The sequence below is a fragment of the Dermacentor albipictus genome, chromosome 1 (assembly GCF_038994185.2).
Source record: "Dermacentor albipictus isolate Rhodes 1998 colony chromosome 1, USDA_Dalb.pri_finalv2, whole genome shotgun sequence".
Taxonomy (NCBI): Eukaryota; Metazoa; Arthropoda; class Arachnida; order Ixodida; family Ixodidae; genus Dermacentor; species Dermacentor albipictus.
This window is the reverse complement of record NC_091821.1, coordinates 488,538,671-488,610,759: the sequence shown is the minus strand read 5'-3', so window position 1 is coordinate 488,610,759 and position 72,089 is coordinate 488,538,671. Positions and strand designations below refer to the sequence as shown.

The window sequence follows — 72,089 nt, the reverse complement described above, 5'->3', positions numbered from 1 at the left end:
AGAGAAAAGGTTTTCCAGGCAATCTTGCAGTATTCTGCCAGTTAGAAAGAAAGTGTAACCTTCAGAGCTCAAAAGAATGTCCTGGAGTTGAAGTACAGCAGTAGTGGTGATTAGAAGGCCTGCCTGTGATGGCTTCCACTGCGAGGTGCTGCCCATATTCATGCCTTGAAAAGTATTGATGGCCAGCTTGAGAGTACAGACAGCTTCATAATGCTTCTCCATGTCTTGAAGACTAAGAGAAGCGGAGGGGTGGCGCGATGACATCAGAGTATACCACCTTGATACAAGTTCTAAAAACCATGCTGTGGTTTCGGCTTCTTGCTCCAGTATTTTTTCTTTCACCAAGTACCGGATTGCAGCGGGGGTCTCTTTGAAAAATTGCACTGCAAGTTCCACATTCATCTTGGTGAAATGTCCCGAGGAAACATGTGCTTCAGAAAGCTTCGGCGCGAGCTTCAGCTCCCTTTCTTTGTCGAACTCTAGGACAGCACGTACGTGCTCTAGATTCACATCCTTTGAAGGTAGGTTGTGCTCACTGACGGTTGCATCACTTAATGTGAACATGATAGAGTTTAGAAGCTGACCCTTGATATTCTTGAGCACATGGGCAGCATCTACATTGAAAACTAACTCCATTTCACTGAATGACGGATGTGTTATAGAGCACGTAGTCTTGGAGTTCCGATGGCTGGAAAACCCGAGATCGCGCCACATCGCTCGGTTTGATGCGCCCTTATCTGACGTTACTGCTCGGACTCTGAGCGAAATATCTGCACACAGGCGGACAATTTCGAGAACGCAGTCCTTGAGAGTACTGCCGTCGACGTGGCTCCCAGTAAAATGGTATGCGATCACCTGTTTCCATCGGTTGTTGAGGCCTCCTACCATGAACACCAGTGCATGACTAGCGGGATTATCTGGCTTAGGTGGAAGCGTCACACCTCCGAACACGGTGTCTTCAGCACGGTCAAGCTGAAACCCTTGCGCTATCTCCATTTCGTCAAGGAACAAAACCCAGTCTCTTTCAATGTCTTCCATGCCTTGCGCTTTGATCCTGAGGAGTTCAACAACATCATTCAAGATTCCCGGCGAGAATTTCAACCCCTGGAGGCGACGATTCAATGTTCTATCTGTCGGCAGTGGGTACCCAAGCTGTATCAGTGCTCTGTAGCCAGACTTACCGCAAGCGAAGTTCAGTTGCAGCCCCTGTTTAATTGTCTGCGGCGACCACGTAGAACCTTGATTGCTGCTTCTCGAAAGCGCCTGCACTTGGTCTTCATTAAGAAATTTTATTCGCCTTTCGAATGTTTCTATTTTACTTTCTAGTTTTCGCACCTTCTTTTTTAGGGACTGAATAGTCACGTTAGCCTTCTTGTGAACTTCTTGAAGCTGCATGTAGCTTTGTCTTGCATCGTCTAGTTGCTTTTTTAGCTCGGCACAAGAGCTGGAGGAAGCATGTACATTGCATACTTGTTCTTGTTGTGTTTGCGACTCATTGCAGACTGCCTCCTGATTGCAGTTCGTGCTGTCTTGTGCACTGCAAGAGTGGACTGGCAGAGAATCTAGATGACATCCTGAAGACAATTCAAATGCTGCAGAAACTTCTGGTTTTCCTTGTGGCACCACTGTGATGGCTGCAGATGCTAGAACAGGTGTGCTTCTTTCCTTCGGCTCCTTTCGGTGGGGAACCAAAGCTGCACAATAAACAGGAAATTTTAGAGCTTATGGACTCAGTCAAAAGCATCGAAAGGTGACACTATAATTTCCCAGTTGCGTGAATGACAAGGCAGTTTCAAGTAAAGAAATGTAAGGTAGAGAAGTATGCGCGCTTACAGTCCTCAATTGCGCCAGTATACTAACATATCAGCAACAGTGATATGCATTGCAAAAGTAATCACTACTGAAACATATGGTACAACTTACGTAGGAACGAAAAGATGGTTGGCACAGCGTTTCCTTTCAGCAGCTTTCGTCCGTCCGCGCGGTTGTTTTCGAAGCAGCTGTCCACAAAATGGGCCTGAGCACCAAAGAAATAGTAATATTAACAGTCGAGTAATCACTGCACAAGGAACTAAATCCGCCCCCATGACATTACATTTAATATACACAAGGCCACGTGATGATACTCGAGGGATTTTCAAGCGTTTCACTTTTCTGCTGTTCCATTTTTGTCGGCTTTTAGGGGCAAAATTTTTTGGAAATTGGTATATGAAAGTAAGTCACTAAGGCAAACGAACATAGTAGGCGGACGGCATATCGAAAAAAAGAACACACTAAGAGCAAAATAAGTCCTTAGGGACGATTGATTCGAAGTGCGAAAGCATACGCCTTTCGCTTTTTAAGAATCAACGATTACCAAATTAAACTCCTTAACAGCTGCAATTTTTGATCGTTTGTTCTGCTCAGTCCTTTTAAGTAATACTTATGTTGCTGAGTAGCCGTAAGTAATCTGTATTTTGATTATTTATTTTCGGTGGTCGTTAATTTTGCTGCATTATTTTAAGCCAGTCTAATTTTTCTGCGTCATTCTAAGTCAATATTTATTTTGTTCAATAAATTTAAGCCATATTAATTTGTATTGAGTAATTCTTAAGCAATAGTAATTGTCATAGTCATTAATCCCAGCCTTATACCTTCTTACTTTTAATTATAGTCATCTCTATTCATTGTAACACTAGCTACAAAGTAATTACGCACGATCGTTAGGGTAATTAGTCAATGACATCTTAATACACTCAAGTCAGTGACACTAATGATGTGTTTATTATAATTCTATCACATATGACGAAATAATCACGCATAGACTACTGCGCTGAGGCTGCAGACAGACGACGAAGGTCGATCTTCGCCGACAAGGCACTCTAATATGACCCTTTGCAAAAACCTTTCACCACGGCCACTAAACTGGTTTTGGGGTTAGAAATAAGGTGCAGCAAAGGAGACATGTATGCCCTGAACAATGCCAGGTTCCCTGCCTTCACGCTGCCGCGATAAACGAATTAGGCGCAGTTCTGCCAAGCCACTGCTTTTGTTGGAGAAGGGTGAAACGAGCCCTGTCAAATTGTTCGCCATGTGCGAGCAAAATGGTATGAGGCGTAAAATATTAGAATGCAGAGCTGCACCCAACTTCTAGGCCGGTCCGCCATGGTGAAGGGGCATTTGCTGTGCAGGAAAGTTGGTTTTCGGAATTTTCCAAACGGTGTACGAAACAATCACTGGGCTAGTATTAGAAGTGCTAATCACCACAAAGGAAGTAAAAATCAACAGCTCAAAATATTTCGATGTCATTATATTGGTACTCAACAAATGAAATCTTAAACTTCATTAATTTGTCGTGCGGCCTTCGCGCCTTTACTTATTTTCTTCAGAACCTCGGATGAAAGCTACGGTGTAACGATCTCTGACGCGTTCACTTTCATCAGTAATCAGTAATACAGACATTTGCAGCGTTAGGCAAACAGATTACGAGCGGCAGAGGCCTAGAGCGTAAAGGTCCTGGCGCCACTGCAACACACGCATGTATTGTGTTCTGTTCAGATCAAGGTCCCTTATGCCTTGAAACTTAGTCTCTTTACACTAAAGATGCGATTCATGACCACAACTTCGCGTCCTGAAGTGTACGTTGGCTAAGCATTTTAAACACAATGCTTGGTGCCGCGGTATATGCTGGCATAATCGATCGTACCCAGTATCAAGCGCGAAATAGTAATGAATGCCTACAAAAACTGTAACGCCGTTTTTAGCGCGCACGTTGGGTATTATTTTAAAGCAGTACACTTATCTATGGAGCAAGCAGCACGGAAACGAAACAAGGAATATAGTACTTACACTGCATAGGCGTGAAGTGTTGGCCGGCTGCCACTTGTCCCGTTTCACTTTTACAGTCCACAGGAGCCTTCTTTTCGGATCTCTCGGAAATGAAAACATTCTCCAGCCATTTCGGGAGTGATTTGTGCACGCAGGCACGCAACACCCCGGCATGTGTTCCTCGTCTTGCGGCCAAGAAAAATTGCAACCGACGGGAAACAGGCCGCCGCACGTGCAACTGACGCAGGCGGGACGGGGAGGGGGCACAAATATGGCGCGCGTCCTCGCCGAGGCGGCACTGACCCTTTCAAAGGATGTCCCCACCCTCCACGGAGCGGCGGAGGGGGGCGCGCGCATCGAGGCACCCTAGTGATGCGTGGAGGCGAGCGCCACCTGGTGGGGCTGCAAGGAACCTAGCGGCGCACGCGGCGTGCGCCTCCCGCTGTGATTGCGAGTTTTTGACCTTGGGCACGATAAATGCACTGAGGCCGGGGGGGGGGGGGGGGGGGTTAGTGGTATACAGCTTCACTGTAAGAAATACTCACTATTTATGGGCGCCTCTTCAGTGCTCTTACTAGCTCCCTTTTCCCCAGAACCTGTTAATGGTGCAGTATGCTACTGGCTTTCGTTCCACGGAAACTACATCATCGCCCGACGCGACGGTACCAAGCCTGACCGCTTCAGGCCAGACAGACATTTCTGGCCCACTAACCCTACTCCCGGAAAGGGGTTGGTGGTCCAGGCAATGGCTATCCTTAATGTCATCTCGGCAACAAATTTTTGGGCATTTGCCCAACGGTCTTCTGGACACTAGTTCTCGATATCGGGCATAAAGTCCTAGCTCTCGCAACGTAAACGGTGGCAGCCATTGGCTTCGATTGGCGCGACTTCCACGAATAGAGGGAGAGAGTTGTGGGTAATGTTTCGCTTTCAAACAATCCCAGCGCAGAACCCTAGTGAACGCCAAGTGTTGTTGGAAATCACAGTGCGGCGAATGAAGGCCGAGGAAGACGAAGGTGGCGGCACCCCCGTTCGGCTTGCGAGGATGAGACCGTCACGTCAGCCATGTTTGTGCGCTGTCACGCTAATCACCCATGAAGCCTGCAGAAGGCTTTTTGCCACATCGTACTTTGGTGCTGAAACCCGAGAACAAACCATGGCATCAAGCGAACGTGACTTCCAACAGTCATTATTGGAGAGCAATTGTAATTATGTCCACTTGTGACTCCGTCTTCAAGAGCCCCATGAAACACAGGGACACGTGAAAAAATAGGCATGCTCTGACTACCAATTGAATTTATGACATCGAAACAGCAGGTTATATACGCCGCCACCATCCCTCCTGCTACGCTCGCGTGCGCGCACACCGCCTGTAACCAGATATCAGCTGCTAGGGCAGATGTTTACCAACTTGCCAATTTGGCAATGCTACTAACATTAGCGACACCACGTTGTGTATAATCGCACAAGAAACATTCAATACATTTAAAGAACGTGGGAATCGATATTGTGCTTCGAAGTTTAAAGAGCAGTATACTCTAGAACTATGATATATGATGTTGAAGTTGAAAGGCGAAGAACAAAAAGACAATTTGCAACGCGGGCAAGGTTTTATTTTATGAAGTATGTGCAATCCCCATGCGCATCAAATGCAAGTTACAGAACTCAGGAAGTCAGACGATGCAGAAACGTCACCGCAATGCATATAATGTAAAGTGCAGGTAATAAATAAGGAATGCGCATTTTCACTGTCTAGCACCAATGGCATGCACATTTTATTCAACCGCTAATGCTCATTCATTCTACTGCACTGCAGCCCATGTAAAAAGCATCAGATGGGTTATGCGCGAAACGCGTTTGATATAAAAGCCACAAATTTACGAAGCTGCCCAAAAACACAAAGTACTCCTCTGCTGACCAAATTCATCGTGATTCTCGGAAGAAGCGAAGCAGGTTACAAGAGAGTCCATACTGTCACCTTGCGTTACTACGCTTGCGTATACCACCTGCCATTCTTGTCCATTAACTTTCACCCGACCATGATACCATAGTTTCAGCGCTGGAGGACAGCAATTAACAAGAATCAAAATCGCATGAAGAAGGCTGCAAGTGTTGAAGGTATTGCTGCGAAGCATAGGTTTCCCTAGATCTATTGACTTCAGGCCTTATTTGAGGGACAATGAGAAATTTATGTAAGTTAGAAAACAAATTCACTAGGACGAAGAGGAAATACAAAGCTCACAGACGCGAGAAACCACGGCTGCGACATCGCGATGACCGATACATGGAACTACTGACGTGACAGCGTGTTTCGAGTACAGCCAGCGCTAATTAGCTTTGTATTAGCTTTCTAAGTATAACATATATGACAATACTGCATCGCAATCAACGCACCTTGCCACGTGAACGACAAGGTGTGGATGTGCTGGGCTCCCAAGCTCAGCACAACTACTGCGCTATTGCCGTTTGCACCTCTAGAATTGTGCTGTCGATTTAGGCGTCCTTTGAGCTGAATATTATTACGTAACCGGCAAAAACAGCCTAGGCTGCAGTACCAAACAAAGCAGCGCTGGCAAACCTCGGCATAAGCGAGCATACATCCAAGCACGGCAAGGCGGTCGTGGCACTGCGGGCAGAGCACCTATGGGCAGAGTCCCATTCTAGAAACTAAGCGGCCACGGGATTCTGTGAGTTTTCGCAATGAAGGAAAACATAAAAGTGGCCTCGTATCAGCCTGCTGCGCAACAAATGACATACAAGCGCGTATAAGCGTGGTGGTCCTACGTCAGCACGTCGCGGCATGCAATAAAACATTCATTGCACATATTTTACATTACTGTCGTGAAATGGCCCACTGTTTTGACACTGCTATATTCTATAAAGTGGCCCGCCGCCCATCTGTCTTAAGGCCAGAATACATGGAGCGAATATGCGACGAATAGTCGGCGTTCGCCGCCCGGCGGCGTACGCGCGACGCGCGGCGGCGGAGAAATCGTCGTTCGCCGCCGATCTAGCTGGCGCAGAAAAGTTCGTCGGGCGTCGACGATACCGGAAGCGGCAAACGAGCGGCGCCCCAAAGCGAGCCAATCAGGCCTCACTATCCGCCCCGACTTCCGACTAGGCTTCCCGCCCAGTGTTGCCACAACGCATAGCCTCGCCGCTTTCTTTAAACTACATCAGCACATAAATGCCTCAAACACATAAAAAATACAAGAAGTCATTTCTAAACAAAATTTCACGCGTTTTAGAGTGTTCCGCAATTCAAAAGCGATAATAGTTGTCGTTAAAGTTTTTTTAGTGTGTGTCATGTGTTTCACTACAGCGCATTTGCCTCGTCTAGCCGCACTGGTAACAACACCGCGAATCGCCGGCGGCGGCCGCCGTGTCTTCGCTCCATGTAGCGCAGCCCGACGAACATATGGCGTCGCGCCGCGGCAGCTTTTCTGCCGCCCGAACTTCGTCGTGAAAGTTCGCTCCATGTATTCTGGCCTTTACACCTCGAATGTGGGTACGGCAGCACCGCAACCGCCATGCCGTCTAATCAGCGATTTTTGTTCCTCGAGCAGGTACTCCTGCTTTGCGCATCGATTCAAGCGCAAGCCCCGGACACGTGCATCGTCGGATCGGCTGCTGACGCGGCCGGTATCAGCGTTGGAACGTTGGACAGCCTCAAACCCGGATGCCATGGAACGACGCCTACTGTCTGGGACAAGCCTATAAAGCTGGCACCTTTGGGAGTCGGCTTCAGTGGGCACGGCAGCACCGCAACCGCCATGCCATCTAATCAGCGATTTTTGTTCCTCGAGCAGGTACTCCTGCTTTGCGCATCGATTCAAGCGCAAGCCCCGGACACGTGCATCGTCGGATCGGCTGCTGACGCGGCCGGTATCAGCGTTGGAACGTTGGACAGCCTCAAACCCGGATGCCATGGAACGACGCCTACTGTCTGGGACAAGCCTATAAAGCTGGCACCTTTGGGAGTCGGCTTCAGTGGGCACGGCAGCACCGCAACCGCCATGCCGTCTAATCAGCGATTTTTGTTCCTCGAGCAGGTACTCCTGCTTTGCGCATCGATTCAAGCGCAAGCCCCGGACACGTGCATCGTCGGATCGGCTGCTGACGCGGCCGGTATCAGCGTTGGAACGTTGGACAGCCTCAAACCCGGATGCCATGGAACGACGCCTACTGTCTGGGACAAGCCTATAAAGCTGGCACCTTTGGGAGTCGGCTTCAGTGGGCACGGCAGCACCGCAACCGCCATGCCATCTAATCAGCGATTTTTGTTCCTCGAGCAGGTACTCCTGCTTTGCGCATCGATTCAAGCGCAAGCCCCGGACACGTGCATCGTCGGATCGGCTGCTGACGCGGCCGGTATCAGCGTTGGAACGTTGGACAGCCTCAAACCCGGATGCCATGGAACGACGCCTACTGTCTGGGACAAGCCTATAAAGCTGGCACCTTTGGGAGTCGGCTTCAGTGGGCACGGCAGCACCGCAACCGCCATGCCGTCTAATCAGCGATTTTTGTTCCTCGAGCAGGTACTCCTGCTTTGCGCATCGATTCAAGCGCAAGCCCCGGACACGTGCATCGTCGGATCGGCTGCTGACGCGGCCGGTATCAGCGTTGGAACGTTGGACAGCCTCAAACCCGGATGCCATGGAACGACGCCTACTGTCTGGGACAAGCCTATAAAGCTGGCACCTTTGGGAGTCGGCTTCAGTGGGCACGGCAGCACCGCAACCGCCATGCCGTCTAATCAGCGATTTTTGTTCCTCGAGCAGGTCAGTTACTATACCAAATTTGGTTACAGAAACGACAACCGTTTTGTTGTAGTGCTGCCGTGCCCGGGTGTGCTTTTTTCCGAATTTGCATCTATGTGCCTCTTGTTGTCCGGTGATGTAGAGTTAAATCCAGGGCCTGACACTAAGGTTTTGTTGAAGGAGCTTTGCGATGGGCAAAAAGCAATTCAAAAGGACCTAGATATCCTCGGAAAGCGGCTCGAGTGTGTAGAAAAGAGCATTCAAATCGTTAGGGATCAAGAAAATAGCATAGTCAAGTTAACAAAAACTGTTAAAGAACTAAACGAGACCATCGTGAAGCAACAGGAGAGGTTGATAAATTTAGAGGATAGAAGCCGGCGAAACAACCTCGTGGTCTTTGGAATCAAAGAAAGCGAAAACGAATCCGCTGATGACCTTAACACAAAAGTTCTAAGTGAAGTTTTTGAAGAAAAACTTGGTGTGACGTTGAACACGGTAGAAAGAATTCACAGAATTGGCAAGAAAAATAGTAAGCACCCTCGACAAGTGATCTTGAGACTTTATGACTGCAGAGAAAAATCAAAACTGTACCAAAACTGCAAGAAACTTAAAGGAAGCGGCATTTCGATTGGTGATGACTTTTCCAAGGAAACACTGGCAAAACGCAAGCTGCTCTGGAATTCGGCAAAACAGGAACGTGATGATGGCAAACGAGTCCGTCTTAATTATGACAAGTTAACAATAAACAGCGACGTGTTTGCCTGGGATTACTCTAAGAACCGCCGAGTACGAATACGCCAAAATAACCCTCCACCGGCCGAAGGCTCGGAATGAAGCCATGTGAGCCTAAAGTATTCTGATTTTCGATTAATTAACTTCAATGCTAGGAGCCTTACGAATAAAATTACTGACCTAGAATACTTACTGGCTAGCTGTGATCCACATATTGTCACTATTAGTGAAACGGCTTCGTCCCGAAATAAAAGATCATGAAATTATACCCCCCGGCTACAAAATATTTCGCAATGATCGAGAATCGCGAGGAGGAGGTGTAGCCATCATAGTGAAAGACAATGTTCAGTGCCTACAGATGCAAGGCATTCCGAATCACGAGAGTGTTTGGTGTCAAATAAACTTTGAAAATTCGTCATTTATTATTGGAGTGTTGTACAGGCCACCAAGTGCGCACGTATCATATTTACATTTACAACGCCACTTGGAGGGACTTCAACCCTCGAAATGTAAGCTGATTCTCGCGGGTGATTTCAACCTCGGGGCTATTGACTGGAATAATTTGACAATTGATACAAAAGAGCGGGCTTCCTGTGAAGTTCTTCTTGATATCGCCTTCAATCATGATTTGACGCAGGTTGTTCGTGAAAACACACGTATAGCAGGATCAGCACAGTCTACGCTTGACTTAGTTTTTCTTGATGCATGTTTGGATAATTACAAAGTACAAATTCAAAGTGCACTATCTGATCACAAACTTATTTCGGTAGAACTTAAAACCGATCTTACTTCTGCCCGAAATAAAGCAAAGACCACACTTGTTCGCCAGTATGACAGAGCCGATGACACGAGCATTATCGACTACTTATCATTTACGTTGGACAGTTTCAGAGCGGAAAGTGACGTCAATGACTTGTGGCTGCGGTTTAAAGATATTGTCTCGTATTGTATCTCAACGTTTGTACCGTTGCGAAAAATAAGACAAAAGAAACAAAATACATGGGTAACCAGAGAAATAATTCATTTAAAGAGGCAGATCGCCCGCCAAAGACTGAAGAGGAAAAGGAACCACGAAAAAATAGCTCTGTTATCACGGCAATTACGAACTAAGCTTTACACAGCCAAAGAAAAGTATTACACGGAAACCTTGTCCAACTTTATGGTCTCCTCCCCACACCGTTTCTGGCGTCACTTATCGCAGCCCGAAAATAACCCACATAGTATTATCATGAATGGTTCGGTTCTGCACGATCACGGAGCGATAGCGTCACATTATAACACGTTTTTTCAGTCTGTTTTTTCGCCGCGGTCTGGTGGTGATGCGTCGCAATATCAGATGCCTGGCCATCGTTCTTCGGAAATGCCGGACGTAAACGTAACGTACGAAGGCGTCGTTTCCCTCCTGCTAAACATTAACATAAAAAAATCTAATGGTCCCGACGATATACCAAATGCTTTTTTACGTAGATATGCGGAATGGATTGGACACTATCTTACGATCATTTTTAAAGCGTCACTTGAACAAAAACGCGTCCCAAATGACTGGTTAGTGGCCAAGGTTGTCCCAGTTTTCAAATCAGGAGACCGGCAAAAAATTGAAAATTACCGCCCCATTTCCTTATCTTGTGTATGCTGTAAACTTCTCGAGCATATAATATCAAAATCAATATACACCTACCTGGAAGACAAGAAACTTCTATATTCCAATCAGCATGGTTTTAGGCGAAATCTTTCGACAGTGACGCAACTGGTTGAAACAATTGATGATTTTGCGAGGGCTTTGAATAACAAGGGACAAATTGACTGTATTTGTCTTGACATGTCCAAAGCCTTCGACAGAGTCCCTCATTCAGAACTCATTGATAAGTTGGTTCATCTTGGCATAAACTACAATGTAACACAATGGATTCGTGCCTACCTAACAGTCATAACTCAGTACGTAGAAATTAATGGCTCCAAATCAGAATTATTAGACGTCACATCGGGTGTTCCACAAGAGTCTGTGTTGGGTCCAGTCTTATTTCTTGTTTATGTTAACGATATTGCGCAATCTATTAACAAAGACATAAGGGTGCGACTCTTCGCAGATGATTGCCTCCTGTATAAACAGATAAACAACCAGGACGATTCGAAAATTCTTAACGAAGCTCTGCAGGTGGTTGAACAGTGGTGTGAAATTTCAAAAATGAAAATTAACAGAAGTAAAACTTTTGTATTTCGCGTCACAAACAAGACAAAACATGTTGACTTTAACTACACCCTGGGTTCATTTACACTTGCCGCAGTTGATAGCCTTAAATATTTAGGCGTAACTATTTCCAAGAACCTGAGTTGGAAGGAGCACGTTAAAAACATTTGTTCGACAGCAGAAATGAAACTCTGGTTTTTGCGTAGGAAGCTCAAGCTTGCTTCGAAAGACTCTAAGTTAACTGCCTACCTATATCTGGCAAGACCCACACTGGAATACGCCAGTATTGTTTGGGACCCTTATGAAACAGGATTGATAACCGTGATTGAAAGAGTCCAACGAAGAGCCGCTCGATTTATTCTGTCTCGTTACTCGCAAACTGATTCTGTTACAGAAATGCTGCAATTACTTAACTTACCCTCCCTAGCAGAACGACGCCATGTAGCCAGACTTAAATTTCTTTTTTTCTTTGGAAAGGGCATTTCAACATAAATACTACTCCCTATTTAGCACCAAAACAAGGCAGAACCTCAAGAGGTACACATGAACATAATTTCCGGATATCTCAACCGCACATTAATGCATACGCCAATTCTTTCTTCCCCAGAACAATAAATGAATGGAACAGATTACCAAAAGCCATTATTCAATGTGATACCGTTACACAATTTGAAAACAATCTGAGGTAAATCATGCCCTAAACAAAATTATGTACATTATGTTACATTAACACAGATTGTGTTTATTGTCCCTGCATATTGCTTTTGTATTTGTGCTCTTACTAGTTTCCTGGTTCTTTTTATGAATGTATGCTCAAAAGCAGTGTTTTATGTATAATTTTCGTGCATTGTGTATAATGTACAGCCTCCCTGATTTTTAATAATATAGCGCGAGCGTCGACTGAACTGCTGGTGAGCGCTTTATAACGGCGATAAGCGTGCAACAAGAGCGTGCAACAAGGCGAGTGCAACAAGGCAACAAGGCTCGTGCGCGAACTCTCGCCTTGTTGCACGCTTATCGCCGTTATAAGCTGTTATAAGCAGTTCAGTCGACGCTCGCGCTATATTATTAAAAATCAGGGAGGCTGTACATTATGTTTTTCATTTTCTGTGCTGTACCCCACCCCTGTAACGGCCTCCGGGCCAACAGTATGACTAAATAAAATAAATAAATATTTCATGCTATAATGGCAGTCCTAACTTCTTTTGCATATAAAGGAAAGCATAAACATGTGATGCCTTCTGTGAATATTACTTCAAGTGACAGGCTGTGTTGCTGTCAGAACTTGCTTGCACTGCGACATCATTTAAACTTTAGTAAAGCAATTTCATTATCGAAATATTTTAAAACGCGGTTAGAAATCAATTTAAACTATAAATTTGCAGTCTATTTGCGTTAAAGAATGAAATCATCACAGGGACCAAGCGACAAACTGAAGAAGTGTATCACAGAGAAATGCACAAAAATAAAGATAATTTCTGTAACCGAGCTATGGAATAACTGACTTCGGAGGTCACCAGCACTGCTTGAAGGTGACTTCCAGGGTTGAACAACGCCTCGCCGCTTGATTTTTTTTTTTACCCGCGTACTACTAGTAGCTCAAGCAGCGGGGCAAAGTTCACCCTTGCCACCGTAGCGTGCGAGGAAACCTAGCAGTTCTTTATGAAGGTATATTCCGTTGGTGGTCGACACGACGAAGTGAACGTGCGTGTAGAAGGGGTCGTCGATGTAGTAGCTCTTCTTCACATGTCGCTGCAGCGACGCCAGCAGTTCGCGCACGTCTTCCGGGGGAACAAACTCGTCGCCGGCGCTCCAGAAGATGCCCAGGTCGGTCTGAACGTTAGACAGCTCGTACTCCGGAACGCTCCGCTGGAAGCGAACGAAAAATTATCACAAGACAGAAAAACGTTGAAAATATGTTTACGGCGAAAACCTTACACGGCTCATGGGTTGAAAATGCGATGCACGGCGTTATGGCAGCGAAATTCATGGCACCGAAATTCATTGGTACTCGAGTCCTCGCCCCTTGGTGCCACTTAAGGCAAATGTAATTAATAACAACAATCTTTGGTGGGAGTCGAACCCACGATCTTTGGTTGGAATCGAGCCCCGTCCTTTGGTGACTAATAGGGCGAATTGGGCCATCAAATTTTTTATAAGATAGCATGAAGCCGAGGCGAAGAAGCGTCCGCATGACTTGTGGTGTTAATTATGGCACAGCTAATTGAAACAGAGTTAGTTCAGGCACTCGAACGCACGAAATTTGGTGAGAGTCGAACATTCGATATTTGGTAGGAGAACCAACTCGGAGATAAGGGCGAACCGGCCTCTCAAAGTTGGATTCCGATCAAGGAGGTCAGAAAAAATCTGTAACCTCCTTGATTCCCATTAACGTCGTGAAGGTCGAGAGTCTAACCCACTACATTTGGTGTCAATTAGGGCGAAGTGAATTCAGGCACAGTTAATTAGGACAGAGGTAAATAAGGCACGCGACCCCACGACCTTTGGTGAGAGCGGAATCCACTTGTAGATGTCCGTGAACCGGCTCCAAGTTCGATTCCAATTGACACCGTGAAGGTCGAGTGTCTAACCCACGACCTTTGGTGCGAGTCGAACAGGCAATCCTTGGTGTTAATTAAGGCAATGTTAACTGAGGCGCTTGAACCCACGACACAGCAAGGAGATATGCACGAGAAGACAATATCTCCAAGTGGGATACCAATTGACGTCGTGAAGGTCCAGAGCCGAACCCACTGCATGTGGTGTTATTTAGGGCGAAGTGAAATAAGGCACTCGAACTCTCGACCTTTGGTAGGAGTCGCACCCCCTACCTTTGGTGTTAATGAGGGCGAAGTTACTTAAGGCACTCGAAGCCACGACTTTTGGTGGGAGAAAGCAATAGGAAGTATTACATTCGAATGAAAATGTCAAGTAATGTAATGAATGAATCTAATATGACCCGTCTCTTTCGACACGCCGACCAGGAAATGTCCGAGGAGAAAAAAGTCCGCTTCCTGAGGCGGGGCGTAAAGCAAAAACTTTTTGCCGGACTTCTCAACAACACCCCGAAGACCGTAGCTGAGTTTTCGACAGACGCAACGACCATTGAGAAGACGCTGAAAACGCGCACCCGCCAATACAACCGTCAGGTGCTTTCACCGAAAAGTGAAATTCAAGCACTAGGCTCCGACGTGCTTCGAGAGACCATCAGAACCGTCGTACGCAAAGGACTGCACAGGATGTTCTCTTCGACGCCGCTTCAAGTAGCATTCATAGTTGACATTGTCCGAGAGGAGGTTCAGCAGTCGCTTGGACTGCCCGAATCACCGCGGCCTCAGCCGGAAGCGCCTACCTACGCCCTCGTAGCCCACCGTCGCACTCTCTCTCCGCGCCCTCGCTAGGGACCGGTAACGCCGCAGTTGCGTTGTCCGCCTCCGCAGCCGCCAGCTCGCCCTCCCGTCGGCCAGCACAGCTACCTAAGGAAGGCAGCTGTATGGCGGGCTCCAATCTACCGCCCACTCTGCTACCACTGCGAAGAAGCGGGCCACGTCTACCGTCGCTGCCCACAACGCGACTTGGGAGTGCAAGGCTTCGCTGTCAACGCGCCGCGACCGCAGCTTGCCGAACGGGGTACGGCCAGCACAACGTCGCCCACGTCGAGTCTCGGTTTTACGGCCATCTGCATCTAAAGGGCGCTTCGTCGCAGCTGCGTCGACAACATCTGAGTGTTTAGAGCGTAGTCATAAAAGAGCCATGAGCGGTGTATCACAGCCACCACAAGGCCATCATCACTTACGTCACAAAATAAAGTTAAAATAAAGAAAAAAAAACAGACAACAAATCATAATGTATTTCTTTGTATTTCGCATGCATGACACATGCATAACTAGTGACATACTAAGTACATAACTAGTGTAGCGACATACCAACTAATCTCTATACCAACGTAATTTATGCCACCGTAGCAGCTTCGCTTGTCAACCACCTTCACAGGATCGAATGGCTCCTCAATTTTTAGAACGCAGCACTCAGGTGCCCCTTCCTGTGGCGAGCGTCGGCATCGGCGGCGGCCTAGCCAAGCGAACGATGAAAGGATGAAAGAGCAAATGCGGAGCGGGATATGAAAGACGCGAGCCGGGAAGGGCGGAGACCAGTAAGAGCTAACCCTGAACCCCTGAAACTTCGTAAAGTAGCGACACTCCCCTCGTCCGCCTGCAATCCTTCTCGTTTCTCTTCTCTTTCGCGCTACCTCCCCGACCGTGGCGCCACCTACACCGCTCGAGCGTAGCAGACGACCTTTCGCAGAGTGAATGCACGCTATTAGGAACGGCATGCACAGGTGCCGACATGCAAAGCTTTCTCAGCCAGCTGCAGCTGCGAGCGTGGCGAGCTTCCTCGAAGCGACCATGGAAGCCTTCACCACCTCCCGCGGTGACTCGTTTCATAGGGACAACGATGTGCCGCGTCAACATCCCCTCGGCGCTACTATGACAAAACGCGGTCGGCGGACCAAGCATTGTTCGTGGATTCGCCGTGTCCGCTGTTTGAAGCAGGGGAGCCCCTGGAAGATATCTTGCGCGGCCGTCTCACGGGGCTTAGAAGTCATGGACGGACGCGGTGGCCATTGTCTGCGGGGTCAACACTGGGATAAAGAGGCGCCTGCCCGGGCAAAGCCCCCGTGTCTCCAAGAACCCACTCGCCTTGGCGTGGTCAGTAAAACCTTTGTGGAAGTGTGTGTAACCGTCCCCCTAAAATGCGGGTCAAATACGATGACGTTGGACGCTACGAATTGGCGGTGAACTGCCGTTTTTCTCTCACCTAGGGATCTAGTGAGGACAGAGTGTTTATAAGCAGCCGTTGTGCGGCTTCCGAGTGTGCTTTCTCTCACAGTCGTGCTAGACTGATGAACTGCAACGTCCTTATGTAGATACTGTAAATAAACCCATATTCCTCGTTCTCGATGAGAAGCAGTCATTCCCCTCAACAACATCCTCAGCGTGGATAAGTTGTACGACGGCATGGGCCAGCTACCATCTATTTCACGCCCGACTCCAAACATTACAACGCATAGTAAGGCGGTGCGCTTAAGGCGTTCGCGTCAGCTTTCTAGCTCCGAGTAACTTCCTGTAGAACGTAGAATTTATACAGAGGGTTATGCAAATTCAGTGACGGCAGCTTTTTTTTTTGTTTTGATAATTATTCTTTAAAACTGTATTTGAACGAACGCTAACGCCGTGTCATGACGACTCCGAATGTACCACGTGCGCCAGAATTAGGTACCTAACATTTGTCAAGTGAGTGTGGCAAGATGCTGTTGCGAATGTTTGTAAATAACACATTTACGATCGGATGCCAACATCCTGACATCCAGCAAGCCCTCAGTAGCCTAAATAATCCGCGCCGTCCTTACCGTGTGAATTCGCGGCGCGTATCAGCCATGACGTACAAAGGCCGACAGAGGGCACGAAGTGTCGCTGCTCTGAAGGTTCGAAAGAGCACGTTTTCTTTGCGAGTGCTCCACCTCCGCATGTTAACCTACACATACTTTAAAGCTGACACGAATTAACACGTACGTCTCAAAGACGTGATTCTGTCGTTCGGCGACGAACGAGGTTTCGGGAGAGCACGCACACTTTTTCTTTGTATCGCTAATCCACCGAGCGACCGCCAATGGCAAACACGAACAAAATAGGCAAACAAAGCTATTTGCTCTAAAGAAGGCTAGTTAGTAACCAGAAAATGCAGAGAGTTGCTTTCCTAAGATGAGTTTTCAGTCTCCCATTTCGTCAAAAGGAATACGCTCAATCCTAGAGGCTTCGTAATCACGTTTTCACGCGCAGCCGCGTGTGCCTGTGAATTCAAGCCTGTTGGCGTACAATAGGATTAAGCGCACCAAATACGACCGTACTATCTATATAAACAAAGTACACGTCCCGTAGGACTGTACTATGAGAGACTCGCAACTATACCTCGTATACTCCTGTGGAGAATGTTGGTCTGAAGTCCTCCATCCCCATTCGATGAATCCATGTCTTTCTTCCTAACCAATAGCGCTTACCGGACTGTATCGAGAAGAGCTTCTTGTCTTTGCTGAAACTATTTTGGCAAACGAAGGCCTAGCAGGTTATAGTGATAGAAAATGCCGTGAGGCGAGGCCACACTTGCCATAAAAGTTCAAGGCGTTTGCAAAAAAAACACAGAAGAGCAACGGCGCCATGGAGGAAGGAAACTGAGGAGAGGCCCTAACCCCTCCGCGCGCTAGGAGAAAAGTGTGGAGGAAATGACGTAGCAGGTCCTCGTCTTTTTTTTTATTTTTTATTTCTTTGCCGTGGCCGCCACGCCTGTCGGGCCACAATGGCGGCTTTGTTTTGGTTCTCTGCGCTCACACGTGTTGCTCCGTAGGTTTCGTACCTCGGCAAAGGCGCTATGCGGGCAGGTTCGCGTTGGTCTCCGTGTTTTGTTGCGCTGCGTTAGCTGGACCATGCTCTCCCGGATTTTCCTGTGGCCAAGTGGGACACGAGGAACTAAAGTTCGTGAAGTGAACGAGCATGCAACGCTGTACGCAATATACCGCACCACGGCAATGGCAACGGACGAAAGAATATCCGCGGGAAATATTGCCCTCTTTGGCGGAATCATGTTAACGTGCTAACGATTGTTTAGTATCGCTGCGGAGTGCACGCGTCCGAGCACCACGGTTGCGCGCAGCGCGGCGTGGTCTCGCGAGAGATGTAAACAAGAGAGGAGAGCTGGCCCGATAGGCGGGGCAACGCTATGAGCAACACCAACTTCCTGCTTCACTTTAGCTTCACAAAGACTGACGTCAGGGCCTCTCCTGAGTTTTCTTCCTCCGTGAACGGCGCCAACATGTGCTCCTTGCCACTCTGTAGACGCCTCTCAAGCGAATATGGCGCTGAAACGCGACTGTAAACAAGCAAAGCCGGCGCGAGGGCCAATGTGATGCCATTAGGCCAATGCCTACGCGGCGTCAGCCTCGACCAGAGCGCGCGAGGAGGGAGCGGCATTCTTCAAAGCGTGGCGCTACTATTGGCCTCCAGCTCCACCACTGGAAAAGCTGGCGCCACCGTCGGCGTGACGTGCTAGGAGGGATCACGTGGACATAGCGGCCGGGTCGGCTGCTTCGGGCGCGCCGAAGCGAGCTGAAAACAAGTTTAAATTCCCTCGTACGCTGCGGTCCTCATTTAGTGGCGAAATTTTCCCGCTTCGAGTGTCTCCTTTACAACGCTTGAAAGCACTACAATAGGTAGTGGCTGCCTTTGAAGGCGCGCAACGTGGTAGGCTACTGCTCGGTGCCGCAGGGCCGGACGCACGTAACGGAGGCCGCTGTGAGGCTTATTCACACGTAGCCGCAAGACAAGAAGCTGCGTGAAGCTTGGCTCGCGAAACATAAAACTGGCAAACAGTCATCGGCTACAACTCGGGTATGCAGCAAGCACAGACGCGAGGAAGATTTCTGCTACGGCGCCCGGTCTGCGATGTTCTGAAAACGCGCACTGAGACGCTCGCCCGAGTCCGCTGCCCGACTAATGTCATGACGGTTTGGTCTATGAACTTGTCGATGCTATAGATACTGGCAAGTTCAGTGGAGTGGAAAGGCAGCGGTAAGAAGCACATTTAAAAAAAAACATGGCATATGGTCATGTTTGTGTTATGAATTAATGCACTGGATTACAAAAAAAGGAGCAGCGGGAAATTGCACGCTGAGAACACCTATAAACATACAGTGCGACGCAACTCGAGAAATAGTATTGAAAGGTCGAAGAATTTAGAAGAAAAAAAAGAATGAATCGTCGCGACGGCGTGCACATCACAGTCCCCGTAGGCGTCGAAGTCTCTACAATGAAATTATTTTTGAACAGCTCTGATAGCGCCCACGCAACAATGGTTGCTTGTATACTGTCAAATGCTCATATTCTGCGGCCTAAAGCATATGGCACGGTGCGAAAACGCGCGCGCGGAGAAAGCGACACAGTGCGCGGACAAGCATGCAGACGCGCAGTCGGTCGCTGCGAATCTGCGCGATCGCTGCATTGAGGCTTCGTTCTATTACACTCCATTTAGTTATACTAACACTGTAAGAACATATTTACCATAGTTTGCTCTCAGCGTTTACCTACCTTTCACGCAAGAAGCCGGTTCGGGAGACTCCATCGCGGCGACCGCGCGCAGTGGCGTTCGCTGTACGTATTCGGTAAAGAGATAGCGTCTGTAAACGATTGTGTGCTTTCAGTTTGCCCAAGATTATTATTTAGACAGTAAGAAACTTCTCTCCTTTCGAAAGTACTTACAGAAATGTCCGGGAGAGCTCGCGCGTGGTGTTTTCAGTGAGCGCTGACAGCGAAACCTATGAGGAGCGCGCCACGTGATCCCTCATACTACGCCAGCGAGGCGCTTCCGATAGATGGCGACTCCGTAACTCCTCGTCGCCAATACAAAGTTTAAGGAGTTTTAGTAAGAGCGGCCCCTTCAGTGGCGCGCGCGGGAAACTGGCGCCATGCGGACCCGCCGAGCCGCTCTATGCGTACTCATAACTTGTCTCAGCCGGACCGCTCGTTTCGTACTATCGTCTGCTCGCGTCAGCTCTCAGTTGCGCTTGTTTTATTTGCTTGGTTTGTCTCGTTCATGCTTGTTTCGATTATCATATTTTGCGATTGTTTAGCAATCTGATAGTATGCGCAACGCCAATGGTGTAGTACTCTCCGGAGGCCACGCGGCACCAGTGATTAGACTGGAATCTTGGACGAGTCATGTATAAAAGCCGACGTGCTTAATCCGCTGATCAGATTTTCGACGATCGCCGACTCCGCTACATGTTTCACTCACATTGTTTACCTCAATATATCGCGATCTGAAAACAGCTGCGCTCAAATTTTGAATTAGGCAGTATCGTAATGGTGGGTGAATTTTTTTAATACTTGTAATGATTAGCATTACTAACCTGCATTACGTAGTTATGCGCTACACTAAACTTCATAAAAGGCACAACTACTTCACTCAGTTTTCCCAGTACTATAGTGAATAATCGTCCTTTATGTCGAGGGTATTGGTGCACCTGATTTATTTTCTTCGCAATCACCAGCGTAATTCAGATTACACCGGTAACCTTAAGTTCGTCGAAGCCAAACAACTCTATGAATGGTAAATTCTTGCAAAGGAGACCAGATGAGAACGCCGACTCCAGATCGCTCAACTGGGGCTACGTAATAGCTCAGGTGTCCGCCCCTTGCGATACATTTATGCTCTCAACAGCAAGAAGCGACACCCTCTCCCTTCCACCATGTCTGACCGATAAAAAAAAGCTCTGCAAGAGGGACAAGCACACAATGAAGCAGGGAAGACTATTGTTTGTTTGTTTTTCTTATTTAAATGCTTGTCAGTGTATTACTTCGAAAAATTCATTAAATCCAGAGGTTTAATGCGACTAAACCACTATTTGATTATTAATCACGCCGTAGTAGAAGACTGTGGATTTTTTTTTTATTTTTTTTTACGTGCACCCAGTGCACGGTGCACGGGCGTTGTTCCATCCTGCCTCCATCGAAACGCGGCTGCCACGGCCGGGATCCAACCACCGGCTTCGTGCTCAGAATCGCAACGCCATTGTCCTTGCGCTAACGTAACGTGTTCTTCATAAAATATCAGAAACAAATATCTTAAGTGCCACGTGAGCCTGATATGCCACACAAATGGCACCAACTCCGCAAACATGAAAAAGCACAAGGGACACATTTTTACAGAAATTACTTGCTAATCATTAAAGAACGCTTGCTGAACGCGCTGCGATTCCCTATAACTGATGTTGTTAGACCGCGGGCTTAATGCGTCGGTATTTGAAACTCCTACTTGTAACCGCGTGGGGCATAAATATCCTTCATTCAGTGAGCTGCCACAATGGACCAAGGATGACAGACCAGTCAATCTGCAATTACGAAACTTAGTTATATTTCGATAAATCCAAATCAATTATAAATTATTCAGATAAAGGAGAGGTCTGCAGCAAGAGTAACCAAAATCGCAGTACTTACTTTTCCATAGTAATCTTTGTTGTAGAACGCTCCATAGTCAAACTTTTGGAACTTCTTAGATATCACAAGCTGTAATTGAAAGACAAGGGTTGGTCGGAAAGCAGTCGTTTTAATGAGCAAGGCATTTCATTGACATTAACAGTACTGCTTCGTGCACAATAAACCTTTCCGCTGACCCGAAGTGTATATTAATAAAGGTGGCGAGGCTAGCTTCAACAAGACAACAGAAACGGAAAAGGTGCCAGGACCAACACTGGCCTTACCTCCAGCATTTTACGACAGCTCTTGTGACGGTAATGAGGCTGCATTTGCACCCTAACAGCTGAGGGCTTAATTCTACACCCTCAGCTATGATCCCACTTTATTAGTATTATTGGCGACATTTTTTTGAATGGCACATAGGTAAACAGTTTTGCCAATGTTTGCAGCCATACGGAATTCGTTGCCTTATTTAAATGCCTCACCAACACAATCTCAAGCCACTTTTACATCAGTAAAACAAATTTCAACAACCATCTGCGAACAGAATGATCTGTATTCCCAATCAAATTAGATTGTCAGTGTCATTTACATCCAGTAAAAATAATAAATGCCCGAAAGCGCTATTCTGGGGCACGCCTGGTTCAGATAGCACGAGAAATGGCGCGAGCAAATGGGAACCCTGAAGTAAAGGTTGTGAAAATTACGAGCAAGATACCCAGACAGAACACAAATAAAACTTTATCTCTCTTTCTATTACTTATTCTATATACCTTACGGGATCCAGGGGGGAGGGGGGCACTGAGTAAGGGGGAGCAATGAAAAAAACTAGCACTAGCAACATGTTGCTTGGCAATCTTAATTTTTACTTAACACAATTGTCGTAGCGGACCACATTAAAGCATTAAATATATAAAATCCCTTTTGTGAATAAACTTAAGCCGGAAGAGTACTGCTGACTGAAAAAAAATCGCAGCTCCGTCCGAAAGGCGAAGAAGCACGGATTTCGAAAGCAAATTAGTCGATAGGCATACGAAGTAAAGATAGTAGTCTTACCGGCCATATAATCTGGTCAACCTTCGCTTAGTAACTAAATTAACAATGACAGAATATGTAAGCGTGACTCAGCGAGGATGTAGAAAGAAAGAGACACACGAAGACAGCGCTGCCTTTGTGGGTCTGCTTCTTTGTACGGCCTTGTTCAGTCGCGCTTACACATTCTATCATGGATTCAAACGAACTAGCCCGCGATCGTGTTTTAACTAAATTAACCAGCACGGTGCCACGCGCGCGCACATAAACATGAAGCCATCTCGCTCGATGAGTGCGGAAATCTGTCAAATTCTGAAGTGAGGAATCACGGCAGCAGCAAGCGAATTGACCTTCATGCATCTGTCTCTTCAACGTGAACGAAACATCAAAAGCAGTGTGGATACAAAGCTACCGGCACTACGCGCACTTTGCAAACATCGCAGATCGCTTTGAAGATGAGGCCCGCGCGGGCGCTCACTTTGGTCACGTCGCAGATCGCTTTCAGTGAATGAAGGAATAACTTTATTTCACAGCATGACCTAGGGGGGGGGGGGGAAATTTCTCGGAATTTAGCCCAGTCTGTGATACATAGTTGAGTACTACGAAATGGTTTGTGTTGGAAGCTAAAGGAAGGTTGAATAACGTAATGATCACTACCTACATTCTTGTCCAATCGGTGCCAATCTACAATTTTGACGCGATGCAAGAGCGTAAGGTCAGGTGTCGTATCTATGGCGACACTATTACCGAGTCTCGTCGGTGTATCTATGTTATTATGTACGGTAAAGTGCGAGTCTTGAATGAGTTCCCATATTTCCCTACCCATGAGAGAGCTGGTTGTGTGCCCCCAGGCTTGATGCGGTACATTGAAATCATCCACAATAATTAACGGGTGGCGGCCAAGAGAGCGTCGGAGTCTTATCCTGTGGTTTGCTGTAAATATTGAGAATCAATACGGTAGCAATTTTGTGAGGTTGTGGAAAAATGTTAATAAAGTCGTGTTCTATGTCAACCTCAGCAAATTTGGTGTGCGTTACTGTGAGGTCTCGTTGTGTAAGGAATGCCGTGTAAGACCCCGCAGCGGAGCGATATAATTGGTTAGTATCATATCCTAGTAGTTTTACTGCACAGTGCACTTATTGTAATGCTATTACCGCCGGCGGTGTCGGGTTATTGGCTACACAGTGTGGGGAATTAGCATATTTCTTTTTGTGCCCCCGGCAGTTCCACTGCCAGATAACTAAATCTTTATTTTTATTTGTTTTGGACATTATTCTGTGTTGGAATGAGGGCAATGATCGTAGCAATCATGTTCTTGAGTTCGTCAATTTTGCTTTCCATATATTGGTCATGCGAGTCTCAAAGTGTGTAATGCGCGCATCTCAAACAAGAAATCTCCGATCGTTTTTGGTTTCAAGGGCTGTGATTCTGTGGTTCTGATCAATGTAGGCGTGGGCATCTAAGGGTATTTTTTTATTTCGGACTCATAGGGGCTCCCGCGTTTGGCGGGCGGAGGGCCTCCCGTATTTCGAGTGGGAGGCGCCACCACCGCGCTCGTCTGCATATTGTTCGAGATTTGGAAGAGTTGGGAAGTGAGGTGCCGCGAGAAACTACCCCATCCCAGCTCACCTGGCTATGCGGTGATCCTGATGGTGAGGCCGATGGTGTCGATAGTGCAGGCCAATGTGTTTTTTCGTTTCAGGGGCGGCGGCGGCTCCTTGCCTGATCGCTTGCTTTCATGTGTCATTTTCTTTGGAGGAGGAGGGGTCCTCTTGGACACTGCGCAGAGCCCGTGGCGTGATCTCCCGCACATACCACACATTTAGGGTTGCAGATATGGTTCGCGTCGGGGCTAACCTCACCGCACTTCTCACAAGTTGGAATGCACACAACCGGGCACACATCCGGCCGGTGTCCAATTCGCTTGCGCCTGACACAGGCTTCCACCTTCTGTCAAAAAGGGGTGCAGCGGAGCCAGCAGTGAGCTTAGTTGACGTAGAACGACACCTTCTACCCGAGGGAAGTCACTAATATTGTTTCGCTCTCCCCCATTCGGTGGGCGTAGAGCACTGGTGGTTCCGGGTTAGCTTGCCGAAGATGAAGCAACATTTCGGCTTCCTGAATGTCGACGGGTAAGGCGAACATGCTTTTAGAGGAGTCTTACAGAGAGGTAGGGTGCACCACCACTTCGTGGGTCTTTCCAGCGGCGGTGCGGCTTTTGACACGAAGGTAGGCGTCAATGCCGTCCATACTGGTAGAGTTGATAAAGTGTTATTTAGGGTATCTACCCGGGCACTGTCGTTGTCTTCTGCAAGTCGGGCAGCCTCTTTCATCAGACTCTAGAGGTAGATCGGGTGGCATATTGAGCAGTCTGCGCACCCGCGTATCCGTACGACGGCAGTGTGGGAATCCTCCGGCCGCAGTGGCTGCCTGGGCCACGCCATCCTCCCAGGTCGTCTTGGCTGCGACGATAGTGCGATTGCGGAGGAGGGCTTGTCGTCACGGGATATGTGTTGTTTGCGCCAGCGCGCCATCTCCTCCGCCGTGAGCTCTTTCAGTTCAAGCTGGTATCGCCGGCTTGGCGTCGCGCGCTGCTACCGACGAGGCTTAAGCTAGGTGGCGCAGACAGTTGTGAATAAAACAATTTCGATACTTACGAATGGTCGGATGTCTTCTTCAGCGGGTGTCGAACAGCGTTTGGAATGCCCTTGCCAAATATGGAAGGTCTTGCACCCCATCAACTACGATAAGATGAAACTTTTGCTGAGCTCGAGAGAGCCGCATCCTCTCTATGTGAACGTCGAGCAGCGCTGCAGATCGCTTTCAAGACACACGAGCGCCGGGAACGCGTCCCTACGACGTCCGCCAAAGGCATTTAATATGGCGCCCGCGATTCGCATGACCAACGCCGTAGGCGTCGCCGCGGTTCTCTCCACTCTGTATGGAGCGACGGGCGAGGAGGACATCGAGGCACCCTAGCCAACACCACACAGACAAGAGAAGGCCTGAGCGCTCGGCGAGAGTGACGTCACGGAGAAGAGGCCGGCGGCATGCTCGGGGATGCGGGTTGAATGAAAGGATCGCGCCCTTATGGGCAGCGTTAACCAGAGCGCAGTTATCGCTCCTTTAGGCATAGTTGAGCAGACGGGCCGTAGAGAATAGAGGATGTTCCAAGATTATTTAATTTATGCAGAACTATTTACGCGCTGCATTATTAAAGAGCCCGTCCATAAAACATTACATGGTTCAACCTTATGATTGAAAACACATTTCTGGTAAATGATGAGAGGGAGCATGGCTTATATTGAAAATTCACAGTGCTGCCCTCTTCCTCAGAGTAGATTCTTTGCCTTGATTTATCGTCGGCATCAAAGAGCTTGCCATTCATGCGACCACAAAGGTTCTTCAACAAAATGTTAGCACTGCACCATAACACTTATCTCGACAACTTCGTTAGTGTGCCTTTCTTGACATTCGGGACACATGTAATTATTCCAGCCTAGATTCGGCTCTAAACGAATAATTTCGCTTTCGAGGCATTATTACATACAGTACCGCAGTCCACACATAACCAAGCACTAGTTTTGTAAGCATTAGTTCGCTCGTATAACTGGGGTTGGTAGGGGATGCAAATTAGTGCATGAAATTGAATCTGCTTAGTACACTTATTGGCTTAGGGCTGCGGAGCTTGTGCGATGTTTTACGCATCTTCGTAGATATCCATATCAGACAGGAATATCAAAAACACTGAAATCATTGGTGCTCCCAGAGTACCATCGCGAGAAACCATACTAAATTTTGTAAATTACACTAAGCCCAAGTACAGTATTTGTAACAATATTGTTTTAAAAATGTTTGACTCCAAGTATCTTACCTGGTTGTAGTGAATAATATTCTTCATAGATGTCCCGGCCGGCATGTGGCACAGGTACACTGGAATCCTGGACTGTTGAAAAAACAATCACCACAAAAAAGTCATTCGCAATTAGAAGAGCTTTTATGTTAATCCGTAAGTTAAGAGACAGAGCGTTCACGGTTTAATGGCTCATTAACTTGCTTATGGTACGGCACAAAGCACTCTTTGATGTGTTCGAATGTAATCAGGACTACATTGACATCAATCAATCCAGAGGAAACCTTGGCTTTAGAAAGCGGTATTCATCAATGAATCCCATCCTTGTCGTCCATTAGGTAGTTGAGAACTTTGAGGAATATAACATATCTGCATGAACAACAAATAGTACGAAAACCCATTCACTTATATACAGATGCCCGCAGTCATGTGGGCATTGCGTTGTCCAGGAGTACAGCAAGCATACAATAATACCTTATTAAAGTGGTCGAGTTGGTTAAGATTCACCGTACGTTTTGTTACAGCCGAGGAACAGCACGGACAAAAGGGGTGCTGCCATGTTTCTCTTTTTTTATGTTGTCCGCGTTGCTGTTTCTTTGTATCAAGTCTTACAATGCTATCTTTGAAAATGGAAGATACCACGATTAGCACGATTCTTTAGATAAAAGCGGGAAAATATACATAAAGGAGTGTATTTCACAAAGAGCCACAGCACTTTAATGCTTTGTTAGAAAGGCAGTAATTACGTGCGAGGATCAACGGGTAACTTCCCAGCAACATTGCAATATTATTTTATTTGGAAATGCTGCAGATAATACTTTATATTTATGTGAGCTGCCGTAAGACATTGTAAAAATCTATAAAAATGTATTGCAACAAATTATTAAGGACTTCAGCCGACAAACTTTAAGAGTAGGTTTGAGGAATAATACGTTGAAGGCGTACATTAGGCAAGGCAGCACGAATTTCATATTGATGGTCAGCCTCTATACGCTGTGCAAACGTACGTTTACCGAGACCAATTTGTAAATAGCGATACAGAACACAGGAAGCAAATTTTCAGAATAACATAGGCTGCAGCGAATATACCAAGGTCGCACAAGTGATGAGCGGCAGCTTACAGCTATCCTCGCAAAGTATGTAAACATTGTATTCGATTGGTACTCATGTATGTGGCAGAGACTTGGAGAATAACTAAGAACTGGAAAAAGAAGATAATCATACAGACAGCTGGAGAAGCTAATACACTCGAGATTAAAAAGAAGGAATGTAGCTTGGCAGACCTTGTAATCATCAGGGCTGATAACCTGTGCTCTGTCACAGTGAGAGAATGTGTGCTAAGGTGAAAAAAAACACAGTAGAGAGCGGCAGGGGATGCGGTGGTGTCATGTCGTTTGGAAGTTTGCAGGCGTAGGATGGAGTCAGGTGGCAACATTGAATGTTGCCACGCGATGTTGCCGCATGTACATTCTGAGTTTCATTGCTGAAATAAATTCTTTATGACTTTGCTTCGTGTCATGCGTCATTTTTCTCTCCGGTTTGCGGCAAAGCCTTCAGCTTTGGTTGTTCAGAAATCATCCTGCCATGTTCGCTGATATTTCGTATGACCATATGTTAGGCCTCGCACTGCAGCACAGTATTTGAATAAGCACAGTCGATGTCAATTCTGACATCACAGTGTGCAGTGGAGGTCGCTATATTATACATCCTGCCTACTTTCTGAATTTAGAATTCAACCCAATTTGCAAAACCCCGCCTGTCGAGAAAGGAAAAACAGGCAGTCGGAAATTCCTGGTAGCGGCACAGCAATAGCACCCGTCGAGCTCCAAGCGATGCTTGCAAAGGTCGTGCGAGTTGTCAGAAAAAAGACAGTGTAACGAACGCGAAGGCTGATGTATTTTGTAGTCCATGTTTATTTAAGTGTAATCGTACAATCGCTGAGACCAGACTGGGTGAGAACAAAAATTTAGGGACGAAGATGCTTCCTACTTCGTGATTTGGCATACTCGGCATGAGCTAACGTAACGTGACTAACCAGAGAGCGTTCCACGTACCTCGTTAACGTACCTGCTCCCGAAATTGGCGAAGTTGTCGGCCAAGAGGGAGCAGATTCCGCGCGTGGCGTAGCCGCAGAACTGACGCACGAATCCCGCTATCGGCATTCCCTGCGGCAGCACCTCGTAGCCCCCCGCGGCGTGGACCAGTCGCTGTCAAGGTCAGAGAGGAACCGCGATACGTTGGAGCCACTGGAAACTTTCATTCATTGCCCCGTGAAAAAGAAAATGCGCACCTGTCCCTGAAAAAATTCGCCTTGTAACTAGCTATAGTGACGATCTGCGACTTAAGGAAAACAATACATATTATTTAAAATGTCATGAGCGCTTGGAGGCTTCTTTTGGATTACTCATCGTTTTTGTTAACAGCTATTCGAGAGTTTCATTTCTACAGATCAGCAAACGAGATATGAAAGCCATCACTATATCGAGCTAAAAAAAAATTCAAGAACCAGAAGGCCAACTAGAAGGCGAATGTTCCTTCTCACGTGCGCCATCGTCTACGACCCTGCACGGGATGATTCATTCAGGGCGACGGTTTTGGGGCGAGAGCGCCCTTAGCGCGTAGCTGTTAGACGATTAAACATCTCATGTTCAAATAATAACGCGCAAGAGATGTTCTTCGTTATTTCTTCGTTTTAGTGTTTCATTTCAGCGTTTCATTGCTCCATTCAATCCAATTCATATGTTGGTGTGAGTGCCTATAAACAGCTGTAAACATTAGCAATAATACAATTATCATTACACAAATAGCGTAAAAGAAGCAAACGAACCAGGAAGCCACAACAAATAGCGGTAAAAGATAGCGTAAAAATGTAAAACGTGTAGCACCACTACTATCGGCCGTCACCCCGTAGGACGAGCGAGACGAAGACGGACTCTCGCACAGAATGCGGTCTAGCCAAGGACAAGCGCTTCCAGTGAGTACGTGCCATATTGATTATTATTATCATCATTACCAAGAGGCAGTACGCCGTGTAGCTCCCCCGCTTATGCTTCCCCAATAAATTTACAGAATTCAGTCAAAGGGCTGAAGTGAGTGTTTAAAATGTCGATATCATAACGCAAAGCATCGTATACATCAAAACGCGTGTTATAGCATTATTTATTTATTCAATTATCTTTTTTATGCATTTATACATACTGCAGCCCAAACGCACTATCGCAGGAGCGGGGCTTATACTTTGGATATAACGTCAAAACATTTTTTCTGCACGCATCAACTTCAACACCTTAAAAATCATGATTGTTTCAAAATCAAACTTAAAACAGGTAATAATAAACGCAGCATGAATGAAGCTAACTTAAACGAAAATTCCCCTAAAGGCAATGACCTAGCTTCACTAAGTAGTAAGTTCCATTTTTCAATTGTACGAGGGAAGAAGCTGTACTCAAATATTTCAGTAGGCGGTCAAATTGGTTCAAGGTTAAGTTTGCGGCTATTCCTAGTAGGTTCCAATTTATAAGAAACGGATAGTTATTTATTAATGAGCAGCGTGGGGTGTCACTCAGATTAGACGGCAATTTAAGGTACTCACGATATGGCGCCGCTCGAGCGCAGTTTACAGGCCTAGTGCAACAAAGTGAGATGAGGCTGGGATGTTCCGGTCAAAACGGTGGTACATGAAGCAGGTTGCTTACTTTTGAACTGATACGAGGGTGTTAATATCATGCTACGTACACATTCTTCGAGATTGTTAGCGAAAATGTAAAAAAATTTTGAGCCATAGACCCTTGCGGAACACCCGAAATTGATGCAAAGGAAAAGAGTATTTAGTACCAACGTGGACATATTTCAACGGCAAAAAGATGGTTGGTTAGTTAGTTTGGGTTTAATGGCACAAAGGCAACTAAGGCCAACTAAGACACAAGATAAAACAACGGCAAAAGAGAGGCAGACATAAACTCTGACTTAGGGTGTTAATTCTAGCCTGCGCATGCTGATAAATGTCTGTCTGAACGGCAAAAGGAGGCAGACATTTATCAGCATGCGCAGGCTAGAATTAACACCCTAAGTCAGAGTTTATGGATTATAAGACCATGTGCAACATCACCAAATTCCTTTGAGTGGTCAAAGCACATTTTGTCTGACTCCGTTTCGCAACAGCGGGTCGTCCACCATGAAGAAAATAAACAAGGCCTATTTCCATAGGCCTGCCATGAACCAACTCATGTTCACAAGTGTCAATCTTGTCCTTCAGGAAAAACGACAGATGCTTAAACATAGCTTTTTCAAAAACTTTAACAAATAGAGACAAGTGGGACATGGAACGAATATTTCTGATGTCACTGATACTGCCACTTATAACAACTGACACAACTATTATTTTCTTTAAACAGGAAGAAAAGACACATCTACACAAAGCAAGACTAAAATTTGGCTAACGAATGACGCAAAAAAGCAGAACAACCTTTAAAACAAAACTTACCATTCGATCAAACGCAAAAAAAATGCTTAGGTTTAAACTTATGTACGGCTCTCACGATATCGTGTTCTGGAAAACGTGACATGGTAATGTCGTCGATGAAACTGTAATGACTCGGAGTCAGAGCCTGAGCTGCGCTTTTTTTTAAAGCCGGAGAAAACAGCTATTGTAATGCATTGGCGATATTGTTGCAGCTTCTGAGAATGGCACGTGAATAATTATTTATAGCATTGATCTCCCCCCACTTTGTGCTGTACTCACTTACCAAGGTTCAGAAACGTTTGAGATCACACTTAACGCCATAGTCGACAAACTTAGCATATGCATCATTGTCTTGATGCGTTACGCGTTTCACCTGACTGCGCGTGACAAATTATTCGTATCGCCAAGATGATTCAGCAACAGCAAATTAAGTTCTCATTTCTTCACGAAATGATATTTGAACGATTGGTTGCTACACTACGTATGCTGTTTGGTGGACAACAACGTTATATTGGCGTTGACATCAGCTGCGAGAGAGGTTATACTGGTGGTTTTATAGTAAATTAGACCATCCGCACTTCCTTAGCCTCCAAGGAAACCTCAACGCACCCATATCGCCGGGGCACGAGTAAAATCTATTGCCTCATGCTCGAAAAAGCAACAACAGTCACTCATTCATCTACGATGAAATTGCGCCGTGTGTATACGGACTTCACTCCGCTTTGAACGTGAGATGAAGCAATGATACTAATTGTGGATTTATGACAGAACCGTTGAAACACAAACCAAAATATCATAAAAAGCAAATTAGCGGACGTTGTACGTACCAGCGGTGCTTCACCATAGGGCGAAAAGACAGCTAATGGCGGTACCTTAAGGTGTGCCAGCTTGAAAAACGGTGCCAACCCAGCGAAGGCTTTAATCTGAAAAGCAAAATCAAGAACTTGGGTCTGCCAAAAATCTGAACTGAGCTTGCAGGGTAGCAAACCGGAAGTGCGTCTGGTTAAACTCCCTGCCTTTCCTGCCTAATATATATATATATATATATATATATATATATATATATATATATATATATGAACTCAGCTACTCCATGTCCCGCTCTAAGATGGTAACACTGGCTTGCATTATTTTCAGCTGACATAGAAAATTCTCATATCACAGCGATATTGCTCCTAATTGAAGAGAGTACCAAAGATACATCATCTTTATTAATAAATGCATCTTCAGCCCCTTGAGGTCACTCCGCGCTATGTGAGTGCATGCATGTTGTGTGCGCGACCTGCTATTTCAACACAAGTGCTCTCGTCGAAATCCCGCCGAACGCTTTACGCCAGTGTCGAGAAGATTTCGAACCAAAGTAACGAAATCCCAAAAGAAGAACATTTTGAAACACAGGGTCGACGCTGTACTCCAAGACCAAGTATTGCTCTTGGTAAACGGTCAATTTATTTCTGATCAAGGGTCTGTAGATAAAATAGGGGACAGGGATGGCAACATAGGAGGAAGTTCACCCGCTGCGCAAGGAGATGACTTGCGATATTTTGCATATTATTAAGGACAAAGATACCACCAGTTCCTCATGCTCTTACTTAGTTCCATATATGGCATCAACTGAAAATGTTGGGTTGCGCGTGCGATGCTTTCCACTCGTTCGACCGGTGTAAGTACGGTGCTTTTCTCAAATAAAATTCATTTGATAGTTAGCGCACGTCCTGCCGTCCTTCTTGTCCGTGTCAATCTAGCGCTATGACTTCAATTAACCAGCCCAAAAATCTACACTCCTAGATTTCATATGCGGAGTAACGGTATTTCTCTCCAGTCAAATCACTTGCACGAAGATGTCGGTGTTTCTGATTTTCAAAAGCAATGTAAAGTTTCTCATTTGCCCTGCTTGCTTCATTCTTTATCAGGGCTTAACCATACAAGCATATCTGTAAACAAGAAAGCTAATTGGTGTCGTTTTTCCCTTGAATGGTTTGAAACCATTTTTGAACATGTTCATTCATTCATACTTGGCATGAAAAAATCCAAGCACTCCTGTGTATTGAATTATACGCGCCTGCAGGAGCCTACCATAAAGGTTACCCGCCATAGCATTGCAAAGCTTGTGGCTATGACAGCCTCAAGCCTGACCTTGAGCTCCTGCTCTTGAGGTCATGATAGAAACGACGCTAAGAAGTTCATGAAGGATTTCAATTCAGCAACGAATTTATTCCTTCTAGCGCGACTGCTATAAGAAACTGCGCGTCTTTGTTCTCTTTGAAGCAGAGTGCTTTATGATTGTGTCATTCTTAAAGTACGACATCTGTATGCTCATAGATTGTGCATGTTAACCGTTCAGATCAACTCACCCTGTCGTTGTACCAAGGCTTCTCCGCCAACATGGTGAAAAAAGTAAGGGTGCCTTGAGAAATGCCGATGTAGAGCAGGTCCTTGTGTTTAGTTTCCTTGAGGATGTAGTCAACTTGAGCTGGGACGTCAAAGATGGCGTGCTCGTGAAATCTGTAGATGCAGTGTTATTAGCTCCAACGTAACTACAGTGGTAAACACGAAGTTTTCGAATATTTACTGTTGCTTTTTGCTTACGGTTGATGTTGAATATTTGCCGATTTCTAACGTAGTGTCACGTTGTAGTGACGGTGAAGAACAAAGTAACAAAACACTTAGTCACGAAACTAACTCTTTATTGGCCGAACCTATGCCCAAAAAAAGTAAGTGACACTCAAAGCACAACAATAGTGGCGAGCACAGTTGGCAGTCGTCGATATCTGATCTACGGGTCAAACACGTTGGTTTTTATGCTTGACTAATGGACGGTTCCAGCCTAGTCAGTGGTGCAGGCTCAATTTCTAGAATGTACAACACTATATGCGTCACGCCTACAATTTGATTACAAAAGATGCAACCCCAACACAGGCAACAGATAGAACCGGCTACAAGAATCAAGAATGTTCTAACACATGCAGAGTTGTCCTACGCCGAGCGATAGCGTCTGAAATTTCTTAGTCGGTGAAAAGCGGTCACCGTAAACAGGTAACAAGTACACTTGTCACTATTACAATTCGTCCTTCAAGAATACTATGGCCGAAAAACTTAAAAAGGGCGAATATTCTACGCCCTCATTAACATAAAATAATAAAATACCACTAAAATAGGCGGCCTTTTTCTATGTCGTGTTGACAGCAACGTTGCAGGGCCAATGTGCAATCCATCGAAAGCTGCAGCTAGACTTATACATAACCGAAGAGCCACCAAAAATCCAGCGGTAGGTAGTCAAACTCGGACAGAAATTCTTTATGTCAAGCCGCGAGCCTACCAAATTTCAGTAAAAACGAAAACCAAGTTTCGCTCATCGTTCACTGAAGAAGCAAAATGAAAACATTTGATCTTTGGCAGAAGCAATGTTCAAAACATGTCCCATTTCCCACAAATCTGAAATCGAGGCATTGTACCCAATTAATTCTCATTCGAATTTTTACTGGTCTGCAATTATGAATTACCTACACTGACAAGAACAATATTTTCAACCGAACTAACGCACCTCCAGTGCTAGAACACTGCATGAGCCGGTTTTTCAATCCCGGGTCTAGCCCCAGCCTGAAAGTACCATGCGTTGGCCCTCCCGAGCCCGGCCCGGTGATTTTAAACCTGGCCCGTGCCCGGCCAGGTTCTCTTCGACTCATCAGTCCTTGAGCCTATACGAAGCTCAGTCAAACTGTCGGTTATTGTGAACATGTTGCCGCATGATCAACGGACAACAATCTCCATCAAACCAGGTTTTCGCCTTGCGTCCCCTCTTGCTGGCTGCTTTGACTGTGCGATTTGGTATAAAAACACACATATGCAATGGGCAGTTAAGAAAACAGGGAGGGATCATGCTGGCAACAGCCACCGGGAGTGGCACAACACCTGCTTACATTTAGGGACGGTGATGTAGAAAAGTGCATCGTTGGTCACCACCTTCATGCTTTAAAGTGTAATATGAACAGCCATACCACATTTTCAGATAGATCCAGCGATATGCCATAGCGAAGGCATTGTTGAATACGAATGCCATACACACGGCCTTTCATCTCACTTTTCAATATCGCCTAATCATTGGTATGTACAGCGATGGAGCCAATATATTTGGCGCGAACGTGAATTTTACGCTGATCTACTGACATTCGGGGATTTCGTAATACACAGCCACTAGAAGCTCTTTTCATTAAACCAAAGTGGTTTATCCGTAAGGCTAATGCTCATTTGCAATATATTAAAATGGAGTATGCTATTTGTATTGCTGTGTGTGTAGTGAATTTTGAAGGAGAGGAAGTGAGAAGTGCAGTGCCGTAACTGTCTCTCAGAGGAGGACACCTCAACAGCACTGTACAGGGAAAGGGGAGTGGGGAGAGAAGGAAAGAAGGGCGGAAAAAAAATAACAAGAAGGTTGAAGAAGCAGAGCGGGGCTTACAGCCGCGCTCTCAGCTGCGTGTCAGAACAAAAGTCAAGTAGGGCAGGAAGCCCTTTCTTGACAATGGAAGGGTGGGCTGCCGGAAAGAGAAGTGCTCCCTTCGAGTCACAGGGCAGTCCCACACGACGGTATGATGCAAAGAGCGCAGTGCGCTCAACATCGAAGGCCGGGCAGCGGAGCAGAAGGTGCTCAAGCGTCTCCTCCTCGCCGCAATCCAAGCACGCGGGGCTGCCTCTTCCGTGCAGTCTGTGCATTCTGGCGGCCGTGTTGTAGCATCCGATGCGTAGCCGAAGGAGAAACGAGCGGTGCCAGCGGGAGAGACCCGCGCGGGGAGGAGGCTAGGGGGCATACCTGCAGCAACGCGCGGATCCGGGTGCTGCGCGCGGAGGATGCGCAGTATCGCCGTCTTGGCCACGTCGAAACGGGTGACAGAGTTGGTGAGGCGGAAGCGAGTCGAAAGAGCTTGCTTCGCGAGGGCGTCGGCCGCTTCGTTCCCGGGCAGGCCGATGTGCGCGGGGACCCATTGCAATGCCAAATCGCAGCCCTGATTTACGAGATGGCTAAGTTTTGATCCCACGCGATGCACAAGCGGAAGACCGGCATAGTCCTTCCTCAGCATACACAGAGCCGCACGCGAGTCCGACAGTATCGCGGCAGACGAGACACCGCACTGCTGAAGAAGTAAGTCAGCCGCGAGGTCAATCGCCGCGAGTTCGGCGACTGTCGACGAGCCATTTGTATTGCTGTATTTGGCTTCATTATAATGGTATCACTTTTTCAGACAACAATTTAGGCATCCTTGTTTTGCAATATGTGCAGATTTTGACTCTATACTTTTAAAGCGAAAATTTTACTAACCGCGAACTTGCGATTTCGCCGCAGCCATGCACCGAGTAGGCACACGACGTGATGCCGCGTACCTCGTCGTTGCGTTCCCATCTACTCGCTTCGCCAGCTGCGTCGCATGCCTGATAACATGTCGGAGGATTGAAAAGGAGAGCTCGCGTGCATCCGCAACCACAGTCGAGGTGGCAGTATGGACGGTGACAATTCTGATGAGCAGGAGGAGGCCTGGAATTGACATCGGAACGAGATGAAGAGGAAACGAATCGCCCAGGAAAGAGACGAACAGCGCGCCGAACAACTGGCTAAACACCGCAACGTAGATAGACAACCAGACTAACGTGGACTTGCACTCAAGATTAACCAAGGCTAACCATGCTATGCCTTAGCTTTCGCTACGTATATCCTGGCATAGCCGAGCTAAGCCACTGGCAATTTTTGTTTCAGTACAATGCATTTACAAGGTAGGCAACGCAATTTTTTTTAAATATCAGATTGGAATATGATCCGTTTGTTTGTTCACGTAGGTTCGCAGGGAACCAACCTAGTGCTTTAAAAACATATCCAAGGCAGCAAACACGAAGGTTGGGCCGCTTAACGTGTGAACATATAATTCAAAAGAAAAATTCACTCACACAATAACATTTTATGCGTTCTGTTTTCTTTTTCACATCCCTATCATCCAATGTTCTAAAAGTGTGCAGCATCCGCATAAGTTTCAAGCATTTATCTAAAGGTAATGAACATTTGAAAGTCTAAATTTAATTAGTTGGGCTAATTCTGCAATAAAGGGAGGCAGGCTATTCAACTCACTTGAACAAATAATGAAGAAAAATAATGGAAACCAGTAGCGAGTCACACTATGCCTGAAAGAAAAATTGGGAACGTTCCAGAATTAGTTTGCGACCTCTTTATTTAGGTACTCTAAGAGCTTGTTGCGAATTTCTTTTTTTTAATTTTTCCATTAACACGTACACGCACAGGTAGGACAAAGTGGCCCATCAGTTATCGCTATCGACAATCTACATATTTTTGTGCAGCAACAAAAGATTACAGAGGACTCTGCCTCTAGGCACGTCTTCTGCTTTTGAAAATTGTAACCTGCTGCACCGAAATACCCCTCATTGATTCCTTTCATGGTTGCTATACGAAGTATAGCCTGCATACCTGAAGACAGTCTAGTGAATTTTTCGCAGCGAGTCTCGCGCCAGTCAAATAGTTTCCACTCTCCTTAGCGCAATTGTCATGCAAATGTATTTCCAACTCTTCGTCTTCTTGATTCGACTCTGTGATGTCTAGTAACTCTTCAAGTTTGCCTTTCGCCGCCACTACCGATCCCCCCAATGCACGTGCCCTTGGTGACAGGCGGGCCCACTGTCAAACTCCCAGCGCTACGTCCATCGAACGTCGTGTCGTCCGCTCGGCGCCTGATCACCTGTACGAATTCGAGGTTCCAATAACATAGGAACAATGTTGACCAGAGTTTTTTTTTTACCGTCGTGAAGACGAAATACTTCCAGCAGGAGTCATCTTAAGATGACTATCGAAGACAATGCGCTTACCATTCACGCAGTCTAGCGACTACGTAGTGACACACCGTACTGACTAAGACAACGTTATTTTGGAATCTGCAGTGGTCGTCCTGAGATTTTAAGTGCTTCGCTGATGTGCGACATACACTGTCTCCATGTTTGTCCCGCTTTGTTATGACCATCAATCGACAAGTTTATCTCACGACGGTAGGACGAAGACTACGCCCACGGCGCATGCAGTGACGACGATGGAATTACGAAGAAAGAATGACGACAATGGAACGAGAAGGCAATATGAGGACGACGGCATGACGATGATGAGATGATCCTGAAGTGATAACGATAAATAACCGCGATGCAACTACAATGTCAATACGACGTTGGCAATGTCACGATTGATTGACGATAGCCCAATTATAAAGAGATGAAGGAGAAATGATGTTCATGGAAGGACGAAGATGGTATGACAACGACGGCACGGAAACAATTGGATGGCATTTCTGAAATTATGGCGACGATGCGACAACTGCGTGACGACTGTGGCCTGGTGACAATGTAAGGGCGACAGCTGTACGACGATGAGGGCGTGACGAGGAATGCTTGACGAAAATGGCAGGACTACGAGAGTATGACCAGAATCAGATGACGAATACGGAATGACGATGATGGGAATGACCACAACGGTATCACGACCAAAGCATGAGAACTAACGCATGACGATGGCCATCTGTCGACTAGGCAATGATGACCATGGCATAACAACCGCGACATGTCACGATTGAATGACGACAACATGATTGCGATGGAATGACGTCGATGGAACTCCGAAGGCGGTATGACGATGAGGCTGTGACGACAATTTTCAGACGTTTCTGAGAAACCGACATTAGTACAACAGAAATACGAGAACGACGTGACTAGAACGGGACGATCATGACCGTATGACGACGATTGAACTACCATGGCATCGACGCCATACGTAGTGGCTCAAGTGTTAGCAGATAATTTAATTGGGTCACATGACGTAAGAGTAGACAGACAGACAGACAGACACACAGACAGACAGGCAGACTGGCAGGCAGACAGACAGACAGACAGACAGACAGACAGGCAGACAGACAGGCAGGCAGGCAGACAGACAGACAGACAGACAGACAGACAGACAGACAGACAGACAGACAGACAGACAGACAGACAGACAGACAGACAGACAGACAGACAGACAGACAGACAGACAGACAGACAGACAGACAGACAGACGGACAGGCAGACAGACAGACAGACAGACAGACAGACGGACAGACGGACAGACAGACAGACAGACAGACAGACAGACAGACAGACAGACAGACAGACAGACAGACAGACAGACAGACAGACAGGCAGACAGGCAGACAGACAGACAGACAGACAGACAGACAGACAGACAGACAGACATAGCGGCATGCGACCGTGGTGGCAGGAAACGAACCTTCGTCCTTGCGCTTAATCAGCACCACAATGCCCGTCACGTTGAAATTTCAGCAGCGCCTAGCCATGACATAAACTTTAACTACTTCTGGTAAGGTTAGATAAATGTCTTATAATAAAGGTTATGCAGATGCAACGCGCCTGTTGGAATCTGTGTGAAGTGAGGCTATTGTGAAATAATTAATTAAATAATGCATAACTAGACTCCATGCATGAAATTATCTTTATTTTCATTTCCGACAACGCATAAAATCCAATTTCCTATTTATGCACAGCACGTGTCCGAACATTATGATCATGCAGTGTTCGTGCTTTTAAGCATTTACACGCTCACAAGCTCTGCCGAACTGTCAACACTAGTTCATGCCGATGCGCACTGTGTGACGCCGACGCAGTGACGTCACATGAAGAAAGGCGCTCGTCGACGTTTGTCGATGAAAGAATACCCTGTAGAGGGTGTATGTAGAGAGATGGACGACATATACGTCATGGACCTCTCGTGACATAGCACAGCTACAGTCAAACGGCTATATAAACAAATGCTTGGGGCCTCTGAAATCATGCGTTATACAGGTCACTTCGCTGCAAAAGTCGCTCAACGCCCCGCTCGCAATAGCACCGGGTCAGAATTATTCTTTCGTTGTACAAGTCGTTTCGCTGTAGAGAGGCTCATTGCAGAGACGGCCAACTGTCTGCATAAAGTAAATTTGGGGCTTCTGTAGTCCATGTGTCGCCATGGCAGAAGAACAGTCTGAGGATTAGCCGGGAACGGGAGTATACATACTGGCTCATATGCAATGACCCGAAAGGGGGAGTAGGCCAAGTTTAAGAAATTTCAAGGTTCTAAAAAAACTGTTGAATATCGGGCGCTATTTCATTCAGAGGTCTGTGTGCATTAGAATGTACCTATGAGCCGACATTATCCGTGCATCTTTTGCGTCGCGATTCATTGTTTGATGTATACAACATAGTTCGCTCAGTGGCACTACTTTGGAGGTCAACATGCAGCGCTTATGCTGACCGCTTTGCTGGAGCTTGTATGTGGTGCGCGTATAGCTTTAATGTTCATAGGTCCACAACTACGCGTATTTATTGAGTTATGTATTGCATATGTACTTGCGATTTCTGTGTGAGCGTGCTCCCGTACGGATATGACTTTTTTTTTTTTTACTTAGGACTGTTGCGCAGAGCGACGAAGGGACAGGACTTGAGGAAGAAAACAACACACGACACCTGAGCGCAAAATGTCATGTGTTGTTTTCTCGCTCAAGTCCTGTCCCTTCCTCGCCCTCCGAAACAGTGTTAATTATGTCCAACCAACTACCCCACTGCGGAATTTTCCTGGCTTTTTTGTATATGCACATTTCATGCCATCACCAGCAATTATGGAAACAGACTCAGGCACATTGTCAATTGCACAAAGCGTTCATGACTCGTTATAACTTCAACATCAAGTGTTTAACGTGACCATTCGTTTATGAGCAATTGTGTGTTCTATTGGTTCGAGTAGTAATATGATGTGAGATCGTGCGGACTCGGACATTTTGGTGAAAACCTGATGTATATGTAAAGGCTCCGTTATAGTGCCGTCATCGGCAGGTATAGTGCCGTCATCGCAATTTACAATGTTCTTGCCTTCGTTAACTGGAACAAACATTTTCTAAACAGAAACACACGTACATCGTGCGGGAAAGTGAGCGACCAACCCACTGACTGACGTAAGCGAAACGGTGATGGCCTAGCATACGAAGCTTCGCGTCAACAAGAGGTGATATTGAGCTTGATGGTACCTGAACATTGAGCTTGCGAACTTTTGAGAAAGCGTCATACACACAGTTAACTAAAACGCACAGAAATGTCATACAATCCGTGCTTTCGCTTCGCTACGCCCCACCACCACGGCTGTTTCATCTTTAATGGAGCTCGAGATGCTGTAATATTATTACAGGCGCTTAGTCTGGGGACGTACTTAAACGGTGCAGAATGTCGAAAATTGCTCCTCTAGTGAAATTTCTATGCTCATCACTATTCATGTAATTGCAAAATACGACGCTGTACTCAAGCTACAGCCGCTCTTCCCCACGATGGTCGAATATACTGTATCTGCTATTCACTGAAATTACGCTAAATGTAGCTGCCCTTCTTATCTAAAGATCATTTCAAGCTCATATACAATGAGATAAAGGACCACCTCGGCATATTACGACCTGTTCCGAAAACAAAATTCCTGAACCCGTCCCCCGGGCATTAGTCGAAATTGCCCGCCACTGACAGTGATATTTCCTAGCAGTCTTCAACCCAGTGAAATATAATAACGGGCTATCTGCAATGTGTCGCCTGTTTCTGTGCCCTTGTGTCTGTCCCCGTTATTTGTCCCTAGTATGTTTCTGCGCTCCACTACTAGCTTTCATCTCAGGGTCATCTTGGAAGATTTTACGGTTTTCACAGAATCTTAAATATTTATCTTCGTAAAAAAATATACTCCTTTCTTGTCTTTCTGCCGTTATATAAGTACGTCTGCTCTAAGGCGATCTTGCATCTCTTATTGAATCTTCATGAGTTCTCACAAGATGCTCATCCTTCTTGCCCCAACCGTTTCTCCACTTTCACCCCAATTGCTACTGCCCCAGGTACCTTACCGTACCGCACTCTGTTCATAGCTACCACGTCCTCTCCTCTCACAACACCCCGTAAAGCTGTTTATTAGGCGACACATACTCGTACAGTATTAGTTCGTTCTTCACACGAAGCACGAAATTATTCAAAATGTTTGTTGGTCAGTGCGCTGAAAGAGTTATGCACGGCATGGGCTACGATTTAAGTATTTGTACTTTAATTTGTAATGCCTATGTCGCTACAAATTTATATAAAAAATATCGAGGTAGAATGCTCCCTGGTGGGCGCTTTGCGATTTCTGTGATGCATTAGAACTTAGTGATATAAAACTTGCGTGATGCACTCGAACTTCAATGCAAAAATGTAGCTGCATTTGCCTTTTAAATTGCGCGCACTTTCACAGTTGTTGCCACCTGCTTAAGACACGGGTAGCGTAATTCATGCCCACTCTTGAGCAAGAGTGTAGGGACCAGGGATGGTAGCAATAAAAGTGGTTTCCCCTTCTGCCTGCAAATGTGACATCAAAACGAGGACTGCAGTCCAATCTTGGCATTGTGCACTCGTTAACTGGCCCCATTAATTGCATTCGTCGCCATTGCAGTCACCAAGTTCAGTTTACGCATGGTAATTGCGAAGAAACTGTTCTTTTGGGGCGCGACCCTTTGCTGTGTATACTTTTCCTCGCGGTTACACATAGAGAAGGCTGTTTAAAATATGATAACATTGTGCTTACGAGAAGTTCCAGAACTTCTTTGATTTCACGTCCAAATTCTTGTGTTTTTTTCCGTAGGTGTTACCACGGACGTTTCCCAACCAAACGTCGTATCCGTTGTCAGCCAACACGTATCCTGAAACATCGCAACAAGAACAGAACGAACGTAAGCATGAGCTTAAAGAGTAATGATTACTTCATTTCATGCAATAAAAAGTTGCATTATTAACCCAAATTTACGCTGCACTGCGCAACTGTCGTTTCTCCTTTTCTGAAAATTCGTGATGAAATTATTTCCTTCACATTTTTTCGGCCATAACTTCAGTGTGTCTTCTAGTCTTTTTAAACATGCTTTCCAGTGCGAAAAATATGCGGGCATGTGAACAAGAAACTAATCGTGTGAACGACATGCAGACTCTTGGACAAACCCGTAGTCGAGTAGGCGAGGATTATGCATATAATGTACCTCCCCATGCAATTGCTGAACAAACGCAGCGCCAGACTATCATTCCGGCGTCCGTTTGATGTTAAATGCAGATTGTCTGCAAAATACGCGCTTTACATATTGTCCACAAACGGGAGTCCTCCAAGCATTCGCACATATGTCGAAGCTATCCACAATCTGGCACCCCATCACGCAAAAGATAGAGAGGGGAAAAAATAACAGGGTACAACGACTCGACTCACCCAGCGACTGCTTGGGGAAGTCGAGCACAATGGAGGCCGAGTCTGCCAGGAGGCCCGTCATGACGAACACGGGTCCGCGCCCGCAGCACGCACCGCCTGTCTCGTTGGCGCCGCAGTGTCCATCCCTGCCGTGACGTATCCGGTGCAGTTGCAGCAGGTAGCCGTCCCCGGTCGCCACTTCGTGCGTCTCGAAAGGGTAGCCCTTGCTGCGCACCAACGTCTCCTGCGCTCGTGACAGGCCGCAACGCCGTATACTTTTTTATGTGGTTCTAAACGTTTGAACGCGGCGAATACTGATGTGCGTCGAGGAATGGCCTAGTACTTCTCTGGTAGGGGGGGTGAGGGGAGGGGGGGTGGACCAATTATGCGATGCAGGTGCGACAAACAACACAGAATTATGAGGCCAATAAACCAAAGAGGCAAAGCGTCACTTCAAAATTCGGCAGAACCCATCTCACGACGAATGTCCACGGTAGTGCGTTCGCATTAAATCAGCATAGCCACACAACGTAATGCCACCGTCAAAACGAGTTGTGCATGAGGTGTGTGCTGCAGCGGGACTCCTCTCTCGCGCTTCTTTCTGGACACGCAGCACCATCTGGCGGCGCTACCTGCAAGTCCGCGCGTAGCTTTGGAGACGAGAAGCGTGGCGCGCCGGTGCCTGCGAACGCTGAGAAATGTTCCCTCGATTGCCGCTCACTTAATGACAGATGGACAGCCATGCAAGTTGGTGAATTGTTCGTTGAAGAACAGCACATACCCAGCGAATTCATGGCGCAGCTCGTTAAACCATCTACGTCAAAGGCGTCCATCGGAAAGCGGAACATACCCAGTGCATTTGTGGCGCAGTCTGCTAGTACATCGGGTTGCTCTCCTTGAGGATTCGATTCCGCTCAGCATCGCATAAAATTAAGTGATATTTCTCGTCATCGTAGAGGCAGCGTATTCCTAGTGGTACATACCTAGTTACCCAAGTTGGCATCAGAGACTTTCATTGAAGAACAGCACACACCTACTGGCACATACCCAGTGACTCCAGTTGGCATCAAATTGGCTTATTGAAGACCAGCACAGACCGAATGGCACATACCCATTGCTACAGGTCGGCGCGAAAGGGTTTCGTTAAAGAGAGGCATGATGTGCACATTAGCACGTGCTCAGTCACTTAAGTTATTCCAATCGTTGTTTTCGAACTCTGTTACCTCACCACATCATCCCGATGCCCCAACCATTCGAGCACGAACTACCCATTGACCAGACAGGCGGGCAAACGGTTAGAGACAAACATGTATAGATATAAACACACATACACGGAAAAACAGATAGCCCCCGAAAAGTGCGTGAAGTACCATAAGAATGCTAATGGATTAAAAAATGGTCTCTTCTTCAAACATACACACAGAAAAAAAAAGGCATTCTATGGAGCTGGGCCCCATACACAATCATCTACCCAGACACGTGCACAACTACGCCATCATTTTCACTGTCCGTAAAGCAACCGACAGACAAATGTATCCACATTTGTGCGCGTCACGACGTTTCAATGTCACGTGTTCCCCTCCGTCTGCGTCACACCCCGCAAGTTGCAATTTCTCCCATTGTTTCCACAGCCTCTTTTTCGAGCATTCTGCAATAAAAAAATAAGCATAAGACAGCACGGAAGAGGTTTCATTGTGTTCTGCTTTTCTTCGGCCTTCGCTTTCTATGTCCTGCTTCACTTCTCTCGAGAGCGTACTGAATGTCAGGCACGAGCAACCTTGCGTTGTGATGCAAATGAGCGAATTTGCATCTGTTTGTTACATGCGATGCCACCACAACCCAGCTTATGCGATTCGCTGAAGCATGACGGCGCGCCTTCGTCATAGTAGCGCTCTCGCTCATCCGCGAATGCCACGGGCAGAACAATACGTGTCAACAAGCTACCATTATGGAGGCACTCCGAAGACATTTGAAAGCTTTAACGCGTTGCGGAAAACATTTCTTCAAACAGTGGCGTCTGATACACCGCTCTCCGACGTAAGTGTGCGTTGTTCTGCCCTGTTATTTCTTTCTGGCTGAAATATTTTCAATAATATGACAACTTTGCATTGCGTCCATCCGAACGACAAAAATCTAGAGGAAAATAAAGAAAAAATTCTCACTCTATGCCTTGGAGATGAAGGTCTTTCCAACGAAATGCCAAGGCATTAAGCTGTTGTAAGCCGCATGGGGTTCTTCAGATTTTCTGATTTCACGATCATAATGGTGTGAAATGTAGGCATCATGTTTGTGCCACTCAAGGCAAGTTGTACGGCTTGGGCAGCATGTTCCGCAGATACAGCGCAGAGGCCACCACAGAGTGATGCGACGCGTGGACATTTGCGAAAGGTCAAGGTGAGCCATATATATTTGTCGCACAATTCGGTGAATTATGTTATTGCTTCAAGTGTGCTGCCTTATCAATATTATGTTATTACTATTTACGAAACACACGTTTTTTGCAAGTGAAGCTGTATATGGCTAGGCCATTTCCATCGTCCGCAAACAACCCGCGAACTAGCTCGTTGGCGCACCTCGGCGCAACCGCGTGAATGCGCTCGTGCCACTGCTCACGTGTTCGTCCGTCGTCGTCGTCTTCTTCCACAGCTGACTCCGTTGCCACTCATCATACCAGCGTAGAACAGGCACGTACCCAGGATTTTTTTTTCGGGGGGGGACCCAACCCAAGGTAACGTTTCTATGCAAATGAGGGGCGGGGGGTACCTTTACTAGTGCAAATGTGAATAACACCCACCATTCGCCATAAAACGCGTAAACCCACAGAATAGAAATGAAATAAGGTGCACTTTATAGGTACGTCCTGTGCGATACACCTCTCCTTTACTTGGCAAACAAAGAACCACGTCACATGGACCCGCGCAGCAAAGAAGCGCAGGAAGAACACTGCCAAGAAAAAGCAAAGAAGCGAAAGTGTAAAGTAAAGATTACTTTAGTAGAATAGAACTTAAAAGAAGAACAGTTGCCAACAAAGGCACACGGACCACGCAGAGTTGTATTACTCCACCAGCCAATCACAGAAGCATACAAAATCGTCGTCATGCGGCCTTTTCCAAATGGCGTCGTACTTGATACCTCCGAAGCGTCTGCTGCTCTTGAAGAGTCTTTTCATCGGAGGAAGCTATTAGATGTGCAACAGACATTGAATAAATGTACGGAGTCTGAGCATTTCACTTTTCAAAAGTCTGCGGGGCAGTCCATTTCACTGCTGAACCCGTTCTACCCATGAAACTTCACTGCCAACTGAACTGAAACTTCACAACAAATAGTTGTAGCGAAGCAAGCAGTGTTATTTCAGTTCAATTAAGGATTAGGCATTCGCCATTCCACTATGATAGGCGAGGGAAAAGGTATAAAATTACGCGCTAATACTTTTATTTTTGTATTTACCACTTTATTGGGGTAACAGAAAAAGTTTGAAGTACGAATTATTTGCAGCCTCGGAGGGCGGAGGAACAGTGGCTCGCAGTTATGAGGGCGTGGGCGGTGCTTAAGTTGCAGACTTAAGTTTTGTCCGACTATAGTAGCGTTTTCTAAATTAGCTCTGGAAGAATTATACATAAATATATATTTGCGGAACAATCACAGTTCTTTTGGATTCCTCGTTTACTGTTCTAACAAGTGCCACAACCGGCTCGTATTGTTATTTGGGAAGTTACGTAACGATGCGTGGCCGCCAGTCGCGTACAATCGCCTATGGCGCAGAAAGCTACGATTCTACACGTACTGCGCCTACCGTGGATGGTTAGAGAAGCACCTACACAAGCACAGCAGAGAAGTGGCAACGTTAAGCGGCTCGAATGATAACTGTAGAAGCGTCATTCAGAACACAGGGAATTGTCCTCCACTTCCGGCGGCGTTTTCTCTACTTCCTTTTTATATAAGATGTTGGTCCATAAACATTTTCATACACAACGGTTAAAATTATTATTTCCGCTTTTCCTACCTGTTTGGCTGTTGCCTTGGCACTCTCTCCCTTAGTAGATCGCTTAATTTCTCAAATCCTTCCTACTCTTGTTTCCAATTGGCAATTTGGCACAAAAAGAGCTGTACAATTAGGGAAAAACCACACGAGTTAACGGGTGACAGTCATATTGCCTATGAGTTGAAGGGTTATTGCAGGGTTTGATGATGGACGCTGTCTCGCATTATTTTATTTTCCACCTTATCTAACCCATATCGCGGACACAAGGTTCCGAGGATCTGTCAGCGTCGCGGCGAGCCGTCATTTGAGGAAATAATGAAACAAAAAGAAAAGTTAAACGCAATGGGCATTTTCTCTGGCCGCAACTCGTTCCCCGTGCATACAGATCAGCTGACCACAAACTGTATTCCTTTCTCGGTCCCTGGATTAGTCTAAACGAAGAAGGTTGAACTAACGAAGCAACAACGATGCGCATGACCATTGAATAGACGGTGACAACTGAATGCATCTCGAGTTAATTGCGCGGGCACCGAATTGATGAGGAAACTGGCCTTCACATCCCAGAAGTCGCCGATATTTACCGCCACCCGAAAGGAGTGAAAAAGGTAGCAAAATGTTGACCGCCGAATAGCTGTCAAGTCTCAACATTGATTTGGCGGCACTTTAGGAATGTGTGTGAGAAGTGGTGGCGTGGGCGGGGAGCGGGGGGGGGGGGGGGTGTATGCGTCTTAACTTCGGGCAGGGGGTGGAGGCGGGCCCCCCCTTGGGTACGTGCCTGGCGTAGAATTTAATTTCTCTTCTGTCATCGTAATGGGAAGCCCGCGTTAATTTTTGTATTATTTAAGGTGACATAAACCATTGATTAAGGAGATATGCGTCATTCATTGTCTTACGTGACGGACGCATTCCATAAAAGAGGCGATACGAGAATGTGTTCACACCTATCGTCACGATGACCACCGATCAGGACAATAGATATGATCGTACCTTTGTTCAAAATTCTATGTCACCTCGGTGTCGAGTGCTAAACAGCTTCTCTTGTCATCCAGCTTCACAGAGTGGAATGGCTCATAATTTTGTTTTAGTTTTAATTTTCACATTCACACATCCTACACATCCTAAATTTCACACATCCTGCAAGAATCATTTGTCGAGAAATGTCTAACAGCGTTATCGACTTCGGTTTCTGTTCGAGATAACCTCGCTGCATTTATTTTAACGCAGCTAGTGGTGGAATTCATTCCACAATGACGGGATTTATCAAACCCAAGCTCTGTACATATATCCATGTGTACAACTTTGTCGAATTTTCGTTATGACCACCTTCTCGAGCTGCATTTGCGAACGATGCAATTCATTTCACCCTTCGTCGTCGTTGGCTTCGAGGAAGCGGTGGCGGCGTCGTTGCTGGGATCAGCCACGGCAGCATGCCACGGTAAAAAAAAAAGTAAGTTAATAATTAAATGTATGGTTACCTGAGGCTTATCTAGAGCATGATAAAGCCAGATTGATGATAATTTCTTGAAAACTACTCGGTTGCCGAATTACTGCCGAGTTATATCACAATTTCGTGGACGCAAGTTCGCAGAAATGAAAGGTCTTGCTTTTCGAAATTTGTCGACCTTACAGCCTGTCGAACGACGTGGCTCAGACTACGCGCGACACGTAGCTGTGGCGGCAGCTTGTCGCATTCTGCTGCTCATGGAGAGTTCAGTTACGAGCTGCAGGTTAATGCTGCAGGTTAACGTGAGTATATGCTAGCAAGCGGGGAGCACAGAAACTGGTGAATTATTTTTTGTTAATTACGCCCGCAAGCAACGCCTCGCCTACGAGAGACGGTGCAGTGGGACATAATTTAATGTATTTCAGCAGTTCTTTTTTTGTGTGTGTGACTGGCACGTGAGCATATTTCGCTCGTGTATTTCTTTACATTTTCTTTTATACATCCTCCTCTTCCTAGCTGAATATTTAACGGTCTCGAAACGAAGCCGCGACCTCATGCTCATCATCAGAACGTCGCTTCCTCTTTTAGCAAGGTCCGAGCACTGGGACCCTCCGTTTCTTTCTTTAATAATAACGATCTTTTCGACATATTACCACTTATGGGACTTCTCGCAGATGGCTGCGCTTTCTAGAGAATCGAAGGACCTCTATTTTTCAAGCCGACCCTAATAAAATTTCCAACTGGTGTGATGCATCTTTTATGGCTCTTTATGTAAGCAAATGCAATGCGATGATAATCACTCGTAAGACTACCCTGCCGGACACTTCTTACTAATTCCATAGCTAGGCTATCTCTTTCATTAATAAATGCAAGCATCTAACTGATAACACTGCTAATGACGTGTCCTGAAATGACCAGACCGGGTACGTGTCCAATAATGCTAACCGCACAATACGTTGCCTTCGTGAAAACTTCTCTATTTTCCCTGTTCCTGGACCAACGCGGTCTCGTCGCCCGGGCCATGGAGGCACCCAAGCCAGAGAGAGGGTTCCTGGAATAAGGAATTCTCCCACCTAGGGGGTCGGCACGTTGAGCTACTGGGGCTAACGACCTTTGAAAGCCCATGCCGCTGCCTTCCAGTTACCCCATACAATGCACCCCAGACTCCTTGTCATTTCAACTACTTCAAAATTACTCGACACATTGCTGCTATGCTACTCAAGTCACACTTTCAACTCATGTTTTTTGGGGTGTTTTGTGTTACTCGCGCACTGACCGCCTGACCGGCTCCTCTAATACCACAAAAACATGCCGCCAACGACACTCCTGAATGCTCCCTAACCTCTCACTCGGGACAAGAATATCTGCTTACTACAGCAGGCCTGGACTGAGGCTATCTACTCTTTAAGCGAAAATTATATCTCTTTTTCTTCGTTTGTGTGTAACCCTGTCACAAAGTGCGTGTCCGCGTCCATGTCGACATGGCCGCCATTGCCAACGCAGTCACAGTGCCGCTTAGATGGTGGCAGGGAGGCAAGCTCCCTATTAACGCGACAGCGTTAAGGAGCTCGTGTCGCAGAAAAGCCGGTGTCGTCGGCGTCGGCGTCAGCGGCGTCGGCCGTGAGCGATAAATCCCAGAAGGCACTTCATAAATAAAAAAAACATCTTGCAAGATGGGCTGGTGGGAATCGAACCAGGGTCTCGGGAGTGTGAGACGCTACCACTCAGCCACGAGTTCGATCGTTCAAAGCGGGACAAAATCGCTTCTAGTGAATGCGGTGTTGCCTTAGAAACGTGCCGTAGAAAGTTATACTGCGGTGTATATCGGTAATTATGACCATGTAAATTGCAGAAGTAGCAGTTTCACGAGTAGCGAAGTACGTTTCCGCTACATTTCTTCTTCGCTATGCGCACACGCAGAGCCATCTTGCGGCAAGCACAGAAGACCCCCTCCTCGCAATGTACGGCGCTGCCCCGACACGTGGCGCGCCACTCACCCCATGATCGCGTCCGCCTTCATGGCGCGTCGCGGCCCGGTTGTTTGGCTCGCGTAGATCGTTTGAGTAGGCGGTACGAACGGGGTGCGATAACGTTATCGCGTTCCACTCTCCAAGCGTCCTCCAATTTTTGTTCCTGAGCTCGCCGGACCGGTGGTCACGTGGGTCGCAAAAGTGTGACGAGAGACGAGCTAGCCACGGCGAGCGGGCAGAGTAGTTTGGAAGACCGAGCAGCGGGGTCATGCACCGAGAGACAGCTGAAGAGGTGGTCGGCAGCCTGAAACGCCCAGGCCGGTGTCTTTGCCGGTAGATCAACGGACGGTGCAAGTCTGTCAAGATCTTCGGCAGCGAGGTACCGGCAGCCCGCCGCTTTTTCAGATCGAAATCTCGGCGAGCACGCCACAGATAGGCCTCGTGTTACAACCTGCTCTAAGAACTTTCCGCCAGACTCTTTTTTTTAATCGCGTTCCATATTTCATTTACATATTCATCGTGTGTTCAATTTTGTATGTTCTGTTAGTGTAGTGTTTGCCACGTTTATTGTCGCGTGTATTTTTCATTTGTGTTGCGTAATTGTTTTTTATTTCACGAGTGTTAGAAATTTCCACGTGGTGGGCTTTGTGTCACACGTCACGTCAGAGTTGGTGCTGTGTGTGAATCGCCCGCCTTCTGTGAGGCTCTGCAACATCTGCTTTCAGTTTGCTATTCTTTTTTTCATCATGTCTCTGGCCTGCTTTTATTTTATTAAATTGAGCGCGTGTTTTTACTTCGCCTCCCGTCTCATACCTCTGATCCACGGTCGATCAGGCGTGGACCTTATCACCGGTCAGCAGTCGAACCATGCGTAAATGCACGCGGGGTGGGTTTGTTGTCGCCTCGTCCCCTCCGGCTCGGAGAGTGCGAATACATTACCCTCAATCATTGACAAACACTCACACTTAATCATTTCCTAACGCTATTGAAGTTATTCATATTCAGTCTGCTAGCTTTATCAGCGCTAAATATTTCAGCCTTTTTGGTGTCGTTTTGTAAGTCGACAACAAAAGCTTGTAAGTCGCTTGTAAGTCGTCTTGTAAGTCGTTTATGTGTTTCTCGCAAGATTTAATTGAGTAAGGAGCACCTAAGTCAAATACCTTTTACTACTCTTAACCGTAATTTACTCGTTCCAATAACCACATGAAAGTTGCCGGAATAACCAGTACTCTTTCTTCATTCCAAAGCCTATTCAAAACAGGGACCACCTTTCCACCGTTATTGTCTTCACTACGGACCAAAAAAAATTCGAAGTCCGCGATCAACACTAATATTACATACTGGATTTTCCCTGTATCTGCATTTTGCATTTTTGCATTTTGGCAGTATTTTCCCACCCCATTCTGTAAAGCCTGATGGTCCCGGAAGTAACTAAATAAAAAAATTCGCAGTTCAGCCCGAAAGGAGCTGGACCGATTGCGATAGCAAATTAGTAGATAGCTGTACGAAGTAAGGATAGTCGTTTTATCGGCCGTATAAACTTGTAAACATTCGCTTACTAACTAAATATACAATGATAGAATATGTAAGCGTGACAACCAGGACGTAGAAAGAAACAGACATACGGAGACAGCGATGTCTTTGTGTGTCTGCTTCTTCGTACGCTCCTCTTCAGTCCCGCTTACACATTCTATCATGGATTCAAACTAACTAGCCCGTCAACGTGTTTTAACTAAATTAACCAGCACGGTGTCACGCGCGCACAGGTAAACATCAGCACACATCGCTCGATGACAGCGGAAACTAGCGGCAGCAGCCGCGAGCCAACTGACCTCCGTGCATCTGTCGCTTCAACACGTACGAAACGTCGAAAGCACAGCGCATAAGAAGCTACCAGTGCTAAGCGCACCCTGCAAACATCACAGATCGCTTTGAAGATGAGGCCAGCGCGGCTTCGCAGTTTAGCCACATCGCACACCGCTTTCAAGGCACACGAGCGCCGGCAACGCGTCCCTACGGCGTCCGCGATTAGTGTGGCCGACGCCGTCGTAGTCGCCGCGGTTGTGTCCACTTTGTACGGAGCGGAGGGCGAAAAGGCCGTCGAGGCACCGTAGCAGCCAGTGGAGAAGGACGCCCCTCCTCCCTCGCCTCACTGCCTCGCCTTGAACCCCACAGGAGAGGGCACGCATTCGGGCTGCGTTCCTCACTCGCGCGCGCGAGGTTGAACCGCGTCCGCCGGCCCACCCTCCCACGCTTTCACTCATGCGGAACCTCACGGCGACGGCAGAAATGCGCCTGCAGTATAATTGCTATCGCAATACAATTATCTACTCAGCCGCCACGTCAGTTGTGCGTCGTATAAGTTAATGAACAAGCAAGCACGGCGTAAAAGGTTCTCTGTGCTCTAAAAATACTTTCATCGCTTTAACCACATGTTTAAACAGGCAAATTTTTACACAACGGGAAAATGGGACCAAGACTTTCACATGCTTCGAGGCATATACGCCGACGGCCCCACAGACTGAAGTGAAAAAATAAATAAATTCTGTGGTTTTACGTGCCAAAACCACTTTCTGATTATGAGGCACGCCGTAGCGGAGGACTCCGGAAATTTGACCACCAGGGGTTCTTTAACGTGCAGCTAAATGTAAGTACACGGGTGTTTTCGCATTTCGACTCCATCGAAATGCGGCCGCCGTGGCCGGTATTTGATCCCGCGACTTCGTGCTCAGCAGCCCAACACAAGAGCCATTAAGCAACCACGGCGGATCCCGAAGCAAAGTATAAGTGTACAGTCGCGCACAAGGTACTGCAGGAACGCCAGCGCAAGGCCGAACTCCGCCGAGCGCCGGTACAGCTTCCACGGCCGCGCACAGGAGCAAACCTGCGCAGCTGCAGTGGAGGCGTGGCTTCCTGCCATCTTGCGCAATATTTTCGCGCCGACGGAAATGTTCACTGGAGTCAAAAGCGCAGTGCAGTAAGGTCGACGTGGTGAAACCGTGTTCCTTGCGTGTGCGGTATACATATACGCTAGGGCTGGCTTGCTGCTACGCGAACATGCTACTTTAAGCCAAGTTTGGTTCACCGCACCGATACGCAGGCTTGATCCAAGCAATGTACAGAACACGAAGCCGCGCCTTTAGGTATCGCTGCGTATGCGGAGGTTCGCTTCGGTGTGCGGCCACACGGTACGCAATGGCGCTCCGCGGAGCGTGGCCACGGGCGCACGTGCCAGCGGTATTTTCGTGGGCGAGTGTGGCGCGCAGGCGTCACGCTAAACTGCACCATGCAGTCATCCGGCAGCGCGCAAATATTTTCTGCGCCAGAAGCGGTCGCACAGAGGTCAAAGAGCTATCAAAAGGAAACGAAGCAACGATCTGCAACCACTGAAGGCCGCGAAGGATGTTCTCGAATGCGATGTGTCACTTTCAAGTAAGTGCGCTCAGTTTCAGCGCTCATGTCGAGCACTCATGTTTGCTAACCAATAAACGAAAACTTTCCTCCGCGTGCACACGTGTCATTGCATTTTATTGTCTTAACGACCACTAATTAGCGCGGTCTTAAACTTAAGGTTTCAATAAGTAAGTTTTGCAGATGCATTATATATTTGCGAAGTTTAACGTCCTGAAACCCGTGGGAACAGCGGGTTATAAGGGACGCTGTAGGTAATGTGGATAAGGTTTTACTTTCTGCGGTTCTTTAATGCGCAGCCGAAACCGGGCGCACGGGCGTTTTTTGCATGCCGGCGGCACCTAGATGCGGCTGCCGTGGCAGGAATTGAAGCGGAGATTTTGTGGTCAACAGCGCAGCGCCATGACTACTCATTCAATGCGGCGGGAACAGGTACATTAGTAAAAATATGCGCAAGCGATGTAGGTAAAATGCAGTTAAATTAGGAAGATGAGTAGTGCGGGATGCAAAAAAGATATCCACGTATATACAGCAATAAAATAAGCAGTTAATTCATTACAGATTAATACTTAAAGCGTGAAAGAATCATCTTGAGCAGCTGATAGTAGCAATGTCCTTGGGACGACGTTCCAGCCTGTGGCTGCTGTGTAAAAAAAAAAACATGCTACTTTGTGGCCGCCCGGGGTAGCGTTGAGGCCAGGAATCTTCCAGGCACAGGGATGAGTACGTCCGGGAGTAGGAGCGAAGGCAAAATGTTTATTTTACATTATTAACATTTGTCTCCGAATACGGAAGCTTACTCCATGTGGGAGAATATTAAATGTCTAAGCTCACATTAGGACACGTCGCCACTACACCCCCCCCCCCCTTTCTCGCGCCAAAGGTGCCCGCTTTTAAAACAGTTGTCTTCTCTAGACGACTAGACGAGGGAATCGAATGATTGTATCTCGTCCAAGCGTAATTGTCCAACCGTTCGCAAAATGCCTCCTGTGAAGTCGCACCGTACCGCCGGACTCCACCTCCAGTGTTGCACAATCGCCGCCGCAAACGAGGCAACCACGTGGCAATTCGGGTCGGCGCGGTTACCACGGTAGTCCTCGACGTGGGCCCCTTTCATCAAATAGCGGGCTCTCAGTGGCAGTCAGCTTGCAGCGACCCTTCACGGTTGTTACCGCGTCTACAGAATCAGGTGGTCGTTGCCACATTGAGGGAAGGTTCTTTGTTGACCGTCAGAGTCGCGTCGACGTGTGGATGGGCGCTGATGAAGCGGTGGGGTGCCTCGTCGGAAACACGCAAGGAATGCCCTTTGCCGTGTTGAGACGCAACAGCTTGAAGCGTTCGTGCATTTACAAGCGTGCATATCTAATCAAAAAAAAAGACGTTAGTTGTACTTATCAACCTATGCATCCACTTTGTTCGTCCTTACTTATTCGTAACTTATACTTGCAATTTCGTTCTGGTTGCGGGCTTTGGGCGCTAGGAGATTCTTGTATGTGTCGAAGAGCGTGCATTGCTAAGAAAACTCCAGAATGTAAAATAGTGACGCTCTGATAGTAGGGCAGACGCCTGCGCATTTGCGCTGTGCGCACTGTTTTTTTTTTTACATATGCGTAATTAGCAGAACAAAAATTGTGCTAATAAAATGCGGATGCTGGAACATGTATGAACGGAAGCTTTCGTCAACCACTTACTAAAATCCTATAAAACTGTTTGTCCCAACCACTTCGTTTTGCAGCACAGTGATTACGTGTCCGCCCTGCATGGCATGGAGACCTCCATAGGCACTGTCCCCCCCACCACGCGACCCACCTGACCCACGTGACCGCAGAGAACAGTTGTCTACAGGTTCGGCCTGCTTTATTCGGCGATAAAGCGCCCGAGATGATGCGCCAAATTCCGGAGAAGAAGGCACCGAAAGCTTCGCTTTAATGAAGGAATTATGCGCTTGAGAGTGTGTCTGTTGCAGTCAATTTATTCCGTAAGGGGCCACCTAGTGGACATGTCCATTTCGTTTGCTGCTGAAGTGCTAATTGGCTGGGCTGGTGTATGCGTCCGAAAGATGGGGCTGGGGTATGCGCCCAGCCACTTCAGCAGCAGACTCAATGGGCATGTCCACTAAGTGAACTCCCAGACCTGGCACATATGTAGGCCTAGTACGGATGGGCATATGTATAAATGCGAGGTGGTATCAAAAATGTTTGAGACGACCTCTGTTTTCGAGAAAGTACTTTATCTATCTAGATTATAACACCGTCAAAAATGAAATGAAATGAAAAAGTTGCCTTGCGTAGCAGCGCAGTTCTCTAAGTGCGCGCCGCCACCTTGCGAACGTGTTCTGGAAATCCTAATTGTACGCGTCGAGCAGCTTCCGCCATTTGCGCTTGATTTTAACAATCGTCTCCAAACGGCCACATCACCCGCCTTGGTTGCTCAGTGGCTATGGTGTTGGGCTGCGGAGCACGAGGTCGCGGGATCGAATCCCGGCACCGGCGGCCGCATTTCGATGGGGGCGAAATGCTAAAACACCCGTGTGTTTAGATTTAGGTGCACGTTAAAGAACCCCAGGTGGTCAAAATTTCCGGAGTCCACCACTACGGCGTGCCTCATAATCAGAGAGTGGTTTTATCACGTAAAACCCCATAATTTAAAAAAAAACGGTCACATTTGAGCTGTGTTGCACAGTGAAGCTGTATATGGCTAGGGTTACATGCATTATCCGTGTTCATGCGTCAACAATAAAATAGGTTAGCGTGGGCTGATCCTGGAGATCGGGCCGACCCACGGCGGAGGTGAAGCAGGCTCCAAGCACTCCGCCCCTAATAATAATAATAATGTCGTAATAAATTTAAGAAATGAATAAATATTTCCATGCATGTTTTATTGTTGTGCGTCAACAATAAAAGAGGCAAGCCTCGGCAGATGCCATATATAGTGCAATACCGGGCAGACCCCGAGGATGGAGTAAAGCGGGCTTCAATCAGACCGCCTGTAACAATAATAAAGGATAGTTAGAAATGTAATAAATAAATAAAGATCCATTGTTTCAAATCGATGGGCAGACTGGAATGGTTTGTGAACAAGAGCACGTGGACTCATGAGCCGGAGGCGTTGCCATATACGCAAAGGACCAAATGTGTACGGCCACACAACCTTGACTCGCAAGAAGACAATGCCACCGATTGTGAGCAGGTGTCTGTGTCGTACAAACGAAAGACGGAATAGTGGTACACACGGGGATGGTGTGTGTGTGTGTGTGTGTGTGTGTGTGTGTGTGTGTGCGTGTGTGTGTGTGTGTGTGTGTGTGTGTGTGTGTGTGTGTGTGTGTGTGTGTGTGTGTGTGTGTGTGTGTGTGTGTGTGTGTGTGTTATGACGTCTCTTTTGGAGCGACGTTTATTTGGCCCGAGTACTCGGCGTCGAACCAGCAAAGGCACACACCCGGCGATGGTGATCACACACGGAACTGAAGATAAGGATCAGTCAACGTATGACGATGATGATAATATACAGATAAAGACAAGCGTAATAAACGCCCACAATATTTATATATATATATATATAAATATATATATATATAATATATATATATATATATATATATATATATATATATATATATATATATATATATATATATATATGTAGCATATATAGGTAGCATGTGTGGGTTTATTGACCAGTTGCCTTCACCCAAGAAAGATCACGTTCTCGTGACGCCTGCGGCAAAAAGGACGTCCCACGTCCGCCGCCAAGGTCTGTGTGTGGTGGCGCTGGCTAACACTCCCAGGGTTCTACTAGGACACATAAATACCCAAGAAAGTGGATGGGAAAACAGCGCCGCGGTAGCTCAATTGGTAGAGCATCGCACGCGAAATGCGAAGGCTCCGGGTTCGGTTCCCACCTGCGGCAAGTTGTTTTTTCATCCACTTTAATTTCCATTAATTCTTCGTTTCTTTATTTTCATTTATTAAGCACAAGCCATTTCCCCTATGTTGTCCTTGGTGTCAATGTTTGTTGGCTTCTTATGCTATGACTAATAAAATCGGGACACTTGGTTAACCCCCTTTCTTCTCGTTTATATATATATATATATATATATATATATATGTCGGCACACCCAAGTGTGACGTGTAACCCAAGTGTTAACGCACCTTGCATGGGTTGCCGTGATGACACTACCCTTGTGATCATCGCTGGAGACCTCAATGTGGCCATTTCAAAACCATAAAATAAATGGTTCACTCAGTTTCTGCTACAACAGTTTCCTTTGAAATGCCACCCCAATTCAACTCACTCAACTACTCAACAGTGGTCGTGTATAAATTTAACTTTGGCCAAGTTTGTAACCGAACCAAAGAGTCTATATTACAGTAATGCCTTCACTACCACAAATACATGCACCCTCGTCTAGCCCTGTGTGAAGTGCTACAGCTTCACTGGTAATTCACCTTCACAGAGTGCAATGAATCCTCAATTATTATTTTTTTAATTTTGAAATGATAGCTACATCAGTCGCATCCAAATGTGCCGAATGTCTTTCACGTCGGCAATAATCACTGACAACGAAACTCCGGTGTACGAGTATGATGCTAAGACGGAGCAACAGCCTTCGCTGCGGAAGAGCCAATGTTACTACGGCTGAAAGTCCGCAGCTAGACGAAGTGCATGGTCATAGTCTTTCCCGACATTTACACCATTCGCCATCAGAGATTTGACCCGTATGGCCAGACCATCAAAAGTGAGTTTTATACCCATGTTTTAGTGAGTCTGAGGGAGGTTTTTCTGCGAAAACAGCCAAATTTGTGGCGCACAAAAACTTGGGTGCTGCATAACGACAATCCACCCAGCCACAAAGCACTCTGTACCTGCGAGTTTCTCGCTGCAAACGAAATTGTTTCTCTTTCACAAGCGCCATCCTATAGCGTTGTACTCCTAATTTTGCAAGAGCGTAACACTGCGAGTTTTATTAATTCCACTAGACTGAGAATTAGATCCACTCGCTACTACGGCGACCTCCCAAGCATGAGGTTCTGTTGTTACGCAGTGCCATTACACGGTCCAATACATTTTATCGCCAATTAGTGGTTAATGTGTCTTAGAGCGTGCCAAAATCAAAAGGACTCATGCAAAAAGGCAGTGGGTACGAAATCGCACGTTAACGCTTTCCGGCTCAAGGAAAAGTTACCCAAGAGCACAGGTGTGTCAATAGCTTCCTGCAGTGATACACCTACGGCGTATTTGTACAGGAAACTGGTCTTCCGCTCGTCAGTAACTTTGCAGTAACGCATAGCGCGAACATCGCCTGCAATTAGCGCCTCTCCGTATTTTTTTGCATCGTTCGGCAGTAGTAACGTGCCCCAAGGTTAGAAACGTTGACAAACCAACAGTTCAAAAAGGTTATGCACGATAACGTTCTCGCGAGCCGCAGACATTTGGAAGAGAACGTTAACGCTCACAGAAGTATTCGAACTCAAGCGCTAGTTATAAAGATACAGCATTCTCAAAAATTCATTTTCCTATATCTTTACAGGGCCTGAGACAGTGACGTTTGGTCACAGTTGTAAACGATTTCATACGTAAAGGTTTTCACCCGCGTGGACTGGCTGCGAGGTAAAGCTAGTGGGGAAAAAAAAACTTCCTATAGTTACGCAATCTTTCCCGTTCGTTAGCACAGTCATGGCTATTGGAAGCTCTTGCAGAAGATTATGTGTGCAGGGAGGCGAACACCTCTGCTGAAAACGATGTCAAATGTAAACGGATAGTTTGTCATGAGCAAAATCAATATTTCAACTGGACTATGACGTCGACAAACGGAGGGCTCCTACATGTGATCTCCTTAGCTCAAATTTCTCGCCGTGCTACAAGTGACGTTATCTGCGTCGAGAACTCAGCACCCAAGATGTTCCGGCTTTTTGAAACTTTCGCAACATGACCGCCGTGACCGGGAGCAAAGGCCAAGTCATCGAATTTCTTAGCAGTTGAACGTCGCAGTCACAGTAACAGCACGAAGCCAAAAAAAAAACTATTTGGTTGCAGCCGCTTTACGGCCTAACCCGCGCCATCTTAACCAGCAAAAGGTGTTTCAGTTCCAGAAGGAACGAGCAAGTTCACATGTAGCAGTCACCTGAAAACTATGAAAGCAACAAAGGTATGGCATTTGTAGGAAACTTGCGTAAGCAACAGCAACCCCCCCCCTCCCCTATTTCATACCACTTTGACATAAGGGAATTCATAACCGGCGGTATGTGTCACATCAGGTGCCTTGACCACACATTGTGCTTCTTGTTATACGAATTAGGTTGTGTTTTTTTTTCTTTTTCCTGCCTTCACTTTCTCGTGCAAAGATGACTTGCGCTTAAACGTCCTGTAGTGGTATTGAAGTTTGTGTCAATGTTGTAGCAGCATCAATTAGAAGTTATCGCATGTGTTCGTCGTAATGGCCAATTCTGTCCCTCATGCCGTTTTCTGCGCAGAAATTATTGCGCAAGCAATTTATAGACCACACTATATATATTTATATAAAAACAAAATAAAATATATATATATACAAACATATAAAGGATTGAACTTACGATGGTTGTGCACACGTCGGGGTCATTAGCGTTGTTTTTCATCAGCCTCGCGGTGAAATTGAGAGCCAGGCCGATGCTGCTCACAATCAACCCCGGAACGACCTGTGCCACGGCCACCATTGCCGAGCCGGAGCCGCGGGTGCAGTTGCGCGAATGTTGAGCGTGCACCGGTGTGGTGCGTTCGCGTCTCGGCCGCCAACACTGATCCGTCGCATCGCAGGAGCGCCGATGCAAGCCGTGTGTCCTTGCGTCTGCGGAGAAGCTTCGCCGACTCCTTCGTCGCGCGCCCGGCTGTTTCTACAGCAGATATGCGACGACGTCATCGCTTGTCGCGCTGGTGCACACGCTCTCCTTGTGGCGCATTCTTCTTTTTCTTGCGGAAGACACTAATGATACAACGGTGCATTAGGGAAATATTGCCGGTTTGTTTGTACACGAAAACTCTCACTCGGGAACGGCACTCCATACAAGTTCGTCGTTGCCGTAATTAAATCAAATAGGAGCGAAACAATATATATATGCGTATACGAGAAATCGCTTGGCGTTTCGTTCTTGTTAAAAGTGCTTTGTTCCCTATGACGAATGGGATTTAACGTTATGAGGACGGTGTAGCATTACTTTGGTTCCTATAAAGCGCCCCTGAAGCTAAGCGCACCTTCAATTCTGCCTCCAGCAGAATGCTGCCACGGTAGCGAGTCGAGCCCACGACTTCGTGCACAACAGCAGAACGCAAAACCACTGAGTTACTGCGGCTGGTTGTTTGTCAAAATAGCCGTACGTGTTTTGAAATTAATGCATTTATTAGTTCGGTATTTATTAAGAAAGACTAGAAAACGGGCAGTCTCCCATTTGTTTTATGGCTCGTTTCCATATTGCTCGTACAATAATTACAGCTTCGAAAGATATCCGTTGTACTTCCGCCCGTATACGAGGTTTGTCCAAAACAATGCAGTGAAGCAGCAAAAGATGCGCGAGAAAGTCTCGGATCACGATGATGTCGAATTTCTCAAGTCTGAGATTTCACCGTGCGACGCAGCTTTAAAATTTGCCAGTCAACAGAAGGCGTGGTATTAGCTTGCGACTTTGAAGGACCTCTGAACTAAACGTAACAGCGCAAACATATAAGACGAGCCACAAAAAGAAAGACACGACACACACTGGCGCTGACTAACAACTTCTTTTTTCCTTCCATCGTCGATGCATTTATATACCTAGGCCACATAATCGCGCAGGCGCGCAGAATGCATTACTGACGTCAGCCATCTTATCAAATACGCAAACGTATGAAATCAAATTCTGATTGGTGCAGGGACAACGATGTGTCACTAATGCAGTTATTTCCTTGTCTTTTTATGTGATAGGCCTCTAAGGCAAGCCGCGCATGTTCATTCTTGCTTTTTCCAAGGATAATTGTCCGATCAAGTCGCGCCTCACAATTGCTGCAAGAGTTTATATGCGCAACCAGGTGCGCTCCTTTATCTACATTTTTGTTTACTTTTTGCGCATGTTCCCTGAGTCGCTCATTGACGCAACGCCCTGTCTGGCCAACGTATGTCTTACCACAAGAGAGTGGAATGCCATAAACCACACCGACAGCGCACGACACGTATGAGGTATCATGCCGGATTTGGCATCCTCCTCTGTTCTCTCCGCAGGTGCGGGAACAAAGCTTTGAAAGCTTGTTTGGCGCAGAAATTGCCAAAGGTACGCCATGCCTGCAAGCAACTTTCTTGAGTTGATGGGTCACCTTATGTATATAAGGGACCACCGCAGGCCTACGCGTTTCACGTTCGCGGCCGGCCTTCTTGTGGTTTTATTTCTCTGGATCAGAGCTTCAACCACTGCAGTCAAGAGCGACATAGGGAACCCAGCTGCCAAAAGTCGGCTGATCTGATTGTCAAAACTTTCTTGCATCTTGTGTACACACGACCTCTTAAGTGCCAAATCTATACATGATGACGCAATACCTCTTTTCACAATCTTCGAGTGCGAAGACCTGAAGGACAACAGTTCCTTTTTCGCACGGGGTTGATAGGCCCAACACACATGGCGTTCACAGAATTCAAGCTTCAGTTCCAAGAACTGCAATACACTGTTTTGTGGACTCTCGTGGGTAAACGTAAGACCTTGTCCATGTATCTTAAAATCTTCTAAAACATTATTGATCGTATCCTGGTAGGACGAGTCAAGCGATAAAAATACCAAAAAATCATCGACATATCTAAAAACTTTTAGAACTTTCCGCTCAATAAAAGCATGGTCTAAACAATGATCCACACTAGACAAAAAAAATATCCACAAGGACGGGAGCAACACATGATCCAATACAAATACCTTTCCGTTGTAAATACGGTTGGTCATTAAAAACAATAAAAGTAGCTCTAAGGTAATATTCTAAAAGACTTAAAAAATTTCCCACTGAAAGTCCGACATGATTCTGGAACGAGATCGTACCACTATACTCAATACATTCATGTACCGAAGACAGGAGTTGACGCTGTGGAACTGAATAAAATAAATCTTCAACATCAACAGAAAAACCATAACCTACATCCTTATTCCCAAGCAAGAACTGCACCACGTCATTCGAATTCTTTGTTCGGAAAGGGTCTTTCACTGTTAGAAACTTTAAGTTCTTTTGCAGGAATTGGCTCACATTCTTCTGCCAACAACCAGATTTACTAATAATGGTCCTAGTAATAATGGTCCAGATCCACTAGTAATGGTTTTGTAAAAAACTGGAATTGATGCCGCTTGCAAAAAGCATAGAGAAAAGTAGGGGCAGGTGCCTATCGGTATTTTTTAAGGCTAGGACCCACAAGGCAGATTCACCATTTAGGACCATTATTAGTGAATCTGGTTGTTGGCAGAAGAATGTGAGCCAATTCCTGCCTGTGAATGTGAGCCAAATGGTGAATCCGCCTTGTGGGTCTTAGCCTTAAAAAATACCGATAGGCACCTGCCCCTACTTTTCTCTATGCTTTTTGCAAGCGGCATCAATTCCAGTTTTTTACAAAACCATTACTAGTGAATCTGGACCATTATTACTAGGACCATTATTAGTAAATCTGGTTGTTGGCAGAAGAATGTGAGCCAATTCCTGCAAAAGAACTTAAAGTTTCTAACAGTGAAAGACCCTTTCCGAACAAAGAATTCGAATGACGTGGTGCAGTTCTTGCTTGGGAATAAGGATGTAGGTTATGGTTTTTCTGTTGATGTTGAAGATTTATTTTATTCAGTTCCACAGCGTCAACTCCTGTCTTCGGTACATGAATGTATTGAGTATAGTGGTACGATCTCGTTCCAGAATCATGTCGGACTTTCAGTGGGAAATTTTTTAAGTCTTTTAGAATATTACCTTAGAGCTACTTTTATTGTTTTTAATGACCAACCGTATTTACAACGGAATGGTATTTGTATTGGATCATGTGTTGCTCCCGTCCTTGTGGATATTTTTTTGTCTAGTGTGGATCATTCTTTAGACCATGCTTTTATTGAGCGGAAAGTTTTAAAAGTTTTTAGATATGTCGATGATTTTTTGGTATTTTTATCGCTTAACTCGTCCTACCAGGATACGATCAATAATGTTTTAGAAGATTTTAAGATACATGGACAAGGTCTTACGTTTACCCACGAGAGTCCACAAAACAGTGTATTGCAGTTCTTGGAACTGAAGCTTGAATTCTGTGAACGCCATGTGTGTTGGGCCTATCAACCCCGTGCGAAAAAGGAACTGTTGTCCTTCAGGTCTGCGCACTCGAAGATTGTGAAAAGAAGTATTGCGTCGTCATGTATAGGTTTGGCACTTAAGAGGTCGTGTGTACACAAGATGCAAGAAAGTTTTGACAATCAGATCAGCCGACTTTTGGCAGCTGGGTTCCCTATGTCGCTCTTGACTGCAGTGGTTGAAGCTCTGATCCAGAGAAATAAAACCACAAGAAGGCCGGCCGCCGAACGTGAAACGCGTAGGCCTGCGGTGGTCCCTTATATACATAAGGTGGCCCATCAACTCAAGAAAGTTGCTTGCAGGCATGGCGTACCTTTGGCAATTTCTGCGCCAAACAAGCTTTCAAAGCTTTGTTCCCGCACCTGCGGAGAGAACAGAGGAGGATGCCAAATCCGGCATGATACCTCATACGTGTCGTGCGCTGTCGGTGTGGTTTATGGCATTCCACTCTCTTGTGGTAAGACATACGTTGGCCAGACAGGGCGTTGCGTCAATGAGCGACTCAGGGAACATGCGCAACAAGTAAACAAAAATGTAGATAAAGGAGCGCACCTGGTTGCGCATATAAACTCTTGCAGCAATTGTGAGGCGCGACTTGATCGGACAATTATCCTTGGAAAAAGCAAGAATGAACATGCGCGGCTTGCCTTAGAGGCCTATCACATAAAAAGACAAGGAAATAACTGCATTAATGACACATCGTTGTCCCTGCACCAATCAGAATTTGATTTCATACGTTTGCGTATTTGATAAGATGGCTGACGTCAGTAATGCATTCTGCGCGCCTGCGCGATTATGTGGCCTAGGTATATAAATGCATCGACGATGGAAGGAAAAAAGAAGTTGTTAGTCAGCGCCAGTGTGTGTCGTGTCTTTCTTTTTGTGGCTCGTCTTATATGTTTGCGCTGTTACGTTTAGTTCAGAAGTATGTACCAACTAGGCCCAAATGAAGTGTTTGAAGGACCTGCTGTCGACGTAAGGGCAAAACTTAGCTTTAGCTCTATTAATGGCAAGGCGCTCTTTTTGCCCCGTAGATTAGTCGGCTTCCGCTTTCGACAGCGACCCCCTAGCGTAGCAATGAGCTTTCGAAGTCCGTCTTTCCTTTGAACCTGCAGAGCACCAAAGCCTAAGCTACTTGCATGGGTGTGTATTTCGAAGTCGGTGTTTTCGTCGAAGTGTGCTAGTGTCGGTGCGACATTTCAGTTCTTCAAAAGCTTTGAATCGCGGCGCTTCCCACTTGAACTCGACGTCAGGTTTCATTATGTGTCAGTATCTCGACGATGCATGAAGTGTTCTGGACAAAGCACCTGTAATATACACACAGGCCAAGGAATCTGCACCCTGGCTTCTAATCAATGATCTGCTGGAGCTTTGCAATGGTAGCGGTCTTCTGCGGGCAGAAGGGACTTCAGGCTTACGTTTGATGTGGCTAGGAGCAGGAGCCCTTCCTACGCGAAGCGGCAGTTTTCCGGCTTCAGGGTGAGTCTGGTTGACTTGACTGCCTCTAGAATTATTCGAAAGCACCTCAGGTGATTGTAAATTTTGCGGAAAAAACGATGCCATTGTACATGTAGACGAGACATGCCTGCCGCTTCAAGCCTGCCAACGCAATATACACCACGCGCTAAAAAGTTGCAGGTGACGAGCCATTTCCGAACGGCATCACCGTGAACTCGCATAAGCCATCCGGTGTGATAAAAAAAGATTCGTCGGCGAAAACTTCTTTACAGTTCAGTGTTGGTCCAGTGCATAAGACTATCTCTAAGGAAGAGGGGTGTTGACTATACGTCTTTCGTTATGTCTTTGTTGAGGCGACGATAATTGACGTAAAAACGCAGAGCTCTATCCTTTTTTTTCACTAACACAGCAGGAGATGCCCTTGGGCTATTCGACGGCTGGTTAATTTCGTCGTCTTGCGTTTCGTCGACTTGTTGCTTTGTGCCCTTTCGCTCTCTTGTCTGATCTTAGACGACGACGAAAAGTAGTCTTTATATTGTTGGGCAAGTTTGAGCTGTCGTTGTATATATCCGGGAAGAGTTGGTCGATATGGAAAGCGGGTTCAGGAACTTCGGCCGTCGGCTTAGGTAGGTAGAATCCGAGACCACAAAGACATTGCTTGCTACAGTAACTTCCTCCATGTATGGTATAATCGTGCCGTTGTTTAAGTGTTTGTATTCCTGGGCCGAGTTTGTTACCATTATCTTCGCTTTTCCCCCCTGTAATTGTATGATTCCCCTTGGACGCCGATATTGTGGTCGAACAGCAGGGGTTAGTCCTTATTGACGACGGCTTCCAATCACGATGATGGCGCGAGACGGGACGCTGACATGATTGTCAAGTGCATTCGATGCACGGCGACTGAGAGCCCTGTTCGGAGGTATCTTTTGGCCAGCATACAACGTTATCGAATTGCACTTTAGGTATACGGCTGCGCCATGTACGTTCAGAAAGTCAATGCCTAGCGCTGCGTCCCGTGAGCACTGTTGCAGAAAAACGAAGGCAATAGAGTAAGCCTGGCCATGCAGATTCCAGTCAGCATTATTAGGCGACCTACTGCTATACGGATTTAAGGGCCTGTCCCATACAGTCTTAAATTTCTTCAGCGTGGCGGCGAGAAACCCACTGCCGGCGGCGTAGTCGGCTCCTCTTTCTGCTACAGTGGCGATTTGTGGGCCTCAAAAAGCACGTCAAGGCCTTGCATTCCAGTAAGGTCACAGCGTCGGGTCGCGGCTGCGTCGCATCACGCCGGTCCTGTTACGTTGCGTCATCAGCCAGTCTTTATGCCGCGTTTATTTTGCTTCGAGGTTTCCCCTGACTGGCGGTGGTATGTCGTTGCTACGCCGTATCTTGCGCGCTGTAGTCGGTGGCGGAGGATCTTCGGCATTTCGACGAACAGCAACCACAGCCACCGTTTGCTGCTCCCGTTTCTCTGGATAAGGACTCGCAGACCGGCCACGAGTTGGTCCACTGTCGGCGCTACGGTGAGAATAGGTAGTGCCAGCTTTTCGACCGCGAACGTGAGGGTTGTCGAGGTTTCCATCGTGCTTCTGCGAGGTAGTCGCTCGGCTTGCTGCCTACGCGGCGCGTTCACGGCGAACCCCCGTAGTCCCATCTCGTGGCACGGGCGCCGTCCGTAGACTTGTCCCGTTTCTCTAGGCGGCCATGGTAGAGCGGGCTGTAGTCAGGGGCGCGCCATACGGCTGCCTTCCCGAGGACGCTGCGCGATCGAGCCAACGGCTGGCTGTGCAGGCGGCGGCTGCTAGCGACGACATTGCGGCGCTGGGCACCGACGTGGGCGCCGAGGAAGCACGTGATAGCGGGCGACGGCGGCGTAGGTTTCCGGCTGAGCTTTGTTAGGACCGGCCTGCAGGGGTACTGCTCTGCAAAGCTATCTCAGCCCGCTGCACGAGCTTCGATCAACTCGCAGTGGTGGCACCCTTCAGAGAACCAGCGAGGACGACAGCTCTAACCGACCATGAACTTCCTTCGAAGAACTGGACTACGGCAGCGTTAATCCACCATGCGCCTCGTTCGGAGAATCGGCGACAGCAGCAGGGCTAACCATGTTTGGCGCCCCAGGTGTTGTTGATTGATTTGCCGGGTCTTTATGGCGTGTCTGTAGCACGAAGAGCTTCCCTAACAAAAGGGTGCTTTGCGGTACGCGGGCCCCAGGATTCGTCACAGTCTGCTGACACTCATGAAGACTACAGGAAAAAGGCAGCTCTGTAATTCAGAGGCGCTGGCTGGGGTCAGGCGTGACCACCTGGCTACGAGGACGCGCTCAACTCGGGTTCTGGGAATCCACAGTGCGTACGTGTGTGTAAACCCCCTCCCCCCTTCCCTCAAAGGCTACGAGGACTTTCGACGCTCCGAGTTTGTAGCAGGTTGAACTGCCATTCTCCCTCACCTAGGGATGTAGGGAATACGGAATGTTTATAAGCAGCTGTTTGTCGCTGCTAGAGAGTGCTCGTCATCGTGCTCTGTGATCGTACTCGTGAGCTGTGTGCTCGTGCTCGAGAAGCAATGTGTTTGGAGCCTCGTGCTCGCATGCTGTATGCTTCGTCTTGCGGGCTCCATTTGGGAGTCACGTTAGACTGTCGAATGTATCTTGTTCTACTGTAAATAAATCCTGCTCGCCTAGTCCTGTCCTCCGAAGTTCCTCCCTACGACCTACAACCCCTTCTACTGGTGGCAGCGGCGAGATCGTCCGACAACTCTGACAACTGTATGCCAGCGATGAGATCGTCCTCAAGCTCTTACAGGTTGCGGTGGCTCGGGCTGCAGTCGTTGATGATGGATCGCTTGGCGGGCGATGTCAGGAATCGATGGCGCATTGACGATGAAAACGTGTTTCGTAGTTCTTCGCGCACGACGATTCTTATCGTGTACCGCAGGTCATTTGCGGCAGGATTCTTCAACTTGCGCGCACTTTGGCATCGAGTGGCGACTGTAATGCCTAATCCGCATTTCCAGCGTCTTCGAAAATTTGTGGTCGCCTCTGCCAGAAATTCTGCTACGGTCTTGGTCGGGTTGTGCATCAGTCGGGCGAAGAGCGCGCCCAGCGGTTACGTCAGAGGGACCGCCTAGCGACGAATCTTGCGACGAAGTTTGAACGATGGCTTATGGGGGGCAAATACGGGCACAGAAACTCGCTGCAGCTGCTTGCCAGTCGTAACGTACCGTATCAGTATATGCTACAACTGAATACTAGGTTCAGTTTCACACTTCGTCTCAATATTCGTCACATAGCGTTCCCGTCTGATAAAATTCTGGGCTGGCCTTTTTTGCACTGCTGGCGCGCTCGTTTTCGATATTGCCAGAATTAAGCTTGAAAGTCCATTATGAAAACTTCGAAATAGGTGCAATCTTCAAGTTCTCTAAAAATCTAAAAAGTCGGGTTGCGTTAAAATTTATTTACTCCCAAATTTCCTCATTGACAGCTCCTCTCAAAACTCGTATAACAAAGGAAATCAGTATAGTCTTTTTTTTTTGTCATCTGAACCACTGGAGGCCATTAGTGCCAAAGCATACCCGTCGCACTTAATACCTCATCTGAAAGAATGCTGCGCTCACAGCTTTTCTTAAAAGACCGCTACAGTCTAATAGGAAAAAAGCAACCGGCACATAAAACGTTATAAGGATGAGGACTACTAATGTGCCCGCAACCGATAAAGGAACTAGGCTTATTTCTTCAGTTATTGTAGAGATAGCAACTATATGCACACAACACTCAGGTGTTCCCAAACCAGTCTGCAAGTGGGTTACAACTAACATAATAATATGCCGGAATTCTGCCCATTTCGGCATGTGCTTCAAGATTTGCTCACATTCAGTGAGCTGTAGCGACGCGTTAACTACAACAAAGAGCAGCAGGGTCATCATTTTCAAGAGAGAGAGAGAGAGATATAAAACTTTGTTATGTCCTTGTGGGGTTCAGGGGTGGCGGGGGTCGGGAGACTAACCCCCAATCCCCCCCCTTCCTCAGACGGCGGCCAGTCCTTGCTTTCTGGCGGCGTCTTCGGCCATCCGGACGGCCCAGAGCTGCTCCTCTGGGTCCAAGCTGAGCAGCAATGTCTCCCACTGCTCGGCCGTAGTTATGCGTGTGTTAGTGCGGGAGGTGTTGGTTGGTGAGGCTTTGGGGCATTGCCAGATAATATGATCGAAGTCAGCGCAAGCCTCGCACGCTTTGCAGAGTGGGGAGTATGCATCGGGATACATGCGGTTGTAAAGCACGGGGTTCGGAAAAGTTCGGGCAAAAAAAGGTTCATGGAACTTTTTATTGTGGCCTGGGGCAGATAGCATAATTCTCGTCCTTGAGCTGGATTATTTGCAGAGGCGGAGTTTACTAACCCAAGAAATCTAAACACGCATTCAACTAATTAAAAAAATGATTAATTAATTTCTTAATTACTTTACGTCACATATCGGAATTTACGAAATGTAGCCGGTGAGCTTGCAAGATGTTTAGCAGAATTCGTTGTTGGGCAAGTTGGTTCATTGTAATTGGAAACATTGGTTGCGCTTTCTAGACAATCACAATGTCCAATGTCACAATCACAATGTCCTGTCTTCTTCCTTGTGATTGTCTAGAAAGCGCAACCAATGTTTCCAATTGCAAGATGTGTCGAGTTGAAATGAATTTCCAGGATGACACCATGCAGTTTCCACGTATTATTTCCCACAGTGTAGAACGAAATACGTGAGGACTTTGGTGTTGTGATGATAACCACGAGGTTGCGAGATCAAATTTAGGCCACGGCGGCCACATTTTCATGGAGCCGAAATGTAAAAACGCCTGACTACTTAATTTAGGTGGGCATTGAAGAACCCCAGGTGGTCGAAATCAATTCTGAGTCCCCTCCTACGGCGTGCCTCATAATCAGGTCGTCCGTTTGGCACATAAAACCACATAATTCGATTAACTTTTATTTTTAGATACTTGTGCAATCCAGTTACTTCTGTGTTTCAATGCATAGAAGACCGCTTTGTTAAAAAAGTACGTGGAACAACGGTGCATTTTTACGGCAAGTTTGATGGCGCCCATTTCCAAAATGGCGTCATTCCGGAAATTCATTCTAAGTGGATACGCCTTGCAGGCTCACTGGCTACAATTCGTGAAGGCAATACGTACCGTAACGTAATTCATTCAAAAGATAATTAGTTTACTTTTGTCAATAGGTTTAATGTAAGTTTCCGTTTGTCGTGCAAGTAATGGCAGCCTCACTGAATAATCCAGCTCAAGGACTTGAATGATGTTATCCACAACAGGCTATTTAAAAAAAAAATTCCATAGAACTTAACAATGACCACCGTGCATGGGCTTCCCAATTATGTACCAGAATATATGCAATTGTTAAGATCGCTGCACATGTTCGCACCTGACATGAACGTAAACCGTGACGTCGCAATTGCAGTAGAGACCGTACACTATTACTATACGGGCACCGAGCCAATAATAAGCGCCGGTGTAGTTTTGATTCCTCCCTCAAAGGGTCTCTCACTACGCTTGGGAATTGTAAACCGACAAGTGCGGCGCGTACGTGGGTCACGTGGTGACGATCGCGTCCGCAAAGTGTCAGCTGCACGGCGCGAAAACCGTCGAAATTCCGCACAGACGCCTCGACGGAGCTTCGCTTACAGAGTCGAGCTCAAATGCCTCTCTCCGCGCAAGATGCACTGTCTGCGACGTCACCGATTATGGCACGTGACATCGGTAAACCGTCTAACGCAAAATGCGCAAAACCGCCACTGGGAGTGCGCCGCGCACAAAATGGCCAAGCGAAGAACAGACACGGTTACGCGACGTGCGCGTGACGCGGTCCCTAGGCTAAGCTATGGAGGGAGGAGGGGAAGCCGCTTGCGGAGTCTAGTCGAGGCAGATGGAGATGGCCTACGTCGGCAGTGAAGGTCGACTCCTGACAACGCAACGCAACATTTCCATGTCTTTTATCGCCTCCAATAGTGAACCAATCTGAAGAACACCTGCAGTACAGGTGCCCTACAGCTTCCGATATTTCGAGTCGCAGCAGTGCACACCAAAATTAGTTTTGGAGAAAGGCTCAGGAACATTGATGAAAAGGCACAGGCAGCTTAAGCGCGAAAATGTACTTGGTCCTTCTACAAAGACTTCTACTGCCTCACCCCCCCCCAAAAAAAAGAAGAAAGTCATTTTCAAATAAAGTAACGGCTCCTTCAGAGACGTGCTGTCCGCGGTGGGCCCATGGGCTTAAAGGCAATAGGTGGTAATTAGTCGCTAATGAACACATAGACATGAATTACCCAATTTTTTTTTCTAATTTCAGCCGACTCGCTGTAATTGGGAAATTCAAGCC

At 46.8% G+C, this 72,089-nt stretch overlaps 1 protein-coding gene across 2 annotated transcripts; it reads right to left on the bottom strand.

The window, feature by feature from the left end:
• Positions 1-12,629: 12,629 nt before the first annotated feature.
• On the bottom strand, positions 12,630-60,796 carry LOC135912796 (lipase 3-like). 2 transcript variants are annotated; one of them, XM_065445347.1, is made up of 9 exons: positions 60,531-60,796; positions 43,176-43,398; positions 42,510-42,624; positions 33,214-33,364; positions 31,687-31,782; positions 28,452-28,604; positions 26,419-26,490; positions 21,534-21,602; positions 12,630-13,356 (listed from the first exon to the last, which is right to left on the bottom strand). In XM_065445347.1, exons 1-9 carry the CDS (start codon positions 60,648-60,650, stop codon positions 13,087-13,089), a joined length of 1,269 nt encoding a protein of 422 aa, XP_065301419.1. In that variant the 5' UTR covers positions 60,651-60,796; the 3' UTR covers positions 12,630-13,086. The 2 variants fall into 2 exon arrangements, with proteins under 2 accessions (XP_065301419.1, XP_065301420.1); XM_065445348.1 differs by lacking the exon at positions 60,531-60,796 and adding an exon at positions 44,138-44,230 and having other exon boundaries at positions 12,632-13,356.
• Between the last annotated feature and the right edge of the window lie 11,293 nt (positions 60,797-72,089).

Bases quoted from the DNA above. Each gene is read 5' to 3' on its own strand.
- LOC135912796 (XM_065445347.1), bottom strand. From the start codon at position 60,650: ATGGTGGCCGTGGCACAGGTCGTTCCGGGGTTGATTGTGAGCAGCATC. The intron at 42,625-43,175 runs GTGAGTCGAGTC...GCGATGTTTCAG, and splicing joins CTTCCCCAAGCAGTCGCTGG to GATACGTGTTGGCTGACAAC. The intron at 28,605-31,686 runs GTACGTACAACG...TGACCTTGACAG, and splicing joins CCTATGGTGAAGCACCGCTG to CGACTGGTCCACGCCGCGGG.